The 72,089-nt window shown below is 44.4% G+C and overlaps 5 long non-coding RNA genes across 7 annotated transcripts in view; 1 reads left to right on the top strand and 4 right to left on the bottom strand.

Moving 5' to 3' along the window:
- Positions 1-4,398, top strand: part of LOC107316312 (uncharacterized) — a 12,503-nt gene extending 8,105 nt beyond the window's left edge. For 2 of the 3 annotated variants that reach the window (XR_004307782.2, XR_014949005.1), the window contains 4 exons: positions 315-462; positions 1,817-1,926; positions 3,092-3,175; positions 4,120-4,398. This is a non-coding gene — a long non-coding RNA (uncharacterized LOC107316312). The remainder of the gene's footprint in view (positions 1-314; positions 463-1,816; positions 1,927-3,091; positions 3,176-4,119) is intronic. The other variant, XR_014949004.1, reaches the window with a different exon arrangement.
- A 28,423-nt stretch (positions 4,399-32,821) lies between these two features.
- Positions 32,822-36,851, bottom strand: LOC146760033 (uncharacterized). Its single transcript, XR_014949003.1, has 3 exons — positions 36,700-36,851; positions 34,880-35,057; positions 32,822-32,982 (listed from the first exon to the last, which is right to left on the bottom strand). It is a non-coding gene; the product is annotated as an uncharacterized LOC146760033 (long non-coding RNA).
- Positions 36,852-45,865: 9,014 nt separating this feature from the next.
- Positions 45,866-49,096, bottom strand: LOC116653629 (uncharacterized). Its single transcript, XR_004307828.2, has 3 exons — positions 48,996-49,096; positions 46,961-47,083; positions 45,866-46,206 (listed from the first exon to the last, which is right to left on the bottom strand). It is a non-coding gene; the product is annotated as an uncharacterized LOC116653629 (long non-coding RNA).
- Positions 49,097-59,568: 10,472 nt separating this feature from the next.
- LOC146760032 (uncharacterized) lies at positions 59,569-66,236 on the bottom strand. The gene is made up of 4 exons (XR_014948820.1): positions 66,159-66,236; positions 63,771-63,893; positions 60,967-61,108; positions 59,569-59,964 (listed from the first exon to the last, which is right to left on the bottom strand). It is a non-coding gene; the product is annotated as an uncharacterized LOC146760032 (long non-coding RNA).
- Positions 66,237-69,223: 2,987 nt separating this feature from the next.
- LOC146760031 (uncharacterized) overlaps positions 69,224-72,089 on the bottom strand; it is a 4,224-nt gene continuing 1,358 nt past the window's right edge. Inside the window, exons 2-3 of the long non-coding RNA XR_014948819.1 lie at positions 70,433-70,513; positions 69,224-69,596 (exon numbers count right to left, since the gene is read on the bottom strand). This is a non-coding gene — a long non-coding RNA (uncharacterized LOC146760031). The remainder of the gene's footprint in view (positions 69,597-70,432; positions 70,514-72,089) is intronic.

The following is a 72,089-nucleotide window of genomic DNA, read 5'->3' as shown; positions in this document are numbered from 1 at the left end:
CAGCTTGGAGGCAGCCTTGTGATGGGTGAGGGAACTGAGCCCATGGGCACTGCAGCTGCCCTCCCAGAGCTGAGCTTCTGACAAGCAACTACTTCCCTGTATTCCTCGTTATTTAATTGATGCCGATGCTCCCAACAGTTTGGGGTTCGGATGTCCTCAGCCTTAGGATCTGCTAATTGGGAAGATTCATTGCTCCCACGTTAACAGCACACACTGCAGAGCTCCCATGGGCACGTTCCAGTCAGAATTGGCATTTTGAGGAATTATTCCCTTATTTTTCACCATTTTCCTCTATCTCCCCTTTCCAAGTGCAGATGCCTCTTCTGCCCTACCTTGTGTTGGAAGAAACCCTAATGGCTGTGCCTGTCCCTTCTCCATGGTGGTTTTAATACCAGGACTGCCACACCGCTCTGGCTGAAGCAACAAGGAAGGCCACAACCTAACTGTGTTTCAAATAACCAGGTAATGCTTCGGTATCTCTATTACTTCTGGTGAAGCAGCTTCCATCATGTCTGAAAGATGAGTTATTATTTGGGGGTTGGCCTTGATGATCTCCAGAGCTCCCTTCCAACCCCTATGGTTGTGTGATTATCAGTCATGAGTAAACAGAACTGGCAGCTGAATGAGGTACAGGAGCTTAAATAATGTGCTGAGCTTGGGAATGGTCTGAGGGTTGGTAATACTACAATAGTGCTTTCTATTTGTGTTCTTCAAGCATGTTTTTCCTGGAAATCACACAGGCCCACACAGTGATGGATGGGGCACGCTGTCATTTTGAGTCACCGGTATGTTGGGATGGAATAGGAAAGCTCCTTTAAAAGCAGACCGTGTCATGTTTGCAGCTTCATTTTCATGGATGAATATTGTTTTGAGACTAATGTAAGCTCTGTGTATTATTTGGTACCAAAATTGTGCTATGCAATTTCATTTCCAAGTGCTCTCAGGGTCATTTATGTGTATATAATGGGTGGATAAGTCAAACAAAAAGCCCTTCTCTGCCACTCTGGGCACCAGGTCATGCATAGGCGTCCATGCTAGGAGCTGATAGGAAGCTGGCATTGCTGTGCTCTGTGAGCCCACCCTGAGCTGGCATTTCATTGAGAACCCTTTTGGAGACTGTGTGTTGCTTTGTCTAATAGCAAACAGACTTAGCAAATGAGCTCCAGACCATGTGAGCAGGGTTTGTTTCTTTTTTGCATGTTTGCAGTTTTCAGTTCAGGCATTGACAGCCGTGAACTTCACAATGAGACTGACATCCGAGATCTGTGTAAAGGTCAATGTTTTTAATCGTGCTTTATAGATAAAAGCAATATCTACATTGATACAGTCTGATAGCATTGATTTCAGCACAGAGTTTTCAATTATTATTCAGAATTCTCTATTATCTTCCTGCAGTCCCACAGCCTTAGCAGATAGTGCAGTGCTCCATGAGATAACCTGCTGGTGTCAAAAGCGAGCTGTGATGTGCACTCCCTGCCCTTCTGCAGTGGGCAGTCTGGGTAAGGAAGGCTTCAGTGCAAATCATGATGCACTGAGGGTGCCTTCAGTTCTGATATGGTGTATCAGCTGTTTGCAGGGCTGATGGTGCATGAACAAGCCAAGATCTCAGCCATGCTGGGAAATGCAGGGCAGTGGGAGGGGTGGCTGTGATTATCCCATTACAAAGGGAAGGATGTCTTCACTCTAAAACATGCCCAGTGTTACCTTGTTAAGCATGGTTCATCACGGGGGGGATCGATACTAAATAATAATGCTTCTGCTTAATTCCAGTATATATTGGGTTTATCTAGGTGTTGTCATTCACTGTTTCCAACAGCTTCCACGTGATCAGCTGAAGCCAAAGCACAGCTGCTTCTTGCAGGTGTACCTGTAGGACTCTTGCTGTTGGTGGTGTTCAGAGCAGCCACTTTGAGGATCCCAACCCCTGTGAGTAGCCTTTGTACTTCCAATTGACCTCGGAAAAGAATGCTTTAATTATACATGTGCTTCTCTTAAATCAATAACGAATTACAGTTCTGCAGGGCAGTTCAGTGGGACTATTCCCATAAATAATGCTGTCCAGGCATGCCTGGGTGGTGGGGAAGTATGGCAGTGCAAAGAGAGGTTAAGGGCAAGAAGTGTCCTAGACTGAAACTCTGAACTTGGAATTCTATGCACCCTGTACAGAAACTAGAAAATGTGCATGTATGTAATTTCATATTCAGACTATATACATGTAATTTCTGCATATGTTATATAAATGCACTGTTCACAGGTTGCCCAAGGAGGCTGTGGATGCCCCATCCCTGCAGGCATTCAAGGCCAGGCTGGATGTGGCTCTGGGCAGCCTGGGCTGCTGGTTGGTGACCCTGCACACAGCAGGGGGCTGGAAACAGATGATCTTTGAGGTTCTTTTTAACCCAGGCCATTCTATGATTCATTCTTTGATTCTATATAAACATAAATACACAGGTGTGTGTAAAATATTATCACTCTACAGTTGCATTGAGTATAATCATGTAGCTTGCATGCATTCTAATAGGAGCGTCTAATAGGATCATCAAAAGGAAAGATCAGGCAGGTGCCAAGTGCTGCAAAATGACCTGGACAAAGAATGCAGCGAATTTAGGAGTGTTTTGCATAAATAGAAGAATTATGTGCTTTGTGGAGCAAGCTGCGTTCAAGTTCAAATTGTGGATGTGTGACAAGCATTCAGATAGTAAATTTTGCACCTCCAGTTATTCTGAGATTGAAATGCTTGTCTCCATCTGTATAATTTGCAAAAAATGATAAAATAAAGCAGGTTTTTATGGAAACAGTTTGCTTGGAAACTGTTTTAACTGCTTAAAGCTTTCTCTTATAAATAACTGTCCCTGCACTGCTGAGGTGGGTGGAGGGCTCCATCCCCACCTGGCAGCCCAGGGTGGAGCCCATATCCCTGCCAGGACCTGGCTTCAAACCTGCTCAGTGCTTTCTGGTTTGTTCCTTCAAATAGTGATACGCTGACTCAAGTTGCATAGGAGAAACCAACAACACACCTCTGTATTGTAGAGAGACTCTCAGTGTTGTGTGGTCAGTGTGAGGAAGCATTCAAATGTGTTTCCTTTCTCAGCACATGGAATACAGGAGGGCAGCAAAGCATCACCTCCAGGCACAGCTGTGATGACCCACTTGTGCATCCTTCTTCTGTCTGCAGGTCAGCTGGTGTGAATGTTCTTAAGTGTTATGTGTTACTCTGCAGTCATGTGTCCAACCTCTATGTGCTTGTATGTATATTGAGCTATCACATCCTGCTGAGGGGTGAGGGCACCTCTCTGCTGCCACCCAAATTGGGGAACTTCTGCTTCACCGAAGCTCATAATGCCTTCAAGGCATCGATTCCTCTCTTAGCATTTTCCAATCAAAGTATTAAAATGAGAGTTTTATATCCAGCCAATGCTCTTCTCGTAGTTGATAAAGGCAGAGGAGGAATCATTTGTATGATTTCATAGAGGTTTCATTTAGGTTATTTCATTTAGGTTATGAGAAGAGTATAGTTAGAGAATATAAGCAAAGCATTTTCTTCCCACCTGTATAAAAGTGCAGCTGCTGTTTCTAATAAATCTTAATTGGGAAAAATGGCAGGCATAAGAGAAGAGGGGGAGAATCCCAAGACTTTACATTAGTGATGCTTCAGCCCATGGTAGCTCAGGTGGGGTTTCCATCTCCCAGCCCTTGAAGCAGCAGGCAGAAACTGTGGGTGCCGGCTGAAATGAGAAGGATGCTCTGAAGTGAGATGTAGCTGCACACAGCCTGAGGGCAGAAGAAGGGCTGTGTGTGGCCAGTGCTGCTTGTTGGGGGGGGTTGTTGGAAAACACTTTCAGAGATGGAAGCTCCGCTGCTCTCATGGCAGCCCATTCCAGCACCTGATTGTTCTTTCAGTGGATATAATGAGGATGAGGCATGGAAATACAGCTTAAATGTGTACATTGCTGGGTTTTACTGATATGGGAGTCAGCATGTTATAACCACATGGGTCAGGGCAGCTTTTCCTTACAATAAATAAGGGCGAGGGGGAAAAGTGACTTAAACAGTGGCTGTAATCTGTTTTAGAAGTTACTTAGGATATTTCTCCTTTCTCCTTTCTCCTTCCCAACACAGTGATGTTATCTCCATTAGCGATATCACACCTGAAAGATGGACGGCATCAGGTTTAAAGTGAATCCATTCCCATGGGGCGAAATGGGACTGCTTCCAAGCTGCTCCACTCCTATCTACCTGGAAACACAGTAAACTCCCTTAATTCCTGCATCCTTCTAACTTCTACATGAGACTCCGCCAGCTTTCATCTGCTTGACATGAGCTACCAGTGCTGGTGATTACTCACTTGTGCTGGCTGTTAGTGATAGTAATAAAACGTTGACAATGCCGGAGGGTAAAGCTTTCAAAAATGCTTTTTAATAAACTGTGGAAAGTGTTGTTTCAGCAATTGGAAAATAATTAAGAAGCAATTACAAAAGCAAACAGAAATCCTGAGCGTAGAGCCAGGCCATTAAAATATGTTCTCTAAGAAATTACCGCAGCCACACTGGAAAGGAAAAGCTGCATTTAAATAAAGTTATGGCTATAATGAACCAAAATGGAAGAAAAAATGAGGCAATTCACACTGGAAAAAGTACTCATCTTCTCCCTTCCTTTACATACTGTCAGTCTATTGTAGTTTCTCTTTCTATAATTTTCTTATGCAGAGTAATAGTTGCACATTTTGGAGTCCTTTTTCTTACTTTGTTTTTCAGCAAGCATTGGCTGCTGTGGGACTGTGCTGTGAGTTTAAGTGTGTGCGGGTGGAACGTGAGGGGGAAGAGCTCCACACCTCCCTTCTCCAGCCAGCAGGTAGCTGTGCATTGAAGTGCTCTGATACCAAGTTCTGCTGTTGTGGTGGGAGTGCTTCCTGCTCCAGGTATGGCAGAATGAGCCCCATAGCTCACCAACCCACACGGCATATAGCTAAATCGATCAGCTGCTGCAATAAAAGTCAGGCCCTATCCATGTGCCAATACAGAGGGCTGCTCCTGATTATAAATTCTCTATGCAGAGTGCTGGCCAGCCCATTGAAAAGGAGGAAATCAATGACATTACCACTCACTCATAAACCACATTCATTGTGACTGCTTCTCAGAATAGCCCTAATTGTTATACGTCTGTCTCATTGGTCTGCCTCATAACAATGCCCATAATGATTCTGGAGACCAAATAAGAAATAGGTGCAGAAAGCCCCCACCAAAACAGCACCCTGTGCCAAAAATTCATCTCTTACATCAGGAGAGGGGCCAAGAGCATGGCTGAAACTGCTCCGTATTGACCGCAGGACCTCTGAAAGAAGCACATAGTAAGGTGGGGGTCAGCCTCTGCCCCAGCAATAAGATGACGGGTCACATCCTCATATTATTAACACTAGGGAGGGTCAGATTGGGTATGAGAGCAATGTCTGCTGCAGAGAACAGCCAGGCACTGGCACAGCTGCTGAGGGGTGGGCAGTGCCATCATGGAGATGCTCAGATGTAGCACTGAGGGGTTGGGCAGTAGTGGGGAGGAGGGGGGTGGTTCTCAGATGGCTTTTCTAACCTGAGTGGTTCTGTGAGTCTAATAACAAGATATACATGTCACCCCCAGGGATGCTGTTTAGTCAGCAAAAGCTGTTGTGTGGGCATTTGAGTTGTTTTTGGGGGGGTTAATTTGTTTAAACCTGCATGGGGTTGGATTGAGAAAAAAGATCAAGCTGATTGGAGACTTTGTTTCTCAGCAAGATAACTGAAAAACTGGTCTGTATAATATTTCAAATACAAAATGGGCATCCTGTGATCTTCTTGAAATGACAAAGGGTCTGGACTTGAATAGCACAGCCATCTGTGTCATGGGATGGGAAGAGGGGATGCTGGCACAGCACAGCAAACCACCACAGCCCTGCATTCTAGTGAGGCACAGATGGAAGCTTTCCCCCACTCTTTGCCACATCTCCCATTAAAATAGGTGCAGGCAGTAAGCATATTTGTCAAGTACCTGTTGTGCTGACTCAGCATTCCAGTTATCTGTTGGGCATTAAATCTCACCCTGGTGCAGAGCCTTTTTCCGTTTCCCTTGGTGAATAAATTACAAATGCTAATTTCTGCTGGGTTGAAGAGAAGATTAAGGCAGTGTAACAGACAGGCATGCCAAAATATTTATTGAATAAGTTGCAAAAGCGAAACAAAAAGGCTGTGTATTTCAAACTGAGCGCTGAGCAGGGCTCCAAGCTGAATTTGAGATCAGCTCCTTTATTCACCCAGAATCCAATTTAGTGCCAGTATATTATATCCAGCATCTGTATGCTGAAACCCACTGCTGAATAAGCTTCTAAAATTCTATTTTCTGCAGTTTTGCTGTATACTTGCACATATGTTTCTTAGTAAATCACGGTAATGACCCTAATTCCATGAGGAGAACCTAAAGCAAATGCTGCCCTTGGGCTGGTACCCACCTAACAACAAACACTTTATGAGCTTTAGCACTTGTTGTCTTCTCTATTTCCACCCAGACTGTGTTGTAAACGAATGGGGAGAACAATCTGAAAACTGTTAGAGAAGCATCTGAACTGTAACAGCTGCATTAATACCAACCCTGGGGTTGGAGGAAGGTGCCGTTCTTTCAGTTCACACAGACATGGTGGGATTCCTGTTAGGCATCCACACAGTATTAACGGAGCCACAGAACATCCTTTAAGGCCTGTAATGCCTGCAAAACTGAGTTTGCTGCACAAAGCACTGAGTTATGCTGTGTCTGCATTAAACAAGAGGGACATATGTCAGCATCTCCACATCACCCTGCTGTCACAGTAAATGAATAGCAGTACAACATATGGGCTCATTAGGTAACATCCAACAGGTTAATAGCCATGGACGTGTTGGATTTCATTTCTACTTGAGTGTTTTCAGATATTCCAGCAAATCAAGCTTAAGGGGAAGGAAACTTCACAGAAGCCAAAATAATTTGAGAGAGCATCTGCAAAAATGAAGTGCTGAATTTAACTGTTTCAGTGCATGTTGAGCAGCAGGACCAGCAGTAGAACCAGCCTTGGGCAGCTTTCCTTTTCAATACGATCTGCTCAGAGAACTTAAACTGGAAAATAAATACACTTCAGAAAATAAAGATCCTTCTGAAGAGAGAGCTTGTGGCATTGGGGGAATTAAACACTGAGGGGAACTTCACTCTGATCGCAGCTAAAATCCAGCCTGTAACAGTGAGGTGATAAACAAATGAGGCCTTAGGAGCCACAGGCCTTGGGATTAAGAGTCAGAATAGAATCACAGAATCATAGAATTACCCAGGTTGGAAAAGACATGAAGCCTGAACTGCTCCATGCGATGTTTGCTCTCAGCCCCTGGAAGTGAGCTTGAAATTTCACCATAGAAGGATGTGCTCATCATTTAGAAAGTAAACCTACACAGCTACCTCTGTACCTCTACAGTGAGGGTGACAGAGCATTGGAACAGGTTCCCCAGAGGGGTGGTGGAGTCTCTTTGCATAGATATATTCAAGAACTTGCTGTATGTGACCTATTATGAGGTATGTACTCTAGCAGGGATTTAGACTCTAGACTTAGATCTTTTAAGATCTCATCCAATCCCTGTGGTTCTGTGACTGTGTTTCTGTAATACAGAGAAGCAACATCTATGGTATATGCAGCTTAAAGTACATAGTTTCATATGTAAGTGTTTATATAAATGTGACTTAAAGTCTGATCACTTAAACTATTTCCACCAGCTTTCTCTTTTGATCCTGTAATGCAATGCACTGCAGCATGTCCTGACTGCCTGTAACATACCCTTAAACCTGGTATCTCAGGCTACATAGCTGTATTGGATACCAAAGGGGAGTCCTGATTTGCCATAGGGACATGATTAAGGTCCTCTTAGCAATGAAAACTGGAGTGTTGACCATGATGTCTGCAAGCCAAGTACCTGTTACTAGTGGGGCTACTGATCCCCCAACTTCCAATAAACTCCCCTAGGTGCAAGGAACCCTACACCACATTGGTCCTACTTGCATCTTCCAAGGCCATTCTATTTTATGGCTACCAAGTACTAGGTTTTCAGGAGCAGAAGATTATTTTAATTGTCAATTTGGGGTCTTACCTGACTATTGGTGCCAATAATCTGAATCCTTAACAGGGAGGTCCATGTTGCCGGTAGCATCTTTAGGGTGCTGGGTCAGTTGTCTCTAGAGCTTTCATTCAGGTCCCACAGGGTTCATAGAGTCTCTTTGTCCACCCCTGCAGGGACTGAGAGTCTGTCTTCAGGGCAGCCTTAAGAATACCATTATAGCATTCAATAAGGCCTGACCCCATTGGATTATATGACAGATGGAATGACTACTCAGTCTTGTGCTGACCAACCTGGGGCAGAGATATGTGGTTAGATGTATGAATATAGTCCATTTCTGGCTGACCCACTATGCAATCCAAAGAGTGAGCCTCTGGTACACAATCCAACCATCCACATAGATGTTCAGTATACTGTCACCAGGTTCCTTGGTTATAATCATCCACACAGCTCATAGTTCTGCCCATGGGCTATTCTGACCATCCCCTTCTTCAAACCAGATTGTTTCAGGGGAGGGATAGTATGCACCAAACACAGTGCTGTAATACTATAACGTGATAGAAAGACATGATAGCACAGCAGTAACAGACTGTGGCACAATCCCAGCCTACCACAAATGAGAACAAGCCCCAGTGCAGCAACCAGGGAGGCAAACCAAAGAAAGAAAAACTGCTTACCTTTAGAAGGCCTCCAGTAAGCAGAGATCTCAGCAAAAGGTGAGCCTCCACTGCCAGCCCTTAAATGAGGTCTGGGAAGGGGAGGATTCTGGCTCCACACTTCTGGTCACACAGCTGCATTGTATTGCATTAGATTGCATGCACCTGACATCCCCTGGGCTGGCCCTGCCTTCCCACCAGGTGCTCCATCCCTGCTTCAGGCCATGCCTTTCCATTGCCACTACGGGCCTCCATATGGAACATTTCTTTTACTTCCCAGTTAAAAGCACTTGATCAGGATTTTTGCTTTTCCTGGTGACAAAGTGAGTGATGCTCAATAGCCACATTTACAGAGTGCTCGAATCCCTACCCACAGACTACTTTTGTCATGAAAAGCAAAGTTGTCATGGTGACAGAGCAGCCTGATACCTCACTGCAGGGAAGTGGCTGCAGGAGGTGGGAGCAGAGGGGCACATGGGGTCAATGAGTGCGGTCCCGCAGTCACCAGACCTTTCACAGCATTAACAGCGCATCTCTCAGATAACTGAGGTAACAGGATGTGCATAAGAAAAGCAGAAACTTAGAAAAGAAGTCATTTGTGGAGTTATTTCAGCTGAGTGATATGTGACCGGCATCCAGACGAGAGCCATGACATTCTTCTGACAAGTAATATCGACAGTAATTGGTTTCATCCCTCTTTCAGTGTCTCTGTCCTTAATGAGATTTGTGATCTAATTTTTCATATCTCTGTCAGATCTGTTGGGAATAATTTTTCTAACAAACATTTATGGACATAATATGTGCGCGTTCATCGAATATGTCCCTTACAATCCAGCCTTCTCCAGGAAGTATTTCTATTCTGACAGATGAGTTTAATAAAAACCTCTCCGAGCTGAGCATCCTGAAACATAAGAATTCAATAATGATAAAAACTTAACCTGCCTCGAATCAGAGCGCTCCTTGTAAATAGAGAGCGAGCAGCCTCGCTTTTACCTCTCATAAGCCCACTTCATACATGTGCGGTGATGGTACACCCATCACTCCCACTTCACAAAGGAGGTGAAGGGATAAAGTGAATTGCCAAGTCTGCCAGACAGTTCTCTCTTATGGTTTACTTACAGCTCCTAACAGAGCATGCAGGAGCCTGCTCCTGAGCCCAGCATCAGTCCTGCAGGAGTCAGCAGCCAGGCATAGACTGGTTCATGGTGCTGTCTGATGGAGGGTGGCCATGGGGTGGAAGGAGCTGCTGTTCCCTCCTTTGGGACCCAGTATAACTTTTAAATCATTCTGTGAAGAAAGGAAAGGAGCATTTGTTGTTTTGGATGTTCCTCAAGCAGTACGACCTGCACAGAAGCGAGGTGTGATGAACACATTATGGCTCATCAGTTGTGGAGATACAGAGGCAGAATCACATCTCCCCAGTAGAACTCAGGAAGCCCATTCTTAACATCAGCATTGTGCAAGTGAAGGTATTTGATCTGAAGTATGAAGAATGGTTTAATCAGACAGATTAACCTACCTGGTGCTTCTGAAACGTTTACCTTCCATCCAAGTCCATCAACAACGTAGGCTTTGAATGGGGCTTAAAGTAGTCTATGAAGAGAATATGGAAGGAGTTAGGAGAGAATTCACCACGTTTTAGCTCATGTGCTTCTGCAGCAGAAGGTACAGCACTGGGAATGGGGACATTGCTCCAGACTGACCCCACCACAGGACCTGGTGTACAGCGACAATAATGAAAAGAGTAAATATCCAAAAAGTTACTTACAGGAAAAACTCACCCATATTAAAGCCTTTGGTCTGCTGGGAACCACCAAGGCAACCTCCACTAAAGAGCAATCTCCAAGAGATGCTGCCTTAGTGGTGGCCGGCCCTTAAATGAGATCTAGAGGAGGTGGAGTCAAGCTAAATCAGGAGCACAGCTCCATTACTCTCACCTGTGCTCCCACAGCTGACCCGACACTTGCCTCAGCTGATTAATCAGAGGTTCAGGCTGTGATTACCAATTTCCCATACACTACACTATAAATCTACAAACTATCTCTACAAGGTGTTCATGCTTTACATCCCTTCAATCCTATTGCCTAATATTAGTGAAAGTGACAAGACATTAGCTGTATATTAATTGAATTTTTCACGGATGATTAAAATACAGAAACTATGCAACAGATGTCTCCTTTGAGGTGTAATAAAAGAAAAGTGAAGGGGAAATGAATAAACTGCCTATTTTAGAGATTTTATGTATAGTGCAAATAGACATTTTCCTTTTAGACATCTCACCTGGATTAAAGCATTTGTTGCAGTGAGGCCAGGTTGGATGGAGCCCTGGGCAGCCTGGGCTGGTATTCAATGTGGAGGTTGGTGGCCCTGCCCATGGCAGGGGGGTTGGAGCTTCATCCAACCCCATTCCAACCCAGGCCATTCTGTGATACTGTGCTCAGTGTAAAACACAGGAACTGAGGCTACGTGCCACAGTCTGCCCCACACAACAGTAAAATTTACAGCAAAAATGTGCTCTGAAGAATAAAGTCCTCCAAAAAACATGAGAAATGGATGGTATTTCATATTTTTTCCACAGATTATAAAGTTTGATAATAATAATAATAAACAGAAAATCTTAGACGTGAAGAAGCTCAGGCTGAAGCTGAAATCACAGAGAACCAAGTGCTGAAGCACCTCCCAAACCCCACTGTTGCTCCCCGGGATGGGATGTAACTGCACAGAGCACTCCCATGCCCTGCAGCATGAACTGTGGGTTGTAAGCAATTTACAGCAAATCATTGGGGGAATTTTTCAGCATATTTCTCAGCTCGGTGTGCTGCAGTGTCGTTCCTGATAGTTGGCAGCGCTGCTGGCAGCGTACAATGTGCATGTTCCCGATAAGAGTGCCCGTGTCTTTGTTGCTCTGACTATAAAAAGGCCGATTTATGAGTCACAAAAAAGCGTTTATAGTTTGCCTCCCATATTTGCTGCTAAGAATCTCAACATTAGCTTTGCTTTGCTGATGGCAATAAAGAGGAATTAGGTAGATGCAATGGGCAGCAAAAGATAAACACCATAGGCAGAAAATTACAGTGTGAGATATGCTGGTTACACCCATTTTTCACCAGTTTTCACTGCAACAATGATAAGGAATTGATGTCCAAATAGTACAACACCTTGTTTTACTTACATCAAGATGAAGGGCTGCATTGAGATTCCTTATGGGATGTGATGCAGTCGGTGAATCATAGAATCACAGAATGACCTGGGTTGGAAGAGACCTCAAGGATCATCAAGGTGAAAGAAGCCCTTCCAGTTGGGAGGACACATCCAGGCTGATGGTCAAAAGTGAAATCATTGAAGACTGGAGCGCTCCTTAGCACAGCTGTGCACACTAATCAGGGCTGTTCAGACTTACAGAGTCCAGAACCCAGAGGCCACAGGCAGGACCCCATGGCAGCACCTGGGCACCCATGGGAATGCTGAAGAGTTGCCACTTGCTGAGCAGATTTGAAATTCTTCTTCATCTTCCATTGGTAAATGGTCTCCAAAAATCTGTTTCTCAGTTTTTCTTGCTTATCATTTGAAATCTTATTTAGTGTGAAGACAGAAATGAAGCAAAGATATGCAGAAGAGGACCTCAGGTGTGATGGGGAGTGCTGAGCACTGCTCAGACCTCCGCACTACTGCTGAGCAGGTCATTGGAATTACCATAAGGAGCTCAGGGGTGGTGACCTTGTCTGAGCTTCCTGAGAATCGGTGCACAGAGAGGCTGGGAAGGGCCAAAAGAGCAGAAACAGAATGAAATCTTAATGACCTGAGGGCAAAGCCCAGCCATGGGCAGGGGGTGAGATTAGGCAATATGCTGGGGGCAGGGTGCTCATGGAGGAGAGAAGGTCAGGGAAGGGGATAGCAGGATGGGATGGCAACACAGGGCAGAGATCAGCAGGGTGCTGTAATCGGGAGTTCTGCATCCAGCCCTGTGTTTGCCTTCTGCTCCTCCAGAAGCTCGCAGTGCTTTATCAGGTGTTGAACAAGATGTCAGCTTGTGGCACAGCATGAGATGCTGAGCTGTGCCCACACTGTCCAGAGATGGCAGCTCCTAACAAGGCAGCCGTCGTTAGCAGGGAGCCAGAATGCTGCAGGATCTCACCCAGACATGGGCACCGTGCTGGCAATGAGCAGATGGCAGAAACGTCACCTGGTGATGGACCAGATCCAATGTGTAACGTGACAGGATGTGGGCAAGGGCAGATCTGGTGTCTGGGGCAGTAAAAAGAGCATTGTAAAGGCCATAAATTGTTCTGTGGGTTTTTATGTATAAACTGAGTCAAATAAAGTTAAGGAAAGTGAATCAGCTCTTAAGTGAACAATAATGAGCCTGAGATGGAAATGACTGTCCTGGACAGGTAGAACCTCACCCAGCAACCTGACCCTGCATTGGCCCCATTGCCAGCAGGACGTTGGTCCCAGCTGCCTGCCAGCTCCTGGTGACCTCACAGCTCTTTTTGTGGACTTTTATAGCATTCTTTTAAAGAATTTTCAAAGCAAACCTACACTTCAGCAGCATAAAATAGGAACTGAGGTGTAAAAGCCTGCTGTGTAAGCATTACAGCTGATGGCTGGGTGGTTTGGTCCCAGCAGGAGTGACCTCAGCTTTAACTCCGAGGGGCCATGTGAATTTCTTGGTGTGGCTTCAGCTGTTCTCAGTAACCCTTCCCTTCCACACTGCTTCGTGTACCAGGACAGGACCACAAACACCCACATTGTTTGCAGCAAGGCAATATCACTCATGTACATGGCATCACCATCATATTTCAGTTACAGTTTCTGTTCCAAGCCTTTAAACACACAAACATTCCACTTGTCTTCCTTTGCAAGCTGCTGCCTACTCAGCAGATACTTTTATTAACTCTCCACAATGATGCCCATGTCTTTGTCATGACTAAAGCTAATTTAGAGCTCACCAGTGAGTTACACTTCACATTACTCCATTTAATGCGCATTGCTTTGCATGTCAGCAGAGCACTCCATCTGCTACACTGCTGCCATTCCTCCCACCCCTATGGGAAGTTTCCTTCAGCCTTCCCCTCACTCTAACCACCCGAGTAGCTCACCTTGGGCACGCTGTGATTCATTAAGCATGGAGAATTCATTAAGCACCGCGGATCTGAACTCCCACCCTAGCAGGCTCTGCTGAGCTGCCACGCTGCTGCTTGCTCTGTGTCAGCTTTGTACATACACATCAAGCACCAAACCTGCTGCCCAGAGCTATTCAGTTCCTCACTATCCTCCTGCAAAGTTGGTCCTTGTGAGTGTCTCACTTCAGGGATGGAACAGAACACATGGATTTCCTTGGTGTTTCCTCTCATGGATTACAGAAGGAAAGAAAGGCAGCCAAGGTCTGATTGCTGAAAAAAAAAGTTGGCAAGGTTCAAATTCCCCCCAGTATCTCATTTGCTTTGCACACAGAGTCAGAATCCAACAGGAGCTGCACTGAACCATGCACTGGGTGTGTGGTGCTGCAGCCCTGGGGTGGTTCTGGGCATCGTTGGGTTGAGGGGGCTGCTTTCCCTCTGATGGCACCCACATCTGGGTGCTGGGAGGGCCCCAGGGCATCAGGCAGCTGCATTTGCTAGAGGGAAAGGGAGTTTCAAGCAAGCATTCCCCAAGAGGAGACAGACAGAAGCAAAGCTCAGCAGCCTGTCTGGGTGGAAGTTTCACCTGACGTTTTAGGAGCTGAAAACAAAAGTGAGATGAAATGCTGGCTGTACACCTCTTTGCATGGCAGATCCTTTTCTGTACTGCTTCAAATCAGCAGCTTCAATAGCATCCTGCAGGTATAGTTTATGTGTTTGGTTACTTGGAGATTAGAAATAATGGGATTCCTACAGTTACAAAACTAAAAGACATATGCTTTGTTGATGAAAGGTCTGTCCATACAACTGCAACTCCTGATAATTAAATATGCCCTTCTATCAAGCTGGGAAAGACACAAAGCCCAGATTTAGTGGCAGCAGAGAGAATCTAAAATTAGACTCCCACTCCAGGCAGCATTACTTAGGGAGAGCAGAATTTATTTCCTCCACTTATAAAGTCCCTAATATTCCCAGGGAGAGGCTTCCTCCAGCAATACATTAAGAAGATGCATCAGGTTTTGAACCTTCCAGGCTATTTGGGGCAAGGTGCTTTTCTGGGGAACAGCACACATTTCAACATGAGAAATTTTGGCCATCACTGGAGTTCTTCACATCATACAAATGCATCTGACCTCCATGTGCAGTTCTGAATCTCAGCCAAGCATCACCACTAGTTTTCCCTTCCAATCACAGAATAATAGAACCCGTTTTCAGTTCCTTAAGGCATTAACCTGCTTTGTGTAACTGGTTGATTAGAATGATAGACTCATAGAGTGGCTTGAGTTGAAAGTGATCTCCAACATCCCCCAGCTCCAACCCCCTGCCATGGGCTGGCTGACCCCAGAAGGTCACTTTGCCCAGGGCCCCATCCAACCAGGCCACTCAGCCAGCAGCCCTGATGGGATAACAATGTGCACTGTCCCTGCGCTACCTCAAAAACAGGTATATAACCAAAGCCATCTGATTTTATGGAGTGTTCTATTCTAAGGTAATACTCTGGCACACTAAGGCTTTACTGCTTGTTAATGAGGTAAACAGGAAATCTGAAGAGAGGAGAGAAATGTGGCCACTGCAAATCGGGCTTTTAATTAACGCATTTTTTACCTGAGCTTCATCTACTTTTCCCCACTATTTCCTCCTCTACAAGCGCAGCCCAGTGTGACAGGAAATTAATTAGGCTTGGAACTCTCATCAGCTAAACAAAGGAATCATTAATTTTAGTACTTAAGGAACTGAAGTCCCAACTTGCAGCTTTCTAAGACAGGGAATATTTAGGTTGGATCTGAGGAGGAAGTTTTTCACCCAGAGAGTGGTGATGTGCTGGAACAGGTTGCCCAAGGAGGCTGTGGATGCCCCATCCCTGCAGGCATTCAAGGCCAGGCTGGATGTGGCTCTGGGCAGCCTGGGCTGCTGGTTGGTGACCCTGCACACAGCAGGGGGTTGGAAGTGGATGAGCACTGTGGGCCTTTGCAACCCAGGCCCCTCTGGTTCTGTGATTCTATGATTAATTTACATTGCACAGAGATTTGAAGTGAATCCCTTTAGGAGACCAGGTTGGCACTGCACTGCACTGGGTGGCCCGTGGCCTGATCTACACTTCTGGGACTCTCCTCTTCAGGCAATATGTGCCTGGCCCTGCACGGTGCTGCCCAGGTCCCACCAGAGGGACTTCAGTCCCTGCCATTCAGAAGCTTGTGCCTGGGACATGGGGGCAAGGCTGGGAATCAGCTCTTGGCTGAAGCCAAGGACCCATCTGTCCCACTTTAAGGACTCTTACAACCCAATCATTTTGTGATTCTTTGATTCTAGTCGATATCATAACGTTAAAAAATACAGTATGAGCGCTCAGAATTTGCACTCAATATTTGTCTTTTCAAAGCAAACATTATTTCTTGTATGACTGTATGTGATAAGAACTGAATACAAAATACATAGGTGAATCTAATGCTATTGCTTCCTTTCCTCAAAAGTACCCATCCCTCCACTAGGACAATGCCTGCCCTGTTGGACAAGTCTCCCCTTTGTTCAGTGCCAAACCAACCCCAGTGCTCCCCTCTCCTCCCTGGACACATTGATGCTTATGAGGTTCCTGGGTACCTCTGTTCACCTCTGTAAATGCCATTGGAAGTACAGGGAGCTGACCTGGGGATGGCTCCGTCTGCCTGCAGGGAGAGTGTGAATAAATGAGAAACAACCACAGCTTGTTTCCAAGGGTAAGTAGTCAAAGTGCGAGATACAGATTGCTTGTGTATTATTGCTCTTCCCTCAGTCGCCTTGTGGTGCTCAGGTATTTTACCTTGCTGGGGGTCCTGCAGGGAAGGGAGGGCTCATCTGGAGGGCAGATTGGACCAACCTCCAAACTGGGTCCAACAGCACTTAAAGGGTCTATTAATGAGCCAGGGTGAGCTCATCTGTACAGTCTGAGATGTGATGGATGCCAGAGCTTGCCTCACTGTGCCTTTTAAACGCTCAGTTTTTTCAGTGTGCCCTGAATACTTTCAGATGTACGTGACCCTTGAATCTGCAGACCTCAAGGTATTTGCCCACTGGAGGAATCTCTCCCCAATAAAAAGCATCTTCTGAAAGTCTTTGATGGCCGAGTCTGAGAAAATGGAAACCTGTAGCTCATTGCAGCCACTGCTAAAAGCCATGTCCAGTAATTAAGCAGCTAATTGCCTCTGATAAAGGGGGAGCAAAAAGATCCATTTCTTTTCATTCCTACCACTGCCATTTTTCCACAAGTATTTCTCCATGAAGAATGAAAAAGTAAGTTTAAAAAATGCATTACACACAGGACTTGCTCTCTATTAGCTCAGACTTCACAGCCAACAGACTAAATTCTTCAGGGATTAAACATCAGCTTAACTATAAATCCAGCACAACGACAACAGGCTCCTTGGCCAGAGGTACAAAAGAGGCTTTGCTCTATGCAATAAATCTCATGTCCTCTTCTTCTACTCAGGCTGAGAGAGGAGGAAAGGCTGAAGTGAGGCAGCACTGAAGCGGTACCTGCTGCACCGCGCTCACCAAAGTGGAAAAGCTTTGGTTCTGGTTTTGAGAGGAACGATATACAAAAGAAAGAACCTTGCAAAGCTTTTCCACACTTGGCTCAATAATGTATATATAGAAAATACTGATACGTGCACGGAGAATAAATTATTTATGCGGTCCCCTCTTGCCGTTATTTCAGTTATACTGCAAAGGTTTCTATCGATACATCAATTCTAGTGAAAATATCTTTTAATTCGGTTTATTATATTTGGATTTTAATCCGATTCTCATCTAATACCGGTATATGAAAACATTAAATAACAATAACGGTGGCTGCATTTTGGAAGTGTATGCAAAACTACTCATGCAGGAGTCCTAAATTTCATGCCCTTCCAATGGCTGGAGAGAAGAATTACAGCCACTGTGTGCTGTGCTGCTCCTGGAGGCAGCCACACGCAGGTGGAAGTGGCACATAGAATGGAGGAATACTGCGCTTTCTTTCAAGATACCTTGAGAACAGGGGAATGAAAAAGTAACCAGCTATTGAACTGACATTAAACGATTCATACCGTCTAATTTTCCCAGCTGGATTATTTAATCTCTCCTTAAACATGACACCTCAGGCTGCAGCTGTTTCAACAGCTTTCAATGTTCTGTTTATATTTCTCCACCTTGAAACCCTCCCCACGTTACACTGTGGGTTTTGTGACAGTCCCACCCCAGCAGTGTCACACAGCCCAAGACAGAATTTATCCATCCCTCCCAACAATCCCCATTGCCATCCTCTGGCTGTTGCTCCTAACAGACATATTTTGGTATTAATGCACAGTCATATAGAACAGATGAAATTTTAAAGTCAACAGAAGTGCAGACATTTGACCTGTGTTATGTTGGTGTTTTTATTTCTAGAACTGATTTCTTTTAGCCTTCAAATGCAAATCGCGTTCCACAGAGTGGCTTCTGATGGGATTTTCGTTACCTGGCACAATATATTGGTTAAATTTGATGCAGTACATTTTCAAATCCAGGACAAAAATAGAGGTGCTCCTCATTATTCCACTCCCATGTGCACTGCAGGAGGGAGGGGACCTTATGAGGCTCTTCATCCACCTCCAGCCCTGGCAAGGGACATTGTGATGTAGAAAATAAAGGCTTGGGGTATCTGGTGCTGGAAAATGAGCAACCTGTTTGCTGCAAGAGTAAAACACAAGTTGGGCTGGCAGCAAAATGCCAAGACATGGATGTGCTTGACACGACACTTAAAGCTGAGCACAGGCGGAACAGGGCAGACACTAAATGACAACGATAGCTGTTGATAGATAAAGAAATCCATTACCAAAGGGAGAGGAGGTGAGCCTTGAAAGTACAAATCAATCATTGTGTGTTTCAACTCCTTCATCTTTTTTCTAACAGCAGGGAATGAATGACTTGTTTGAAGTAGACAATGGCACCGTAATTTCTTTTGCTATATATAGTGGCATCATGAATATGCATCTTTGGAGATTGAAGAAAGCCCTTTTTCAGACTACGACATGCAAAACTCCAAATTCGATTATTTAAATCACAGTAAATTATCAATGCAATTATCACACAGACAAAACAAGTCGATTATTATTGTGCGTAGTTCTCTTCGAAATGAATAGGGGAGAAACAAAAGAAAAGAGAAGAGCATCCTTACCTTCAAAATGAGCTCCAGTCCATCTCCTCTTCTTCTGCATTCATCCCTTTCCTGCAGGGTGACGTTTTGTTTCCCAGTATCCCATTCTTTTTCTTCTTTCAAAAACTTCTCCAGTTTTCTCAGTTACAAACTGAAGGTATTCACTTAAAGTAACAGCATCCAGCTTTCCATGCCCAGATGCTTGCTGTTGGCACCTGTGTCCCCCTGCATGGCAGACATCTGCTGCTGATGGCTACAGCGATGGCTGCAGAAGTCATTTTCCTATTGTAGCCATCATGGAACTGCGGCTGCTCACTGGGGTTGTCAGTGTGCCAGGAAAATGCTGGGTGGTGCGAGGTCACTGCTGAGGTGAGTACACAAGGACAATACACAGTAACAGTGTCCTTCACCATGCTGGTCAATGAAGACCCCCAGGTGGTTCTGCCAATGGGGCATGCATGGTGGTGCACCCCCTTCTGCCTCCCCTTCATCCTCATGGGAGGTGGTGGCCTCACATTGCACCAGGGAGGGTCAGGTTGGGTATCAGAGCAATGTCTGCTCCAGAGAGCGGCCAGGCGCTGGCACAGCTGCCCAGGGGTGGGCAGTGCCATCATGGAGGTGCTCAGAGCTGCAGGGATGTGGCACTGAGGGGGTGGGCAGTGGGCACAGTGCAGTGGCTGGGGCTGGGTTGGGGGTCTTGACTTGGTGTCAGCAGAAGCAAACAGGAGCTGCAGAGCTGAGAAAGGGCTGAGAGCAGTAGAGAGGAAGAGCTCAGAAGGGCACATATGACAACCACTTATAGTTCAACTGAGCCTGTTCCTTTTTATGTACATTGATATTGTGACTAATGGTCCTACTGCAGCTACACGGTGTTCTGTGTATGCAATGGACACACAGGGCTGCACAAAACCAGGGCAGAATGAACCCTTCTGAATCCTGCCAAAGCTCTCCCCCTATGTCACAAGCAGAGCCATAGCAATGGGCAGCTGCAGCGTCATGCTGCACTGCACGTGTCATGGCTTCAAACTCTCTTAAGCTGCTACTGTTATTCCAATTTCTATTAACTTTTCTTTACATGAAAGCAATTATAAGTGAACTTATTCCTTTCATTTGCCTAAAGCAAAGAAAAAAACCACACAAAACAACAAGCTGCCAAACAGCAGCAGCAGCAGCTTTCTTTCTTCCCACTAAAAAAGAACAGAAGAAATGAACAATATGAGATATGGCAAGCTCATTAACAAGTTCATTAGCAAATTCATTTTGCCGATTAAACTCTAATAGTGTGCATTCAATAGAGACCGAGCAGTACTGGTGGAAGCAGGTCCTTGCAGCTCAGTACAGCACAGGGCTGTGTGCCCCTGGCAGCAGGGCAGGACCTGGCAGTGCTTTCCGTCCCCATTGCATGCATTGTGCAGGTAGAGCATTTACATCCCAGTACTGAGACACAGTGGGCACAGTGCCACACATCTAGATGGTCCCATGGGGGTACACAGCAGCATTACTGCCCTAGCAAAGGTCGGGAGAATGGGCCTGGAAACGTCTGTCCTGTCTGCTCATTCTTAAGTTCTCTATATGGGTGAACACATGCAGGGAGTTTAACTTCCTGCACCTTGGATTACTTACCTTTATTTCCAGTGACAAATACAGCAGCAGGTAGCATTGTCCAAAACACAAAACCCAAACCCCAACAGCAGGTTTGTATGAGGGCTGCTGCTGCTTCTTCCTGTGCACTGGTGATTCCAGTAGCTTCCAATATAGAGTAGACTGCTCGTATTGGAGAGACAGGCTGACTTAGGTGAGACCATGGCTCTGTGATTCCATGACTCTACAGTGATGCTGGTTAAAAAGAAATGGACATGACTTGGACACTCTTACCTTCTCTTCCACATCCTCCACGAATTAGAACTAGTCCTCAGTGTAATGTTTTGCCAGAGCTCCTGGTGAAGCTGGAAAGAGCAAATGGTTCATTTCAAATGTATTTTGGTGCTTTAAGGTATGTTAAAACTGAAAAGTTCAGGTCACCCACCGGAGCATTTAGAGTCACCTCCATTTAAATGTCCGCTTAAATCCTCTTCTGTTTTAATGCTCTGTTAATGTGTTGCTGCAAGCAATCATATATATTGCTGCAGCGTCATATATAATAATATTAATCTGCAGAACATTAAATATTAAATTAAATTTTATCTTTAAAAGGCCATAGATCCGGAATAATTGCAGCTCTACAATCCAATGAGTCTTTGTACAGCTTCCCAAGCAGAAAACTTCCCAGGTGGCTTTCAGCACATCCCCACGCTGGTGACCTTGGGGTGCAATTATCTCTGTCTAGTGGAGGGGCTGAATGGGAGCAGTGCTCAGTTTGACCTCTGGGCAATGGCTGTGGGCCCATGGCAGCACCCACCAGCAGGGATTCCCCCATGGCCATGCTGGGCAGACAGACACGCACATACTTGTGTGAAACTAGATGATCATGATGGTCCTCTTCAACCCAGGCCATTCTATGATTCTACGACTTACATTTCTTCACTGGAATAGGGCAGAAAACAGAAAATGCTGATCTTAAATCAGCTGGGAGTGTGTATGATGGCATTTTGTGTGCACACTTTGAAGTACTGCCCGATAACATGTTTTCCAGAAGATGCCTTGAGATGAACTTCTTGTTATTGCAAGGGTTCTCCTCTTCATTTAGGGAATGACTTGGAACATATTTGAGGTTGAATTCCTGTAGCGATTTCAGCTCTAACAGTTTTAACCAGTGAACCGTGCACTGTAAATAAGACAGGCAGAAAGAAGCATTGCTCAAAATGGTAATTTCTGGGCTTTCCCAGGCTCAGGCTCCAGCAGCAATAAGCATACAAGCAGTGTATCAGCAGCCCCACACCACAGCTATCTGCACTGCAGAGCTCTCCTGTTTACAGCACACACAGCACTTGTGGTTGTTAAAATCACGAAGCAACTCAATGACCCAATAAAGTGGGAAACGCATGAGCCGGAATAAAAGGAGGATGAAAGGAGTGCGTGCCATGTTATCACAGGCAGCGGAATCCAAATGGCAAACACTGTTTCTGCCCCAGTGAATGGCACTGTGGCCCCAATAGCTGTGCAGCTCCCAGCTGGTTCTGGCCATGGGGATGGCTGTGCATTCAATGCCCAGCATTGGGAACAGGAGTGATGCAGGTGACTCCCACAGCCCACAGTGCTTTCTTTCCCTTGTTTCTCAATAAAAGGATCAAGGCCAGGCTGGATGTGGCTCTGGGCAGCCTGGGCTGCTGGTTGGTGACCCTGCACACAGCAGGGGGTTGGAGCTGGATGAGCACTGTGGGCCTTTGCAACCCAGGCCATTCTGTGATTGTATGATTCTTCCATCCATGTATAGGGGTTCAGTTAGAAGATGAAATACCACATTGAATTAAATCAGGAAAAACTGTGATTTTAATTTAGAAGTTGTGCTTTCCACTCTCTCTAAAAATGTCTGTTTTTCCAACCTCTGAATATTTCCTTAGGTAATACCAGTGTACATAACAATATACCGTAATGGTTCCCAGTGCTGTTAGAAGAAGATTCTTTTATATTGAGAGATATTTCAGTTCACTGACTAGAATATCAGAGGCTATGGAGCTCTGATCAGAGAAGAGGCGATAAAGATATATTAAGTTTCTCACAAGTAAATGATAGAACTGTAGCAAATTAACACTGCTGGTGCAAGGCTGTCACATCCCTAATTCTCTTTTCTGCTCATGTTCATTCATCAGGAAGCACACGTTAGTGGAATGACTCCACAAGACTCCATTCTGCCTGCAGAGGGTCAGCACAATCCCTGTGGGGTACAGCCTTCCTTTCTCATTGGAGATGTGGAACATCTCCACATGCAATACATTTTCTGTTTCCCAAATGATAGTTTGTATGATTTATAAATAATCATAGAATCATTGTATCATGCAATGGCCTGGGTTAAAAAGGGCCACAGTGACCATCTGGTTTCAACCCTCTTCTATGTGAAGGATCACCAACCAGCAGCCCAGGCTGCCCAGAGCCACATCCAGCCTGGCCTTGAATGCCTGCAGGGATGGGGCAACCACAGCCTCCTTGAGCAACTTGGACCAACAGTTTTATCCGTCTCCAATTTCTTTCAATTCTTCTTTCACTGCTTTTGAGACTCAGGAAAACCAGGGGAGACAGATATGAGCAATTCCCTGCACTGAGGGAAAATGGGAATAAAAGGAAAGTGATGAGTGGGGCTGGGATAGAACAGGCAGCACAGGAACTCTCTGGCAACAGGGAAATACAAGGCAAGCTCCAGCCAAAAAGCAAAACATTGCCACCCATCTGTGCTTAGTACCACACTCACTGAGCATATAAGCACTGACTAAAAGATGACATGCTAAGAGATAAACGACAAAAGTAATGATATTATCTGCCTTTCTGCAACGAGAAGCATTACAGAAGGTGATGTACAATGATTGCAAATTAGATCATTTGCGTATCTATTTATATTCCTAATGTGCCTACAGCTTCAATACTCAATAAATAATAATAAAGCTGCTTTTAACTCAGATTTTTTTGCTGCCTTCGTGGCTCATGGCTATCTGGTCACATTGCAAAGCCCTAAAACTACACCTTCCACAGACTGACTTGTAATTTACCTAAAATCAAGGTGCATATCTCAATGTGAACTCCTCAGGCCAGGAGCTGAGCTGGGTCCTTCATGCTCTGCCCCATCCAGCAGTCAGATGGCTGCACTACGGGCTGTGATGAGGAATCAACACACTGTAAGGACAGCTCGTTTACTGAGGCAAAGAAATGCAGAAAAGGTCAGAAGTCTTGGTAGTGAAACATTAGATAAGACTATGAAAATGAACTGAATTATCAAGGGAAAGAAGAAAAGAAACAGAAGAATATGGAAATTAGAAGCGCTGACCTTTAGAAGATGTGCAGTTTGCAATGCCAAAATAAAGCCACGTGGGAGGATCCGGCCTCCACTTTCAGTCCAATTAAACATTTTGCCAATGCACGGCTTATTGTGACTTGCTGGCATAAATTCAGTCTTTCTGTTTGCCTTTATGTTGGTTGAATGCAGCATGCATGATATTAGAATGAGGCTCAAGACTGACAAATAAGAACAAAAAGACAGGTTTGGATATGAGCTTCATGTCCCGTGGACTGCTCATTGCTGGAGGCAAACAGCATAGAAAGAAATCCTCAAGGTTGGTAACTAATCAACACGTCACACTTAATCTGCACGTTAATAAGTTATGCAGAGAAGTCTGCAGTTCTGTCAAAAGAGAAAATAAATCAGATCTGTAAGGCTGTTTGCATCAAGCTACAAACTAGGTGATCAATAGGCTTTCAGCAGCGCACTGAACAGTTATCATCTATTTGATACAACCTATAAGAGTGGTATAACCGTACCTCTGTCACACGGTGTCTTGTGGTGGTGAGCATCCATTGATGCTGCAGGAACTCTTCCATTCTGGATCCATCTCAGTTGCATTCAGTGCACTGCAGTTGGCCCCAGTGCCTCCTGCAGCACAGCCCTGCACAGGGGCAGAGCGTTCCAGCAGGTGAGTTCAGAGCAAACCACTGCCTTTCCAGTGTCAATCAGAATGTAGGAGAGCAGTCCATGTGCTTTGCATGGAAGTAACAAAACAATTTATCTCACATTGGAGAGGAGTGCCTTTGTGCAAGGAAATAGTGTAGTGGTACACAAAAGCCAGCACCCGAAGAACCAGGTATTTTCTATTGTTCCCAGCAAAGACTTCTCTGAGTTTAGTGGATCACCCAAGTTAAGGTTAGAGGAGATACTCACATTTTACAAAGGAAAGGTTGTTATGAGTTACTGCAAGCACCAATCCTTTCCTTTGTCTAACATGTATTCAAAGATGTTGAGGACCTAAGATTATTTCTTGGGGTTTTTTTCTTTCTTTTTCTTTTTCTTTTTTTTTTTTTCTTTCTTTCTTTTTTTTTTTTTTTTTTTTTTTTTGTAGAATTCTGAACATTTATAATTGAAAACACCTTTTTTTTCCCCCCTATGTTCAGCTGTCAGAAGAATGTTGCCTGTTCATTCCAAGCAATGATGCAGGCACCAGGAGGGCTGGGCTGGAGCAGAGCAGAGCAGTGGGTGTATGTGGCTCTGAGTAGGGAACTGACAGGCTCCGTGAAAATGGACATAGTGTTTTGTTACTTGCTAAAACAGATAGAAAAATGAACAGGGAAGAACAGACAGAAATATAAAGAAGAGAATTCAAGGTAAAGAAGGGCGGTGAATGATAGCCTTGCTCACTATACGCCATATTATAAGAATACTAAGGATGGCAAAGGATGCCATCGCTTCTTGTCCAGCATCCTTCTGAATGTAGATGAACAAGCACCACTGGGTAAACAAGTACAAATCCCCTACAGAAAATACATCGTGGGCTACCCATGCAAATTCCTTGCCTTGGTTTGCCGTGCCCTTCTGGCCTTGGTTTCCATCAAGATCGCCTGCCTGCAGGTGTCAGCTGAACCCCTATGAGTGAGTCAGGGCCAACAAGAATGGAAATGAACCCAAACTCAAGAATTCAAGTGACTTTAGTAGCAATAGCACAAACCAGCAAGAAGGGCGACCATTGCTGTAAGTGGCACAACCCATGGAGCCGCTCATTAGCCTGAGAAAAAGCAACAGGCAGGATCAGTAATGAAAAGGTTAAGTGTAATACTTGTAGAGTGATAGCATGGAATTATTGAAATAAGGATGATAATTAGACGTAATTGTAATTATAAAATAATTAGTAGTATAGAAATATTAATTACAATTTTTACATGCTGAGTTGTCCTCAGATTTCTTTACAATTAACACTGTATAATAATTACATTATTGTTAGAGAAAAATAAAGAACTGTTTGATCTTGTCCCAAGTGTGTGCATGTGGGGACAGAAGGGGAGAGGGGAAGAAAGCTGTTTTGAAGTATAAAACCATCATTTTGTGGCATGTGAATATAAATGAAGCAAGTTTGTGCCTTGATGTGTTTGTTGAGCAGGAAGCAATTTTTATATAAGATCCAAAGTTTGATTTGCTCGTGGCTACAGATGGAAGCACAGAGCAGGAGAACGTGCGCTTCCTTCCCCCACTATGAAGGCTGTTTTCCCATCACCCACCTCCATTTTAGTCTTCACCGGGAAAAACTGAGTCAATACCAAACACCATTCAATCACTGTCAGGATAACTGTGGGTTTATTGGCCTTGTCCAAGGTAAACAAGTGAGCACAAAGCCATTTCAGCAGGACATTGGACCTGGCCATGCATGGATGCAAGGCAATCACTACAGAAAAGCGGATTTCCAGCACCACCATCAGTGCTCAGTGAACACCCTATGACCAAGCTCACCTTTACCTGGGAAGAGTGGATCCTCATGCAGCAGAGATCAGAAATGGGATGTCCCAAAGCACCACATCCTAGTCATGTCCATGTCCCTATCCCTATCTCTATCCCTGTCCCTGTTTCTATCCCTATCTGTTTCTATCCCTATCCCCGTCCCTATCCCTTTTCTTTCCCAGTCCCTCACCCTATCCCTGTCCCTGTTTCTATCCCTATCTCTGTCCCTATCCCTGTTTCTTTCCATACCCCTATCTATCCCTGGTCCTGTCCCTATCCCTATCCGTAGCCCCATCACTGTCACTATCCCTATCCCTGTTTCTATCTCTATCCCCATCCCTATCCCTGTTGCTGATCCTGACCCTGTCCCTGTATCCCCATCCCAACAATCCCACATGATGCTGTGAGACAGTTGTCTGTAATGTGTGAAAAATACAGGCGAAAAAAAGAAATTTTCCTTTTTGGGCTGCAGAAAATGAATCACAGTGGTAACAAAAAGGTGCAAAGCTCTATGCTGCCTCAGTTACCTGATTCTCTGGAAAAAAACTGCTCTAGAAATCCCCCAACAGCTCTGTAAACATGATGGATGGCAGCGTGCTCAGTGAGTAATCCCTGCACAAGGTGCCAGAGCCCTTCAGCTAATGCCAGTGTCCGTGCCTGACTAGTTCATTTCTTTCCTCTCTCCCTCTCTTTTTTTTTTCCTGAAACTACAAATCAATTGTTGGTTATTTATTTGTTATTTCATATTTATACAAGAAAGAAATATTTCTCCCCTAAAGCAAATCAAGGATAGAATAACAACCCCGGAAAGGTCAGCATCTATCCGGTTTGTTAATTGAATCTGTCTTCAGAGCCACAATGCCAATACTTCAAGGGCGAGAAAGGGCAGGGGTATAATAATAATAGGAGTAAATGTCTTTGTACGAACTGGAATTGATAGCGGATAGGCTCAAGACAAGTGCAGCCTGAGCTTCAAATCTTCTCTCAAGAAGCCATCTAGTCCTTGGAAATTTTGTCATTTTTCTCAAGGCAAATGGTTCCACGCGGCTGTAATCCTCTATGGCTTGTCCCAGGGGTGTGAATTACTGTTAATGCCTCTGTTATTTACAGCCTGCTCAACTCCTAACAAAAAGATCCTCCAGGAGTCTCACATAGTTTACTGAAATTGGTTTGTTCTGTTTTCCTGTGCATGAAGTACCTGGTATTGCTGGGCGGACTCAGCTGCCACAGTAGCTATGGAGGAAGACAGGGTGAAAAAGCACCTGGAAGCATCTGTCTGGTGATGGGTCCTGCACTGCAGTCCTGGGCTGGGGAACACGCTTACACAGCTCCTCTGGGCTTCACAGGATTCTCAGTACCTACAGCCAGTCAGCGTTTCTGTAAGCTCATGTAGGATGCTGCTCCCTGTGGGGCTCAGGGGGATGCACTCCTCTTCCTAGGATCATAGATTCACAGAACCATTCAGGCTGGAAAAGCTGACTGAGAATCCTAACCCCAACCATCCCCCCATGCCCACTGCCCACCCCCTCAGTGCCACATCCCCGCAGCTCTGAGCACTGATGGGCACTGCCCACCCCTGGGCAGCTGTGCCAGCGCCTGGACGCTCACTGGAGCAGCCATTGCTCTGATACCCAACCTGAATTTGATGCATCTCCTGTGCTTCATCCTCATTCCTTCTGGCCTATTTTTGCTGAAAAAGAACTTGGTGACAGATCTTTGAAATGAGAACAGTTACTTAACTTGGAAATCAGCAGTCCTGGGTTCATGGCGGAGTAGCTGTGCTTCACAGTAAGTCCCTCATTCTAACAAACTTTGACTAAAGTCAATGCAAGTTATTTGGGGATGTTGTTGATGAAAGAATTTAATTATTTGGGTGTTAACAAGGGATATTTTCATGTTAATTTATTTGGACAAGTCATTACTGTAAGGGACTCAGAACTGCAAACATCTCATAAATTATCAGAGCCAGTTAAATGAAATCCATTGGCGGAAAGATGTTGCTCTTGTTTATAACTTGTTGAAGGACATCTAGAGGATTAAGACAATTCTGGTCCAACAAATAAACTAATCCTGTAAACAGGGGGGGAGAAAGAAATCCTTTGGTTTTATTCCATAAGGATGCTCCTGAATGACGGATTCCTTGCATAGTAATTAAATGCTCATTTTAGAGAAACAAACAGGGGCTTGTAGGTAAGAAATCAGACTAATGCATCCACTTGTGAGGCCCCAGACAATTCCCAACCCCCCCCCCCAGCTTGTCTCGTGGTTCCAGCATTGTGGCACATTTACTCTTGCAGTATCAGAGTGGTAGGAACCCCCAAAACCTGAGCATCGCCCTGCCCCTGCCCACATTCAGGCTGTGATCCCACTGACAGGCATCACTCAAACTACACCGCCACCAAAGCCCCAAAGCTGCCTATTTTCCCCATCCTGCTGAATACATTTAACCACAGTGACTGTACGAGTGATTTTAAGTATGAAACTATTTTAAAACTAAAACATGTTCTAATGCACATCTCATTTAACTTTCAAATACACACTGAACTATATTTACCCTGCTATGTTAAGTCTCTCGTTTTCCATTAAATAAGGTGGTTAATTCTGTTTGCCCATTTCTAGTACTAAGTTTCCACCTAATTACTGCAGATAGATAAAAAATAGCGCTGCCTCCTTGGCCTCTATTATGCACCACTAAGTAAAATGATAAAGATACCTCCTGAATATGCTTCTTGAAGGGGTAAGGGAAAACGGTTGCCCAATTCCATGAGTCACAGCAGAACTCACTGGCAAACAGTACCAAGCAATAACAGCACATGAGCTGTGGGTTAAGTTCCCCAGCCTCTGGATTTTGTTTGCTACACGCCAATTAAAAGTTGTTATTAATATCATTGCTCTGGCTCTGATCTTCATCTATCCATTCCCAAGTGGGGATTTCTTTTGTTAAGCCAGTTCAGGGGACCCTCTCCCTACTTCTGCTTTCCCACTGCATATGATAGATCTGCGGCCAGCTCCTTATAACTGTGGTGGTGTAAGCAGCAGTTGGTTGGGAAGGGGTCAGGTGACAGGCAGTGCCAGTGCTGTTGGCACTGCTCATCATCGCTCCATCAGCACTGCTGGGATCTGGAGCTCATACCAGCTTTACACCAGCTTGATCCCATAATATCCACAAAGCTTTCAGGTTTCCAAGTAATTTATTGGAGAACAACCCTAGATGTCGCATTACCCAGTGTGCACTGACCTTCAGTCTGCCATTCCAACCCTTCTTGTTGGCGTTGGGGGGATGCTCGTCACTGGCACCCACGTTAGTAGAATCTCTCCCATTAGTGTAAGCATCCAGGCACAAGGCAGCTGTGCTGAGCTGCAGCACCACAGCAGCATTTTGGTCATGGACATGCTCCACGATCCCACATGAGGTTGCTTTGCAGCCTAATAAAAAAATAAATAAATAAAGCAAAATAAAAATCTATTGCTGTTTTATTGTATTATTACTGTATTGTTATGGCAGCTTTAGTGTCTTAAATCAATAAAAATGGTTGTTTAGAAATCAATGTGGAATGGAATAATATAGTCAGCTGAAATTAAAACAAGACTAATTGAGATCGCTGCCAAGTGTGAGCATTAAAAATGGTACAGGGTGGGGGAGCAAGTCCCTCCTGAAGCAAAGCCCTGTCCAATTTGCATCACAGAGCCACCAGTGCTGCCAGCACAGCCTGTGTGAGAGGCAGCAGTGAGCCTGGAAATGAAATCTCTCCTTCAGGAGGCTCCACAATTGATGGCACCATCTCTGCAGTGAGCAGGAACACAGCATTAAGCACACTGAGTTTCATGTGCGATCAACACATAACCAAGAGAAGTACTCACATGCTCCTCATTACAAATACCCACAGGTAGAAAGTAACCTTCCACAACGGTTTGGCCTTCAGGTACAAAATGGAGAAGACTCACTGTGGTGCTCTGGAGGTGATGGTTTCTTTCTGAGAATAGAAGAGCTCATCACAGACCTTTGCTTTCAGAGCCTCATCCCAGGTGCAGGTTGGTGTTTGCCATTGCAGCATGGAGATGGATGTGCTCATGGCACTCACATGATGTGCAGAACTTGGCTCCTCTGAACTGAGCTCTCTTCCTGAAAGTTTCCTTTGAAAAGCACTGTGCTTTTCTGGAGAAAACAGTTGATTCTTGTGTGCTTTAATGGCTTGAATAGAAACACGCAGATAACATCAAGTAGTATATCGTTTCTTCTTATAAAGACCTGAACTGCTGGTTGGCCACAACCACCTTTGAAAGAGGCGGTTGAGACATAAAACAAGCATCATTTTCTTAACAAATGCTGATGATCATACAGGTGAATGTGCTCTCTTAACACTGTGTTTGAGTTGCTGAGCTTCTGCCGAGCATTAATGCATCGATTGCCAGGTGACACCAGAGGAAACAGATTGGAAATGCTCACAGTCTGACAGACAAGCGGACCGAATTAATATGGTTTTGCACTTTTCAGATAATGATCTTTTCCTTAATAGCGGTTTAATGTAGCCCAGAGGTCATACGCTTCCTTTCCCACTCAATGTTTTTCTATTGTAGAACATAAAAGTGATCTATTGACTTCGCACAGCGTCAGGTCTAACATGCAGGGCTAATGGCACATGGATGAATCGTTAATGCTTTCCCCATTGTCATCTCGACACTTCCCCAGGAGTCGTTTTCAATGTCAAGCTTTTGCTGGGCTTGGTGAAATGTTCTGTGTTAAGAAGATGCATTGCTTCTGTTTTTCCCCATCCATTATGCAGGCACGGCCCAAGACAGTAAGAATACTATTTATTTTGTGTGCTATTAATAATTAGTGATTATCGGAAGGGCCAAGGGAACGTACTTTGACAGCTGTGCAAACCAGCGCAGTGAGCATGCCCAGTGTGCACTCCCGTGTCCCGAGTGGAGAGAGGATACAGGCAGAGATTGCAGCCAATATTAAGAACGTGATGCTCCCTGAAAGGGCAAAACATGAAGACACAGAGCCTGGGAAGGACTCAGCAATTCAGCTGCAGCTGATAGAGAAACACAACTTTTGACTTTGTCCAGTGAAGAACACAGTGTGTGTAGCAGACGCCAATAGTTCCATTAAAGCTGTAGTGCTAATTAAACTAATTATACACACGAGGCTGGCAAATTGCTGGAACATCACGGTGAAAAAAGCCTTACATAACTCAAAGGGGCAATGATATTTAAACATAAAATTGCTGGAAAAAGGATATGGAAATGAAATGTAGCAATCCATTAGCAAAAATTACCCTCCCTTAAACCAAGACTTGTTTTAATGTCAGGTTGATAATTTTTCAATTACATAAAAAATAGCAGAAAGTTGCATCATAGAGTTCATAAACATGCCTTCACCAAGCTGTTATGCTGCTCTGCATTGGGATAACAGCAATGACCGCCTCTTTTAGTGAGTAGACCCGTGTGTTAAATGATACTGGGCAGCAAAACATGATAAAAAACATGATGTCACCAAAAGGATAAAGGTATGAAAGAAGGATGTGAGTTACACAAACAAACAACAGAGGCAATTCAGGGGTGCATAACTAGCAGTGCTACGTGGTGGTAAGTCTATGGCTGACTCCAGAGATGGCAATAATGACCGGAGAGTCGCACCACGCACAATAGCCACCCCATTACAGAGTCCCTCCCTCACTTACAAACACAATTCACCTGTTTCCCCTACTTCTATTCATCCAAGCACACCTCGTTTCACTTCAATTAATGTCAATGTTATATATTTCTTAATGGCTGTACTGTATTAGTGTTTCTTGTACAACGTTGAGACACATTTGTTTTTGCAAAGAAGAGTGTAGTTTTACACTGTGTTTTATATCCGTGTATATCACTGCAATTTATACTGTGCAGAGGAAATTTCCATTTTGCTACTGTTAACAAGCTGTTTGCTGTTTATCAGAGCATCTATAAAGGAAGCTAGAATTAAAAAGAAGAACATGTAGTTCAGGAAAACTTCATCAGCCTTTTGTCATTCCCTACTGCTTCCTGCTTAACTTGCAGCCCTCTGTGCATTACACCTGGGTTCCCGTGCATCCCCTGAGCAGCATTGCCATTGGTGAGACCGGAGCCCTGTGGGTGCCTCACCTGGGAGCAATGGCAGCGAGCTTTACATGGAGATTTGCAACTTCAATCTGAACGTCCCTAATAAACCCAAGGAACGCAGGTCCTAGAATTCAGTTATGAGGTGCAGTAGCAGTACATCAATGTCATGCTTTATATTATGGCCTAGAAAAATGGTTGTGTTAAGCACTACCCAGGTCCTCAGAGACTGGACAATTATTTTTCAAGTGATATAAGCCCTGACAGCTTTAGCAACAGCACTCTATGCCAGCATTGTAATAAAGGCCCATCGAGCACCTCTGAGGTATATATATATCAGGTGAATACATAAGCAATGCTGTACACACCTGTGGCTCTGTAGCTGTCCTGTCCAGCCCTGGCAGGTTGATAACGAGGAGCTGCATGCCTCCCACACATACCTTAGGTGCTACCATGAGTCCAGATGGGCCATGCTGTGTGTTGCTGCAATGCCTGTGCTCTAGCTCCTCCCAGCTCTGCACTCTTAACTCTGCAAAACAAGCCCATGGGTTAAGGATGCTCCACCCACTCAGGTGCCACCCTGGGTTAACATCTCTGCCAAATCATCAGCAGCTGGATAAAACAGAGGGGAAATGATGGAAAAGCCAGTAGCCTCCTTAAATAAGTGTAACAGCACCACTGGGCCTTGCCACAATGATCCTGTACTTGCAGGCTGTATTTTTTCCTCTTCTTTCTTTTTTTGCAGTGATATGGCAGGTTAAACAGAGCACAGATGACACTCAACAGGTTCCAAAAAGACGAATAAACAAAAATTCCCCTGTAACCAATTCTTCTTTTTCCCATCAGAGAAAACAAGTCAGTCTGCTGGAAACAAAACATCATCCTAGGTATACAGGATTGCAAGTGTTTAAAGATACTTTGTAGTTATAACTGCAGAAGAAATTGCTCTGCTATCTTCCCATTTCTCCTTGACATGCATCCAAAAGAACATCAATATTTCTCTTAAGACGTTGCTAGTCCTGACTGCTGTGAAGCTGCTATTATTCTCCCCTTCCCTTTAATTATTTTCTTCTGTATATAGAAATTTGTTTTCTTCAGCTGATAAATATAATCAATTTAAGGGATGCTACTATCATATAACCACACGAATATATTCAGCATATAGAAAGTGCATTCTCCCTTTGTCATTATAATAGAAATACAACTTGATTTATAATAATGTTATTGTCTCCTGCAAGCCATTCATTTTTTCCAGTGGAAGGGCTGAAGGTGCTGAGATTAGAGGAGGTGCCACTGCCAGAGCGTTCCTTTGCTATTTCTCGCTGGGGAATTGCCTCCATGGCTTTCTGTAAAGAGTGGGGTACCCTGAAGCTCTTTGGACCCCAGGTGTGATGTAAGAGTTTGAAGGTTGCTCCTATCCACCATGCCCACCAAGCCACCAGCACCGCATGGGGGCCTATGCATCATCCCTGGGGTGCAGCACCCCACACCACTACCCCATTGACAGCCTGCTGAGCAGCAGCTTTTCTTTCTTTGCAGAGCAGCAGCTGCAAGCACTGAGCTCCCTGGCTGCTGAGTTTCAGGTGAGAGGCGAGAGCTTCCCATCCTGCATCCACTCTTGTCTGTACCTATTTGCAGCCGCCAGGCAGAGTTCAGCTCCTCTGTGAGCAGGACTGAGAGATGGCATCATTCATCTGAGCTCACTCCCTGGGCTGGCAGTGCTGCAGCACAAAGTAGCTGCTGAAAACGCCTCTCACTGTCTGGGATGGAGAAATTTCAGTCCCCTGCAGTGATGTGCACGTGAACACCAAGTCTGACATAATGAAGTGAAAGCCAGATTGAGCTCTGCTGACAAACACACCTGTAATTTACCTCTGCTGCTCGGGGGATTATCCACCTGAGGAAATCTCTGTCCATCTCTACAGCAGCTGCTCACAAAGCACTTTGCCTTTGCTGGAGCTCTCCATCAGCAGCTCCAAAATTTACAAATCGCCACTTGCAGTTTTTCCCTAACTAACTCCTGTGCTCTGTTCTGAAATAGCCACTCAGAAACACACACGACTTGGGTCTGTCCCTCTTTCGTTCATAAGGGAGGCATTTGTTTAATGAGACATTGATGGATCTGAGCTGCCAGCTGGAATTGTCTCCGTGGTTTTGTGGGTTTTCAGCAGCAGCTTTTATTCTCAAGCTGTGGTTCTCCAGCCCACATTTCACATGGCAGCCCATGCTAAAGCCTGCAGGTGAAGTAATATCTGTCCTCCTTCTTCCACTATCTCTTAGTGCTCTGAGGTCCCTAGGATTACCCTGACCCCACACACTGCATCCAGAGATGATATTTACCACAACATCCAGCATAAACTTTTGGCTCAACTAGTAAATCTTTAAAAAAAACAGCAACAACTTACTGTCATGTATTTTTGACTCACCTTGAATATTCAGATGAAACTTAAAGTGCTGGTTTTAACTTCAATTTGTTCATTACCAGAGGCTTTTTCCCACTGACTGCATCCCAAAGTGGTGCATGCGCGTCAGGTACAGGTATGGCATAATCCATGGCACTGTACAAAGTACTGTGCAGTTGTGGTATGTCCTGGTCCCATCTTCCTACAAGACAAAAGATGCCAAGAGAAAAGAAGATAGCAAATGGTATTCTGGGCTCCATCAGCAGAGGGGTGGCCAGCAGGAACAGGGAGGTGGTTGTCCTTCTCAACTCTGCCATCCTGAGGCTCCATCTGCAGTGTTGTGTCCAGGTCTGCGGCCCCCAGTACAAGAAAGACAGAGAGTTGTTGGAGAGGGTCCAGAGGAGGCCACAAAGATGCTCAGAGGGCTGCAGCACCTCCCCTACTAAGACAGGCTGAGGGAGCTGGGCTTGTTCAGCCTGGGGAAGGATGTGGGGTGACCTCATTGCAGCCTTCCAGTACCTAAAGGGAGCCTTTCAAACAGGAGGGGAGTCAACTCTTAACAAGGGTAGATAACAGCAGGACAAGGGGAAATGGATTGAAGCTGAAGGAAGATTTAGGCTGGATGTCAGGGGAAGTTCTTTACTATGAGAGTGGTGAGGTGCTGGAACAGCTGCCCAGAGAGGCTGTGGATGCCCCATCCATCCCTGGAGATGTTTAAGGTCAGGTTGGATGGGGCCCTGGGCAGCCTGGGCTGGTACTAAATGCAGAGATTAGTGGCACTGCCTGTGGCGGGGGGATTGGAACTTGACAAGGTTCCTTCCAACCCAGGCCATTCTATGATTCTATGCCCCAGGTGATAGCACCCAGATGCAGTTCGTGCATGGTCCTGATGCTCCTGGCCCTGGTGAGCCAAGCACTACTGGGACACACTGGCAGCCACAGGGGGTGTGATTTGCAGCCACCAGGTTGGGGCAAAATCCATCATGTGTTGGCTGGAATCTCCTCCCTCTATGTAAAAATGAATCAGAGCCATAATGTTTCTCTTTCATACCCAATTAGAAACTACACTCAGACTGTTTACACACTTAGACCTCTCCATTTTTGCTCCAGTCTCTCCCATTCAGGGACATGTGGACTATCAGTTATTAAAAAATCCTTCTCTTTCTGATATAAATATTCACTAGATGTGGTTTCTTTTGTCTGCACAATAAATATTATGGGGAAGCTCACCAGGAAATTAGAGCAGAGCCTGCAGCTGGCTGTCCTTGGATGATGTACTGCGAATGAACCACGTCCTGTGGGGATTATTCCAGTCCCTGAACATCATACTTCTTGTATCTGAACATCAAAATATGCTTTCTTCCAGCTCCAGACAACGGTACACATATAAATTTTCTAATGGATTTTCTGTTCAGCTGTCACTGTGGCTGATCCAGTAGACAGAAGTATATCAGCCACATCCACTTGTATTAAAAGTACCATAACGTTCCCAAAGTTGCTTTGAATTTGGTTTGATGGTCTCACTTTCTTTTATACTCCTTCAACTGGTGTCATCCACCCGGGTGTCTGCAAGGCCTCAGACATGGTTACACAGCACCTCCTTATCTCTAAGTGGGAGAGATATAGGTTTGAAGGGTGGGTATGGAGTTGGTTGGGTGGTTGCAGCCAGAGGGTGACAGCCAGCTGCTGGGGTGGGCTGAGAGGTGGCCATGAGGATGCTCAGAGTGCTGCAGCACCTCCCATATGGAGACAGGCTGAGGGAGCTGGGGGTGTTTAGCCCGGAGAAGAGAAGGCTGAGGAGAGCCCAAAAGGTGTTAATACCTTCTTGTACAAGTTGTCCTTACCTTCAGAAGTGATGGTGGCACAGGACTGAGCACGGGAGTGGTCTGGAAGGACATAAGGGGATGTCAGCTCTCCATCCATTGGCAGCTACACCGCATTCATCAGTGTGACAAAAGCTGTTCCCGGCTCCCATCTGGCCCAAGTCCAGCTTGTGCTGGGGCTGTGATATTGGTTTTGGATAGATTAGCTCTCAGTTAGTATTTAGCTGTCTCGTGGAGGAATTATTGCACTATAATACAGTTTGTAATTACATGCTCACATGATATCTTTTCCATTCAATGCACAGGATGGAAATATATGGAGAAGCGTTAAGGTTGCAGGGACAAAAGTGAGTTTGACCTTAAGGTGCTTGCATCTAATCTACAAAGCCTTCCTGTTGGCACAGCTTGTCAAATCCTCTGTTAATTACTCAGAGGCCAGATTTGCCAGGCTGCACATAGCAGCCAAACAGGCAGCACTTCTGCCCTGAGAGCTGCATGAGTGACATTCAGCCCTGGATACACTCAGGCAGAGAAGTTAAGTGAGAGTAACACAGCATATACTCAACAGGGCCAGCTGCACAAAGACCACATCCTGTATACCTACCCTTTGTATACCGTGTATGCTATATATCAAACATATCCTATAAGCTTCAGGATTTTCCCAGCTGCAATAAAGCAAGCCTGTTTGTGTCACAGTAATAGCCTGGAAATTATTACCCTTCAAAGAAAAATCAATGTTTTAAGTTATGTATTACTTAGGGGAAAAAATATGAGCGAGGAACATTTGTCCACGTTGTGTATTTGTGTAGCACTGCAGTGATGGGGGCTGAGATGACATCTCAGGACTACTGGATGAGTGATGTTTGGACTGACTGAATTTAGATTAAGCCTAAATAACTGACTTTAGGACTAACAGTTAAGGAGCAGCTTGAGGACCATGCAGCTCTTTGCTTCAGAGCACTGACACCAAGTTTCATATTAGAGGATGCTGCCACCTGTTTGCATGCACTTTAAGGCAGAAGCAGGGAGCTGTAGATTCCTTTTTGATTCAAACAAAAGATAAATGATTTAATTCTATTTCACTGGCCATTATCTCCTATCAAAGCAGATTGCTTGCAAAGGAGTAGCTTTTTGCAGGACCCCTCTGTGCATCTCTCTGCTGTTTTGGACCAATGAGCGCTGAAATACAGCAAAAAAGCTTCAGCTCTAATCCTGCAGGGCTTGAGTGTTCAGAGCATAACTGGATATGGTGTAGGGAGGGTGATTACATTCCTATTCAATTTGTTTTTTTGACTTGCTATATGCAGCCAGGAGGGATATCCTTATGGAGATGGATCTGTCGTACAACACAACTCACAGTCACAACAAAACCTGTCTGAAAATTTACTTTATAGCCCCAATTGCTTCTACAGCCTCAAGATCCTAAGGCTCAGCACGTGACTATGCAAAGATCACAGTAATACATTTTCCTCCTTCTAATTCTTTGAAATTTCAAGATGATACCAAATATCTGGGTTTGTTTGGTTTTGTTTTTGCAATTTCTACCTCTTTGGTAAATAAAGTCCAAAATCACCACCAAAAGAAAGCAACAGGGCAAACAGTCATGACATGCAAGCCATGGCCCTCATGGAACAGCCTCACAGGGCCAGCAGCTGGCAGCCAGCATGTCATGGTCTCCTGTGACAAGGTGACATCTGCAAAAGCAGCTCATTCCTCCATAGGGAAATGGACACAATATACTTTCAGTGCAACCATGGTGTTCTCACTATTTCCGTTAGCTTTCCATTCCTCTGCTTAGATAACACTGAATTACCTTTTCCTTCTCCCTTCAAAATCCAACCAAAACAACAAGTTCTACTGAACATCACCCAGCCCATATTACACAGGGATTCACTCCAAATCTAGAGGTTGGCAGCCCTGCCTGCTGCAGGGGGGTTGGAACATGATGATTCTTGGGGTCCCTTCCAACCCGAGCCACTCAGTGATTCTGTATGTAATTTCCATCAGCAGCTCTTGCAATAAATCCAACACCACGTTTGCATTTCCAGCATATGTTGTTTGCTTTTCCAACATAGCAGCTTCTGAAAGGCTGCTCCCCTCTGACGTGACACATCTGACTGTGCCACAGGAAGCTGGGGATCTTCAAAGAGTGCCACAGCATCGCTGGGAGTGAAGAATGAATCCATGTGCATCTCACAGCAGGAAAAGCAGCCACTTTGGGAGTAATTAATGCAAATCACTGCTCCACGTGTTCACAGACACACTTGTTCTGCTGCGAGATGCTTACGGTGCCGAGCAGCAAAACGCCGTGGTTTGGTAAAAAGGAATATATCCAGCACAGAGCAAAGGTGAGTGGGACTTGGGGTGGGCTGGACGTTATGGTATGTTCCTAGAAAAACTGCACCACAGAATCACAGAATGACCTGGGTTGGAAGGGACCTCAAGGGTCATGTAGTTCCAACCCCCCTGCCTGGCAGGGTCACCAAACATACACATTTACTAGATCTGGTTGCCCAGGGCCCCATCCAAACTGACCTTGAACATCTCCAAGGACGGGACATCCACAACCTCCCTGGGCAGCCCCTTATGGCATATATTTGCTTAGTGATGGCCACGATGCACCTTTAAATACATTTTTGGTACTTTGGGAGGAAGAGAGGTCAGAACTTCAGCACATCTGTGATTTTGGGCCCAAATAGTGCATACCATATTTTAAAAGTTCCTATTATCACCCCTATCAGTCAAAGACATCCAGAGTCCCTTCAGACACCAACAGCCACCAGTGCTGATGTGGGGGAAAGCAGCTCCTGGCAGAGAACAACCTGCAGTCATGCAGATGAGGAGCTGTACCCCACAGTCAGGTTACATCACAGAGCAGGGAGCCCTATGGGAGCAATTCTAAACACATCTGATGGTCAGGTTTGGAGCAGAGTTTGTAAGAATGGTGCTCAGCATGTTTTCTCTGATGGCTTTTGTGTACTTTTGTTACTTAAATCCATTTTCCTGCATACTAAATTTGCTACCGTTGGCTAATCTGCTTCATGTCAGACGAACGTAGAGATAATATGAATACTTAAATGTTCCATTTGATACAAATTTTTAGATAAGATACAGTGAAATGGAAGAGATTTCGGAAACAATTCACTTGACACTTCTATACAGTTCATTTCCTCCCTTCTCATTTTGCTGCATCTCATATTCTTTGTAAATTCCTCCACCCAAGGCTGTAAATTCTGCAGAATGTGATGGCAGTCACAGATGACCCTTTCAAAGCCTTGTAGGTGACACGGGAACTCAAGACTCGCTTTCAAAAATGAGTTACAATGCCTCATTGAAAGTCAATTTGTGTCTCTAAGTAGCTTGATCCCTTTCAAAGACTTTGCCAAGCCTTCCTTCCTTCCTAGAGACATTTTAAACACTTTGCCCCTCTGTATCTTTTGAACTCCTACATGCTCATATGAGTGCACATAACAGCTCATGTGCACCTGAGCCATCCATGCTTCATTAAGTTACTGAGACAGGGGAGATTTAGGTTGGATCTGAGGAGGAAGTTTTTCACCCAGAGGGTGGTGACGCACTGGCACAGGTTGCCCAAGGAGGCTGTGGATGCCCCATCCCTGCAGGCATTCAAGGCCAGGCTGGATGTGGCTCTGGGCAGCCTGGGCTGCTGGTTGGTGACCCTGCACACAGCAGGGGGTTGGAGCTGGATGAGCACTGTGGGCCTTTGCAACCCAGGCTATTCTATGATCCTTTAATTTGCTATGGCATCTTTCCAATGCATAACAAGATCTTTCACCTCCATATATAATTGTTTCTCCTTCTGGACCACTGTGACAGATGGGTGTATTAAATATCAACATAAAGCTCAATTAGTACTGTAGAAGTGTGATGCTTGTTAAAGAAAATTTAAATGCAAAATGATAATAATGGATATTATTCTTGCTTTTCTGTCTATCTGAAGCCTTGGGGTCTGGTTTGCAGGTGGACATGGTACCAACCTGAGTATAAAAGCAGCCACAGCACAGGTAGTGCTGCATAGAAGCCTCACACATAGAAGGAGCACCTTCAAGAGCTTTGCAGAGGCTTCCGAAGCCTCTAGGGTTGCAAGCTACAAGGTTCATCACACCAGGCATCCCCCAGAGCTGCTCTGCTCAGAGGGCAGGTCCCTGAATTAGCACCAGGATGATTGCTGCAAAGGACTTAATGCAACAAATGGCTACTTCTTAGCACTTCAGAATGCTCTCTCTCCATTGTCTTTTTCTTGTGTCCCATCTAACCCCTGACAGAAGCACTGAGAAGCCCCCAGCTCATCCAGCACTGCTGCCCTGCTCCCACCTGCTTCCAGACACCTCAGCTCCATGCAAAGAAGTCTCTTCCATGAGTGAAACACATTACATTTGCTAAATGCATCAACGAAAAGAAAGCAAAAGAAAAAGCCCTATCAAATTAAAATCAAGACGACACACTTTGCTTGACGTAGCAATAATTAGCAAGGATTTGATTTTCCTGCCCAACAACAGCTATGGTACAATACAGCATGAAGAGTTACTGCCTGCACCCAGCAGTTCATACGCAGACTCCATTCAAATGAAGTGTAAAAATCCTTCTTTCCCATAGATTATGCATTAAAATATATATATAAAATAATAATAAAGAAAAAATGAAGGATACCTTTTGCAGGCCAGAGCTAAACAAGCATTCCGTTGGTTACATCTATTAAATACGAGGGTCTCAGGACGATCAAGGTCTAAGTGTCTGCAATAAATAATGTGAGTAGCTGTGCTTTTTACAATTCCCCTCTCCCTATTACTAATTGCAAGCATCCTATTAGCTTTAATTACAGCTACTAAACGTTCAGCAGCCATGCAATATTTATCAATCTAGCTGCAATGGCTCCTAGGTGATGTTTCCCTGAGTTGTGTCTGGTTCTATTTAGCACCAGACCAATGTGCCTGTGCAGTAAGAGGAATCTGCACAAAAGCCTTCAATCACTCAGGAGTGAGTAGCTGAGCGAGAAACACATTTAGAACTCCTTTAAAAGCTCTGGTTAAAGCCAGTAAGGTGTGTCCTCCAGGGGATGCTCTCTTCCATCCTCCTCAATCCCTCACAACAACCATGAGATCCCTCAGACACAGAGCGATCATTAGCTCACGCGGCCCTTCAGCTCATTGTCTGCAGGCATTCATTAACATTAACCCTGTTCTGATTTTGCTGCACAACTCCCAACTTAGTGACACCGATGGGGACCCCGTGGTGTTGCAGAGCTCCCACCTGGATAAGTGCTGCCTGTGGATGTGAAGATTTGGATTGAAATGCATATAGCAGGGATGGCAATAATTGTGACAGTGCTGCAAGCAGCAAACCTTGCTCTTAATGGGAGCTCCTGCATGGCTTCTTACCCCATCTCCTCATTAGAACATACTTGCTCCTGAAGCCAAAGCTGTTCCCCATCCCACAGCCACAGACACACGCAGACAGGAGCTCCCCACCAGCAGCGTGCAGCCCAGTGGGAAGCCAGGGAATGCAATGGGTTGCAGTGACATCTCCTACATGTTCCTCTACAGACAGTCCTTGCATTCTGCAGAGCCAGAACACAGGGATACAAGGACACGGGGACATCAGGATACAGAGACTTCAGCACAAAGAGCACCAGGACACAGGGATGCAAGGACAGGGGGTACCAGGGCACAAGGCACCAGGACACTGGGACACAGAGACATCAGGATAGAGAGAACGGGACACAGGGACATAAGGACACAGGGACCCAAGGGCACAGAGACATCAGGATAGAGACATCAGGACACAGGGACACCCCAGCAGTAGGAGGGGGAATGTGCAAGCAAAGCCCTCAGCCCCACTCGTGCCCTCCTCCCTCTGAAAAAGCCCCATAGCAGGGCCTCCCTGCCTCAGGGAATGGCAGTTTCCTACAATAGTATCCCAAAGTAGAAGACAGAGCTGCTGGAAGCTTGAAAGGATTATTACAGAAACAGTAATAAACACTATCAATGATTCCTGTATCTTTTCTGCATTTAAGAAGAGCATTTATCACAGCTATGGGTTTTAACAGCCCTTCCATTTTTTTTATCGCTGTGGTTAGATTTGTAGTGCTGTGCACTCCATATTTAACACTTCTGATCTACACAATGATTATTTTGTGTAAAAGCTGATCTTTTTTCATTTTAATTCCTCTGTTATGACACATTCTTTTCGTTCTGTCATGTTTGTTTCTAACCTATTAAGGTACTTTGTGCTCAGTGGAATTACCATCTCCTTACCTCCAGACTGCTTGCTTTTCCTTCACTCTGTCCCTCTGTTGACCAAGGTAGTGGAGCTGATGGCACATTCCCATCTAAAGAGAAATTTACCAACAAAAAACGCCAAGGGATGAGTAGGAAGCACATGCGTGAGCTGCTGGGTTTGAAGCTGGAGATGGAAAAGAGAAGAATGATGCCAGAATCACAGGGAAAAGCTCAACAAAAGAGCTTTTGAGCGAAGCCCTGACCCCAAAGAGGCTACAGAAGTAGGAGATGAGACACTATTTCTTTTCTGATTCTTCCAAAGAAAGACTTTTATGTTGTCTGTAAGAAATAAACATTCCTACCACTGATGCCGGACGCTGTGCGGTTGGTTGCAGTGACTGCCAGGAGCTCTGGCAGCAGGGATCTCTGACACACGGTCCCACCCATAGAGCTCATGCAGGGTTGCCAGGATTCACACAAATTCTTCTTGTGACATTTTTGGTGTTTTCCTCCTCATTGTAACCACATGAAAATATTATGGTGACAGAAGATATCTCAAGGTTCACATTCAAATGCTTTCCAAGACCAGTGGGAAAGACTGAAGAAATGCTCAGAGTGAATTGCTTTGTTTTGAAGGTAATTCATGCCACATAAGCTTCCTATTTATTTAAACACTGCAAATTCATTCATATTTAAAGCATTTTTACCTTGGTGAGGATCTGAATTAAACCTAACTTGTGTGTTTTGTAGATCAGACACTTAAACACTCACCTCAGCTCCCTGTCATCTGGAGGGAGTGTGAGTCAGTGCAGCCCACCTGCAGCATGGCAGTACTGTATGAAAGGCTGCTGTACATAAACCTATCTCAAATTCTCATTTCCAGTTGTCTGAGACAACTTTGTTCTGCTGTAATTTGAAACAATATATTACACTGATCTTACATTCACAGACATCAAAGTTGCTCCCATCTATGTACAAAGCGTGAGACTTGCTCCACTACAGCATTCAGATCAGGCACAAGTGAAGCCTCTTTGATCCGGTTTTGTTGCTTCCTGAATTTTGTTCGTTTATTTTCCCATGGAAATATGAGACGTCGCTTCAGAAATCTCCATAAAAATCATCCCTGGTGTAGAATGTGACAAACAAGCAGACATGGTTCATGAACAGTTATGATGTATTAATCAAACCAAGACAATCTTCCTTCCAAACATGCAGACAACCATATAAACAACTTTGTCAGCACTGGCAGAAGAATAAATGAATTCACTGTTTCCAATGTGTGAATTTTCTTGCTTAAGCTAATTGTAAAGAACACAACAGATGTGAAGCAGATATACCAGTGGAATGCATGCATATATGTAGCTGGCAAAAAGGGGCAGAGTAAACCCGCATCCCATAGAAAAGCACTGTCCTGTCAGATCAGGGCCATTTATGTAAGTAAGTGTAAGCCCAGCCCTGCCAAACAGATATCAGGAAGAGAATCCATTAAGTGTTATTGAAAGTCAGGGGATCCCCTCTAGCTAAGAAAAGTTATTAGTCTGACAAATGTCAAGTGCTAATCTAGAACTAATGGGATTTAATTTTATGAATTGTTTTCATAAATATTCTAAAATGTCTTTAGAGAGACATATTATATAGTTTCAGATCTCTTGAATTCATAAAAATATTTTAGCATAGAATCTGAATAATTCACTGCTATGATTTTATTTATATAGCGAAATGATATTTTATTTGTTTGTGCCTTAAACCACAGCGTCTCAGTGTCTCCATTTGCCACGAGCCCAGGGAAGCAGTGATGTGCAGGAGCCAAGCAGAGCGCGAGCCAACCCAGCACTGCTCCTCACAACTCCTCTGCTCAGATAATATGAATGAAGTACCGTTATTTTATCTCCACGGCACTACACACTTCAGAGCGCCGTTCCAGCGGCCGCATCGCCCTCTATTCTTTTTATGGGAGTCTGGGAGAGGAGAGTTGGATTTTCTGCGCTCTTTGTGCCAGCTGCCTGCTGTCAGCAGGAGAGTTCGTCTCTCTGTTCCTCCATCCACCAGAACAGAGCTGGAAGGTGAGTTGAGAGAGATGAAAAGCATTTCAGAAGGAGCAGGGAGGGGAAGCGAAAAACTGTTGCTCACTTTGTTTACTCAGCTCCTTTTGTTCCCAGGACCATCTGTACCTCTCACAGCAGCAGCCCAACATCCTCTGCCCCTTCATTTCTGCTTTTCTTTGTGAGTAAACAATGCTGGGTGTATTTTCCCACCACCTTTTCTGGAAGCCCGTGGTGGAAGCCAGGACTGGCACCTCCTGCTCCTGTTCAGGTAGAACCCACTGCTTGCTTCAGTACTGCAAGAGTCCTGGTACAACACAGCTTCCCCACCAAAACTTCTCTACATCACTTTGGAGACACAATCATAGAATGGCCTGCATTGAAAAGGACCACAGTGACCATCTGGTTCCAACCCCCTGCTGTGTGCAGGGTCACCAACCAGCAGCCCAGGCTGCCCAGAGCCACATCCAGCCTGGCCTTGAATGCCTGCAGGGATGGGGCATCCACAGCCTCCTTGGGCAACCTGTGAACAGTGCGTCACCACCCTCTTGATGAAAAACTTCCCCCTAATATCCAACCTAAACCTGCCCTGTCTCAGTTTCAAACCATCCTCCCTAGTTCTATCACAGGCAACCCTCGTAAGCAGCCATGCCCCCTCATGTTTATATGTTCTCTTCAAGTATTGTTAGGCCACAGTGTGGTTCTCCCTGCCTTACAGACTGCAGGCAACCACTGAGGCGATGATCAAGATGGAATCAATGACAAAGAAACCAGCACTCCATGCTCCTTTCCTCATTCTTTGACTAATGCTGCTTTATGTCAGGGTTTGCCCTCATGCCCCACACCTGCCCAGGGCACAAGGCTTGAGTCATCCTTCCCTATGTCCAGCAATGCCTGCTGATCTCCTTCAAAGCTCCTCAGTACAGAAAAGATTTCTGAGCATAGAAAGCCCATCTCTTATGAGAACGTTTCCCAGTCAGTTGTTATTTCCTTGCAAAAATGACATTAGGTACTCTACAATACAGCCAAATATTTCAGCAGCAGATGAGATCGTGCTCACCTGAATTTATTCCCCAGTACAGGCAAGGTCTGGAAAATCCCTGAGGTGCAACATTTTGACTCTTCATCATCACAAAGGCATCTGTGCAGAGCTGCTTTGGTACGTGTTTACCACCAGCATCAGCGCCCTGTGCCCTGCCTTGTTTCTTAGCACTGTCTGCACTCAGGACTCCACCGGGTTTTCATGCCTGCAATAAGTAAAACAAGACTTCTCACCCATGGCAGATCAGCTCCTGCTTTCTAAAGGGGAGAGCATGTCATTTTATAACTCAGTCGGTTCTGCTTTCTGCCTATTTTGCATTTAATTGTGCAGTCATTTGGTACGTGGAGAGGGACAGAACAAATATCATTATTATCAGCAGAGTTTCTGCTGTTTCACTCTACTTCATTAGATAGAAACAAGCACTAATCCTGAAAACCAAATACGATTAAGTATTAAAGGTTCAAAAGAAATTACACTTTCTAAGAAGAAAAATAACTGTAATCACCTCCCCTTCTTTAACAACAAACACATCTTAGATAAAACGCAATCACCTGAAGCAACACCCTGGTTGTGCAGAAGCTTTCTTGCGCACCAAGGAGCTACAATACCATGGCAGAGGTTTGCTCTGCGCTCACCTCTCCCCCACTCCCTGCTGCACAGAGCAGCACAGCCCTGGGCAGTGGGGCTCCCATCCACAGTCCCTGGGGCCCTTCTGGGTCCCCTCCTGGTAATATGGACTGAAAGCGATTCTTGTTAGTAAGACCACTTCACTTCCTGAAAGAGGTGGAATAATACCTCACTTTTCCAGGTCTGTTTTCAAGCATCAGCCTTGGAGCAGCCTTCTGCTGTGCCTGGAACCTTAACTCGATGGCAGAGCGCGAGCAGAGCAGTATTTCCTTACATCTCCCCCTGCATAAAAAGCTGTTTACTCCCAAACTGTTAACTTTATAGAGACTTACATGGTTGAGCACTCCTGCTGCCGGAGATATTACTTCTGTCTATCACAAGGGAAACCTGTCCGATGAAATTTCTTATCTGTCACCCAGATGAGAGCTGAAGCTTCTCCGGGATGCGCCGGTTATCTGCCTCAGATTAAAAGAGTGAGTGCCATGTTGGGAAGTGATTTGTATAGATCGCTGGGTTTTAATGATAAGTATAAAGGACTTCACCTCTTCAGGTATGTCACTGCAGAAACTGAGAGCTGAACACGATCTCCTTGGAAAGCAATTTGCACCACAATTACAAAATACCGGGCTGTGTGTCATGGAGAGCGACTGGATTGCAAAGGTTTAATCCACCATTTACTGCATGCAGGCATTCTGTTATTACTGACATCCTTGCGATGTGCTGAGTGCTCGGTGGTGGCTTTCACACACTAAAGAAAATTAAAGGATTTTCTCTAGCAAAAAGGTCTGCCTTTACCTGAGCACCTTTGTTCACTGCACGCCCAGCTCTGAACATGATGAAAGTTGCAAGGAATGCAATAACAGCTAAATCAGCTTGCTGTGCAGCACGTCAGTTAGCATGTCAACAGCAAGAGCTCAAAGAGCACCCCAAGCTAATGAACCTGGACACAAGAAGAGTCCAGCTGCCCCACAGCCCCCTTCCTTTTCGGGTGGGCACAGCTGGAATAATCTTAATGTTTTGAAGTGATTTTTTCTGCCTTTATAGAAAATGAACCCAATCGCTGTAAGCCTATTTCAGGTTACATTAAAAAAACCAATGTGAGGAAACTTTAAAAAGAATGATCTTTATTTAAAGTGCTTTTCTTTCTCTCCAACAGCTTCATATCATCTGACAAAACCGTCCCAGCTGTATTCTTTAACAATAGCTATAAAAGTGGAGAGAGGAGACGGGTAGGTTTATTGCAGAACAAGATGTGACTCAGACGGATTCACTTTAGACATATCAAAGAGATTTTTGGGACTCATTCCTCTAGGAAAAACACCTTTAAGGTTTTGAAAAAGCCCACAGCAATCAGGCAATTGGGTTATTTTTACCTAAGGGAGAAAACCCAACTGGGCTTCCAACCATTGGAAGCTGAGCTGCCCAGTGGGAACATGGAGGGGTGGGTAGCTATTTCAGTGAGTTTATATGGGAGGAAAGCCTTTAGTCTATAGTACCTGTTGTTAGTATCAAAAATCTTATCTCTGGAGAATGGCCATGGGCTTGATCTTAAACCACCAGCAGGATCCATTTTCATTAGGAAAGTAACTGGCACTGAGATTTTGATATGAGCACTGAGTTTGGCATTCTGTGATCTGATCAACAGCAACTGCCCATCTAATGTGATATGAAATAATTAAGGACATGCTGTATGATTGCTGCCTTAAATTCCTATGCTGGCTCTGACATTACGTGATGCTCAGTAGGAAAGCCAATGAAAGTCTCTGCGAGGTTATTTTTCCTGTGTTGTCAGCACATTGCTAGTTAATGACTTTTAGAGTAGGTCAACTGAAAAGTGGTTTCTTTCACAGTTATATGTTACTATCAAGATTTTATTTCCTTTGTCAGCTGTTATTTCTAAACTCCAGGAGCTGTAAACATGATTTTTGATTTATTTATTGTAAAAAATGATTATTTTCTAGTCACCATGCAGCTGATTTTGAAAAGCTATTCCTTTTTTATGACTGCACAATCCTATCATCTTATATCTCAAGTACCACAGAGAGAAAAGCTACTTTGTAATTACAAAACCTGTCTATATCTTTGGTTTCTTTACTGGCAGTATTAAATGCTCCTTTATGCCAAATGCACGAACCTGAAAATGTACCTGTATGTGAGCCACAGCTCTAAAGGCAAGGCACGGCTCAACCTGGACATGGAATGGGGAGACAAAAAAAGGATCAAGGCCAAACTGATCTCTGGACAAGCTCAACAAGGCAATGCTCTAAGAAACTCATAAATATTCATATATATACACATTCTTAATATCACCCGTAGTCTCAAACAGAGCTTTCTTTGCATTTGACACCTTACAGTCACACCTCTCACCTCAGTACGGCTGGTTGGGCATTCAGCAGTGAGGTACATAAAGCAGAGTCAAGCAGCAACACTCGGGAAAGCATCGTTCATGGGTGTCAACTGGTTACACTAAAAAACAGAATAAAATAAGGCTGTTTTATTATATTAGGAGGACGCCTCAAAAGGGAGAGCTTGTGGCTCGGACCCCTTTTCTACATGCTGCATAAAACCAACTTTGAGCGCTTTTATGTTCAGTTCTCAATTCAATCCAGCAAGGACATAATCTGCCAGCACAAACCATCACTTGGTACCACCAGATCTCCTGTTCCTGCCCAGAGCAATAGCAGCAGCCTAAGCTCAAGTTCAACAAGGGCTTAAAAAACACCATTGCTGCACAGTCAGTACAGCAAATGGCCAAAGCCAGCTGTACACTGACCCAGCTATTAATCCATACAAAGCTACTTCTCTTTTCAAGAAACTGGAACAAATCTGAAATGAACTTTCAATGAAATTTTCATACTTCTGTATTTTCTGCATATAAGTGATGGCAGAATTTGGATCAGCTCCTATACCCTTAAAAGCAAAGCACTGAATAATGCATGGAAGATAGGAATTAAATAGTTGTCTTCTCTAGGAGAAGATAGAGTCGGACCCTTATTCTTTTAGTTTCCTCATCATTAGCTTTATAACCAGCTTCTCACCACTTCATGAATATCAGAAGAATTTGACAGTGAAATATATTGTAATTGAAAGAATATTAATTAAGGTTCATCTCATATTCTATGGTGCTCTGTAATATCATCTGAAAAAGAGTCATTATACCAAACCAGGAAGTCACGCTTTGTTCAGGACAGCGTTATCTTTTTAAGCAGATGTGAAGCTATTAATTTAAACAGTAAAACATTTCAAAACCCGTATTCCTCATTGTTTCAGATATTAAGAACCGCCTTTACCTACTTAAGCAGTGAAGATTTTACTTGATTAATCTTCTCAGAGAATGGCAACTGTGGCTCCTCCATGATTATAACTTCCCTCCTAACAAATCAATGCAGAGAGCAGGACAAGTAAATTACCTCCATAACAGCCACTGTTGAATTGGCTATGAGTCCCCAGCATAATTCATTCCCATGTTGTTTCCGATGCTTTGTATTACGGCACAGCAACTCTCTGATGCCAGAAACAATGCCCACTTTACTGCAAATTAGTACTACCAGAAAAGTCGCATAATCTATTCCTTCTGTTTCTCTCTGCTCATAAATTGCAATTTAAATACTCTCGGGATCGTCCATTCAAATAAGTTATCGTGTTGCTTTCCAGACTCCGCAGGAACCCTATCCTTAATGGAACCAAATCCTATTCTTTTAGCCTTTATTTTTAGATACAAACATTGCTCTTAGTCAGAAAGACAAACAAATGAACAAAAAAACCCAGCACCATAAAAGCAGGAAGCTTTTTTTACTAAGAGACCTATGGAAAATGTTCCCTATTCATTGCGTTGCCTCCATGTTAGCTTTTACGAATGGAGACACATGGCTTCGACAGATAAATTATCTCCATTCAGATTGATCCTTTGGTCCCTCAGGGAATCAAAAGAGGATGCAAATCTGCTACTACCACTAAAACTTCATTAGATTTAGTAAACAACAATAATTCAGCAACCAATGCACTGCTTGGCACTCACATATCTGTCTATGTGAATCTCACAGGCCAAGGTTACAAGTAAGGCCTATTAAAAATTGCCCAAATTTTGAAGCAATCAGTGTTGCTACATCACTTATTCAACTTCGATACACTCTGACTTGATATCAAATAGTAGAACATTTGATGGAAAACATGCTGCTTATAAACTACCGTTCTAAGCATTAGAATTAATTTGAGTTTGTGCTTAAAAACTGGCATCTAACATTTAATTAGCAGTGGAAATGTATTTGACAGCAAAGCTTCCATTGAACTATGGCACTGAATGTGTTTCCATACACAGACTGCAGAACTCACTTTAACCCTAATTCTGTTTATGTTCTTTCAATGACGGTGGATTAATGACCAATGAACTGAACCAACAAGGCTGGGTCTGCCAGTCTGCAAATAAACACTGCAGGCTGCAGTATCATTACGCTGGTTTTGACACAGCCCATTGTGTGCTGTCAGGGCTAAAGGACCATGCAAACACTGAGCTACTGCAATCTCTTGATTTACTTCTGATCTCCTACTACAGATGGTTCCAAACTAGACTCAAATTTGTCGTGAGGTGCCTGATCCCCTCCATGTCACCTTACCAGTCTGAAAGCATGGCTTCTCTTTGTCTTCTATCCAGTTTTACTCTGGTCCACCTGAAAACCTTTTGGGCTTCAGATTAATTTGGACAATCACTGAGAAGCTCAGCACTCCAAGCACCAAGTAGCTCAACCACCCACTTTGGTTCCTCTGTAGGCATTGTAACTGAGTTTAAATTATTGCTAAAACTGAGCTCACTCTTCCTGTTGTGTGCTGCAGCTGTACTGATTTCTGTCACTTCTGTAGTTATTGTCTTTTATTTTTTTAGTGAATTCTTCTGTTGGAAAAGTGAATGAGTCTGCCCAAGGACTCGTCCACTTTTACGGGGAAGCTAACACTGCAAAGCCATCAATCTTTGCTGTATTCCCAGTTTTACTGCAACTCTCAGCAGCGTGAAAGGAAAGCAATCAGGCTGACAATTTCACTGTGATCAGATCCCAATTTGTTTGGTTTCTCTTCCATTTCTGAACCACGATTCATCCTGCTTCACTTCCTTACCTAACAGTAGATGTTTTTCTCCAAATAATTTATAGCTTCCATGATGAAGGGTCTAAATACTAATCAATACCCATAAATAATATCCTCTTAGATCATTTTAAAACAACATTTTAATTACTGTGAAGAAACTGGAAATGCGTTTTATAAGACCATCAGGATTCTTATATGATACTATCTCTAATTGCTATCCACTTTAAAAGGCATGCCCAGAAAGCAACGATCAAGTCTTAAATGCCTGAAGATCAAGTTCAATTACATCAGATGAAGGGAATGCTGAAAATTGGCCAAGTTATTAAAATCTGTATAATTTGACAGCACACCATATCTAAATGCATTGAATGGATTCAGAGTGGATGTTAATGATAACACTGAACACCGGCGGGCTCTGACCTCCCACTGGGACCAGGGGAGAAAGACAAGACCAGGAGGGGGAACACAGACAAGACATGAATCCTAGAATGGCCTGGGTTGAAAAGGATCATCCAGTTCCAACCTCCTACTATGTACAGGGTCACCAACCAGCAGCCCAGGCTGCCCAGAGCCACATCCAGCCTGGCCTTGAATGCCTGCAGGGATGGGGCATCCACAGCCTCCTTGGGCAACCTGTGAACAGTGCGTCACCACCGTCAGAGTGATGGATGGGAGCAGTGTGAGGAGGGCACAGGGCTACAGGTGGGCAATGGGGTTGGAGCAGGAATTCATGGTAAAATAACAGGACTTGGAGAGATGGATGCCAATAGTCTTGAACAGTTTCTGCCTAGTGAACAGCTATTCATTGCTGAGTACTACATAAACATTTTATGAATATAGATAAAAAGAAATAAATTTCTCCCTTATATGGGACAGAACTAGAATAGCAGTAAACTCCAAAGTTGCTTAAGATATTATTTTTCCCTCTATCTCTATTGAGCAAAAGTGATTCCATCCACCAACGGATGGGTGCTGCTACTTTTTCTCTCACTATTTGCCATCAAAAGAAAAGCCTAATAGAAAACTCTGATAGCATATCCAGTCTCATTTTTCAAATGAAAGGTTAAGATGGATTGCCAGGTACTGTATCTTCAAAATCACCTAAATCTCCTAAAGCAAACCCCCAAACATAGACAGCCTTCTGTCTCTGTTGTTCCAACATGCAAATGAACAGTGGCTACACATTGTAGTGCTTATTTTTAGTGCTCGAAGACAGCACTGGCTGAAAGCTCACTGCAAAGAGATGCAGCTGCTCAGCATGTCTCAAGTGGTGTTTTAGGAGGAGGATGGGCACTTCTGGAAGAAAACTTCATCCCCAGTGAAACAAATAGTTCTCCCTAGCTAAAGTTTTCTTGCTGCCTCCTACCCCTGTAAAACAAAGACTAATGACACTCCTACCTTGCAGCATCCTATAGGAAAAAAGGGGGCAAGAAAGGACCAGCATTTTCCTAGGGAAGGGAAGGATATGGCCAAGCAGCAAGAGAAGGAATGGAAGGCACAGCAGACTGGGGGATGAGTGGCTTTGCATGGGCCAGAACAAGAGGACCCTGGAGGCCAAGGCCAAATGCTTGTGGAAGGGAAAAGGCAGCAGGCACAGTTATGGGGCTGACCTTAGGAATTAACTCAGTGCCGAGGTGCCAAGCAGCACTCCAGGCAATTTGATGAGATGCAGCAAATTGCACCTGGTGTCAAGCACACATGATGGTGATGACAAGAGAAGTCTTAAAAATTACCTTCGTACTTCTGCTCTCAGCTTTGTCCAGAGGATGTTGCTGCCTTTGTGGAATCACTGCACTGAGCTGTAAATGATGTATGAAATGAAAAAACAACCGTTCACCCACTACAGAGAGAAACCACAGACTGAGCTTTTTAGTCCCTCATGAACTGCACTATTTGCACTAATATCAAGCAGAGAAACACCAGAACAGCTCACCAAACTTGCACAGCCACCCAACACTCAGCCCAGTGGGAACACAGCAAAGCTGTTTAGATAATAATGCAGTAAAAGCCTCAGACACATCGCAACATTCAGAAGATGCTTCTGATTCTAAGGGAACCTTGGCTCCGAACGGAATTACAAGTTGTTTGCTTTCTGTTGCATACACAATAATTTCCTCACAACTTCACTAAGCTGACCATGGGGAGCTGCCTGCACCTCCCTTGATTCCTGTCTCTTGTTTTTGAAGTCATTTTTCTTTTACTGCTCCCTTTTTGCTCCTACTTTCCCCATCACACAGAGCCACTTGCGATTTTATTCTCATAGCATCGTTGGTTTTAGCATGAAACGATGGTATCAGGATATACATCCCAGATAAACGGATATATATTCTTGAACACAAACCACAAACCCCAGATCTAAGCTTTTGGACTCTATCTTAATTTCCACGCTGTACTATTAGGAGAGGATGCTCGCATAAACATGCCAACAAATGCCTGGAAGACAGCTCTGAGACTTTTTGCTAAGGACAAAGTCCTCATAGAAACACAGAATCATCAAGATTGGAAAAGCCCTCTGAGATCATCAAGTCCAATCTCAATCCATCACCCATCAGCACTCAGTCTCTCAGCTATGCACAAAAGCACAAGGATTAGCCACTGAAACTCTGCAAACCTATTTCAAACCTTGCATTTTAAACCTCTCCCACCAGCAGAGGAACTCTTGTCCCTATGCCCCAGGGCCACATCCCCATCCCCACTCCAGCACCAAAACCAACAGGAGCCATGGGGAGGGCTGCAAACACAAGCATTCTCTGCAGCTGCAAGAATGGCTTTGAGCTGAGAATGTCTCAGGGATGAAAACAGCTCACTTGTAGTTCTGTGAGCTTACCAAGAACAGTATCACATCACAAACCCCATCTACTCCGAGGCCATCATGATAAAAGTAAAGTAGAGATGTGCTTTCACTGCTCAGGGTTTTACCCCTCGGTTCCCAGATTAGAGATGATCTCAGCCTCTGAAGACAAACAACTTAAAGGAATGGATGGACTAGAGGGTTAGGAGCATCAGGGAACCTCAACATTTCAGTGGCCGTTTCTGACATTCACAACCAGCCTTCAGAGCTCATGCTTTTTCTGTTCCATTTCTCCTTCATTTCCACAGACAGATGGCAAACAATTAATATGGCCACAACAGAGGCAGTATTTCACTTTCTTCTGTCTTTCCTTCTCTATAATTAATTCATCCAATGCAGCCTGCCACTCCATAATCAATCAATTAGGTAAAAAGCCTGGCCTTTTAATTTCAGTACAGCCTGGTATTTGATGCATATTCTCATTTTCTTTCTTTCTGCACTTCATGGAATACCATGCCCACACCAGACTCACTTTCAGCCACTGCACAGACCCTTCTCTTGGGCTGTATGGCAGACAGAGGGAACTGAGGTTCACTCCCAGACTTCCCACAGATGCTTCCTCATACAGAGGTCTCCTATCAGTACTGACCAAACCAGCTCTACCCAAATCTCCTTATTTCACAGGAGCTGCTTCTAGATGACTAAAGCTCATAGGACAATCTTCCCAGTGTCAGCCTTCAGTGAGATGTTATACTCTGAAACAAAAGCATTATGTCCCTTCAGTACATTTACCCTGTTTAATTAATAACTGGATATTCTCACTACTTGTATAAATATTTAATCGTTAACAAATCCCTTTGAGTCCTTACATTCAGTAATGCTGAGCGCTGCCTAACTAAATCTTATGCAAGAAACAAAGGGCTTTATTAATTGTCTAGAGTTAGGCATGGTGGTCTTTGGTTGGTACCCAACAAACAAGAGCCTCAGCATGGTCAGCCCACTTGCTACATTCTCCAGAAGAAACAACTCAAAGAGTGGATTTTGTTCTTAGATCATTCCACCCAAACCTATCAAGAACCTGTTTTGCTTCATCCAAACCCGCTGGCGTCCAGGATTCTAACACAGCTCCTGCAATGCAATTGTGGTCCCCCAGCAAAGCTGAAATCTTCACGTCTACTCAAAGTGCTTATTCAGATTTCATCTCCAGCACTCCTGGTTTTTGAAGCAGCTGGCACCAGAGCTATTCCCAGAGACCAGCATTTGCAGAGGCACTGAAAGCATCCCCTCAATCAGGGCAGGAACTCTCTGGTGAGTGGGGACCACTGCACCCCCAGGGGCATCCAGGGAGGGAATCGCTGACAGGTCTTGAAAGCAACCTCTAACGTAATTAACTCCCTGGGTGGCTTTAATGCTTTAACAGATGGAATATTAATACACCAAAGCACTTTCAGCAGAGGATAACAGGGCTGCAAAGCAAACTGCAGAGCAGGAAGATACCTTCAGCAAAACTGCTCCTCACGTCCCCATGGGTCTGAGCAGAGCTGCTGGAGAGGCCACAGTCACAGCAGAATTATCCCTGCTGACTTACATACAGCTCGTGTTTGACCCAGCCAATAGAAAGAATAAAGAACATGCAACAAAAGCCTGCAAATTTAACTTGTTAGCAGTAACTTTTCAAACATTAAGGAACAGGGCAGGAAATTCCGGCTCCCTGCGAAGCAATAATCTTGTTGGCGAAACAATAGTCTAGAAAAGTAAATGAGATATTGCATTTATCCTGGACCTGAAGTAAGACAGGCCAGCCCTCCCTATGGAAGCTGCCTGTGTGCAGGCAACCTTCCACCAGTCTTGTGGCACCTTCTTTGCTTCATGTAATAAAACCATCATCCTCAGTAGACCTTCAGCAGTGCACGCACACCAGCAGCCCATATGTAATTACTTGCAAAAAACCCCATCATTTTTATCATCCTGACAGTCAAAAACTAAAAATCCAATTGTGATTTTAAGACCAATTAAAAGGATACAAAAATTTTACCAGCAGAGATTTGCTTTAAAGTCCATTCTGATAAAATACATGGGCTTGAAATGGGTTTTTAGAGTTAGAGTACTATGGTTAGGCTGCGGTTGGACTTGATGATCTTCAAGGTCTTTTCCAACCTGGGTAATTCTATGATTCTATTATTTCCTCCAATATATTTAAATATAATGGATCAGAAACAATAAAATTACCCTTGATATAGAAATACAGTAAGAATTAGAGCAGAAAAACACACAGAAATATCTCATTTTAGAGTGCACTCTACAATACTGTAATGCTGAAGGCAATGATAGCAGCATCACAAAGCTATCCAAGGTTTGGGAAGGTGCTCAGTGCATTGGAATACCCATGAGGAGGACTCAGAAAGCATGTGGGTGTTGGGAGGAGCAGCATGGTGGCAGTGCTGGCACCAAGGACCTCATCACATCTTCCTCTTCCCCCTATTGCCTCCTGCATCCCAGCTGCCCCATTTCTCTCTACTTACCGGATGCCTCCCATGTTAGGTTGAGGTTTTTTTTCAGATCCTCTTCCTCTTTCCTGGATATGTTCTTGGTTCTGCCACACGATTCTTCCTTCATTTTCTTCCCACCATGTTATTTCTCTGCTTTGCACAATCTGACTCATTCTGATCCGGATCATGCTTCTGTTACTCAGGTAGAAACACCGTGTTTCCCTTCTTTTAATCACCTTCAGCCTCTGCACACTCATTCGCTTCCTCCTCTCCTACACTCATCAGTACATTCCCTACCAGACAAACCCATAGGTGTGTTCAATCTCCAACACCATGTTCCATTTGCAAGAACAAGAAGCCCCATCCACAGACACCCTGTGCTGTGAGCCGTTTGAACCAAAGTCTCCATCAAAGCATGAGACCTGTGCTGCTTCCTCTGAAAAGCGCTATTCAGTAGAATGAGAACCACTCTCGTGTCTATTTGTTACCTCCAGAAAGCCATCAGAAACCGTCTCTCTTGTGTTTTCTAGACTCACTTATGCATTTCATCAAAGCGCTTAATGCACTGCAATTATAAGTAAAACCTGTACTGAAGTTGTATTTTGATGATGATTAACAGTTGTTTTTAAGTCAGGGTCCTCAGACAAGGATCGTGTTGCTTCTCCAACCACTGCCCCCATCTCCAAATCAATTGCTCTCCTGTGCTCAGCTGCTCAATTAAGCCTGCACCACACTGGGAAGCACCGCGAGTGCGTTTGGTCTATAGCAAACACACACACACAGGAGCTGCTGTGGTTTGAAGGCACATCAGAAATGCTTACTGCTAAATCTGCCATTCTTTTTGAAGCTGTTTTTATCACCTTGTGATCTTCCCACTTCATGAAAGAGCAATGCACAGATTCTGGGGAGCCCTATGTTTTCCTTTTTGTGTTCTCTGGATAAGGCAGCACTAAATGGGATTGGAAATGGTGCACCAGGGAAACAAGCAAGCAAAGAGAACTGTACATATTCAGATTATCAGGAATTCCTGCCATTATACAAAGCTGCTTGTCACATCTGTAAGGAAGGAGAGTAAGCTCTCTGTGGTTCAAATGACTCACATCTTTGCTTTCTGTGTTAGATTCCTGTTGTCTACCCAGTTCTGTTGGGCATGAAGGAGGACTGCAGGATTCAACTGTTCTGCTCCATGCCTGAGCAGCAACTAGGCTGGAGAAAATGACAAAACAAATGGACTGAAAGAGCCACAAGCTGAGCAACAAAGCCATGGAAATGAATTTGGCTCCTCCATAATGACCACTTGCTTCACATCACCCCAAAGAAGCACCATAAAAACAGGATCACTTGGTGCTACAGTAAGAACCCGACAGTCCCTACAGACTCTGCCAAATACCTCATCCAAATCACCCACCCGACGGTCCAGCAACTGAAATAAGAACCTGTGCTGGCTGGAAGAGGAAATAGAAGGAAATACTTTGTAATTAAGTCATCTTTCTGAATGCAGTTAATCTCTGCAGAGGTCTCAGTGAGATCAGATAATTAAAGATCCCATTATAATGCATAGTGCAGATTACAGTATTGCTTTATTTATAAGTGCTTCTTTGGTAACCTCAATGCCTGTCTTCACATATAAGCTGGTATTTCATAGGAACTGATGCAGAAACCCACAAAGTGTAATGTTATTCCAGATGCATCTTTTGCTGTGGGAATGTGAATTTGCTGCAGCACCTCAGGCCCTTCCTGCGCTCCCAGTGCTCTTCTTTGGCTCTGTAAGGAGAGCACACTGCCCTGCTGCTACGCTCACCCTTCATGCACTGCAGACTCACCACCAACAGCACTCACAGTTTGACAAATTCCAAAGTGATGCCTGCATATACTAAAGAAATGCTCCAAGCAATACCCCAGATAAGACACAGCAATGAAATATAAATAAAAAAGACAATAAAAAGGCGTTGCCAGGGGACAAGGAGGCAGCACGCAGGGAGGGCGGCACCACTGCAGGGCACAGCCCTCCAGGCTCACAGGCTGAGAGCACAAATGCCCTCAAGAAAAATGAAAGCCTAGATCCATTCATGGAGATGATGGGAAAAGTGGGAGATGTGCCTGAATCACCTCATGGTGCTGCATGAGGGTCCAGAGGAGGGCCACAAAGATTATCAGACTATTGGAACACCACCCCTGAGAAGACAGACTGAGTGAGCTGGGCTTGTTCAACCTGGAGAAGAAAAGGCTGTGGGGTGACCTCAGTGCAGCCTTCTAGGACCTAAAGGGAGCCTACAAACAAAAGGGGAGTCAGCTCTTTGAAAGGGTAGATAACAGCAGGACAAGGGGAAATGATTTGAAGTTGAAGGAGGGAAGATTGAGGTTGGATGTCAGGGGGAAGTTCTTTACTGTGAGAGTGGTGAGGTGCTGGAACAGCTGCCCAGAGAGGCTGCAGATGCTCCGTCCATCCCTGGAGGTGTTCAAGGCCAGGTTGGATGGGGCCCTGGGCAGCCTGGGCTGGTATTAATTATGGGGATTGGTGGCCCTGCCTGTGGTGGGGAGTTGGAGCTCCATGATCCCTGATGTCCCTTACAGCCCAGACCATTCTGTGATGTGCAACTCTGTGATATGAGATTAAAATATCTGTTCCCCAATTTGGAACGAAAACCTTGAATTCTGAAATCTTTAAAAAACATAAGCACCATTCAGAAGAAAATTCTCCTCTGTGGAATATTCACCTGCAATTTCTCCCTTTTCTCTATTAGTTTGTCTTTTTTGATAAAGTACATAAAATAAATGTTAAAGTTGAATGTGGAAAAAGGATTTTTATGAGCTGCCTTTGGCCAGTACCTGTCTGTCTTACTCACAAAGTCTTTGTCCTGGCAAGGCTTCTAATTTGCTGCACGAAGGACTGCTAATGCCCTGCAATCTCCTGCCCAAGGAGCTCACAAATCGCTGCAAAGGTTTCTCCGGTCTTCAGCAGGCCGTGAATCAATCTCTGGGAAATGAAACACAATGTTTTATTATAAAGGGAAATCAATTGAGAGCGGCAAATAACAACTGGTGAGGGTGAAGTAATGAGGTAATGATCTCAAGGTTCATCTTTAAACTTTAGTGCTATAGAAATGGCTCTAATTAGTAAAAGAGCTGTGCCTGCTTTATAAAACAAGAGTACATGTCTAAGTACAAGGGAGAGAAAAAGGAAAAACAAACAAAACCACTCTAAAAAGCTGTAAAAGCATTAAAAGCAACGTTAGCCCTCTTGGAGCTGTGCTCCTGGTTGGTTCCTGGCTCAGAGCTGACACACCAGCACCAGAGGGCAGGAAGAGTCCCGCATGTGATATTACATACATACATCACATATGGTATATGCGCCATATGTGATATATAGTATATGCGCCATATGCAATATATATATAGATACGAGCTGTAGACTTCCTATCTGCACTGCTAGTCTTTCAGAGCTTATGACAGACTGGCAGAGCAGTCTTTTTTCTTCCTCTCTGCCAAGTCCTCAGTTTATGCTCTGCACAAACCACACCTGAAGCACATGAAGGAATCACTTACTCCCCTGACTGAACGAAGCTGGTAACTGGCTGGTGGTTTCTTAATCTAGGGACATCTCCATATTTAACTGGACTGAATTATCATCCCTTCCCTCTAACTCTTTATGAAATATGCATCATTTGATAATATATGATTATTTCTACTGTAGGCTGCTTCACATGACAAAATGATGTGATAAAAACCAGGTCACTCAAACTAAAGATAACCCGCACTATCAAGCTGTCCTCTATTTATGACACTTTCAATAAATTATGTCTGAGGAGTTAAATAATATTTGACGTTATGGAAAAGAACTCACAAATCCATTATTCCATCTTTGGTCCCTACCAGGCAGCTTTTGGAAATGAGGTGCTGCACAGTCTGCACTCTGTCCGTATAGTATTCCTCGTTGGGGAGAAGCCCACTCCCCACATCAGCAGGACCAGCTGCTTACCTGGGGAGCTCCTGGCCTTCATCCCAAGAGCTTTGCTGTAGCAGAAGAGCATGGGAACAAGATGCAGAGAGCCAAGAGCCGAGATCCTTCAAATGCTGGCCCTCATTAGGGCAGGGTGGGATGAAGCTGCCGTGTGGCATCCCTGCAAGAAATGGGGAAGGGAATGGGCACGTGTCACTGATGGTCAAACAGATGTTTCCTCTTTATGGTACTGTTTGTGGACATTTCCTCCCTCATGCAGGGTGGATTATAGAGAAAACACTTATCAAAGAGTTTCCTCCAGTTGCTGAAAAGATAATGAGGCTACGGTGACAGATTGAAGCAGAGCAGGGAGCTGCTGTTGTCTATTTCCAGTGTGTGCCGGGTCAACTGTTAGATAGAACTAACATTTTCCCAAGCAAGAAATGTTTTTTTGCCACTGCCATGCTACATCTCTAATAAAAAGGTGGCTGTTTTATCACCACTGAGTTTACAGCATTTCAGTGACCGAACTAGCGGCAAAGAGCATCATTATCCACTCCTTTGCTGCCAGCGGGATGATGAGCCATTACACGATTTCCCATTATGCAATAATGATGGAGGCAATTTGCGCTGTTGCTCACATGCCTCGCTTACGTGAGCCTTTGGTTTCACTTGCAAGTGATTTGGGGAAAACTTGAATCTGGCATAATAGTCTTCCAGATAATAAATTAAGCTCCTAAATTAGCGCGTCTCTATAGAAACAGCTGAAAGAGAAATATTAAATTAAAAAAGCAATTTTCTTTATGATGAGACGATTTAGCAAGGATTTCACTCTACCATATGAGTTGCAACCTGCTGCTTGTTCATCTTATTACAATAAATATTTGAGAACAACCTTTTGGTCTGTACTTCTGAAATCCATTAGTTGACCATTGTTAGTGACTATCATCAGGTGACTCGAATCCTCCCAGCTCTGTGACAAGGATCTGGCATCTATTTTCAAAACCTAATTCAGATTTTCACTGTCTTGCATATTTGACAGTATTAGATGCAGACTGGAGCAAACATACCCAATGGGAAAAATCCGCCTCTTGAAACCTGCCTTGAAACTAGAGAGGGGTCTTTTGTTTTAAAGAGCTATGAAGGCTATAGGGTGGAAAAACACTTTGGAAACAAAAAATGTTATTTCATTTCTAGGCAACTTGATTTAATTGCAAGTGTTGGGCTTGTGCTGGCTCAGCACTACATTCCTATCCCCTTCTCAGCCCTCAGCATCCTTCCCAACACATGAAAGTTCATTCCTACCCTAGATGTCCATCTTCCTGAAGTTGCCTTAGCAACTCATCAACTGTTTGAAGGTTTTTTTCCCCTTTCCTTTTTCCATCATGCTGGAGTTTGGCCTCATTTTCTGTAAGCCAAGTGCAGATATTGAGGTGGCAGGGCAAAGGAAAGAAGCCTTGTTAAGTCCCATCTGCTTAAGCCACTGCCCGTCTCCTGTTTTATTTTACATCTACAGATAAATAATGCCAGTCTGTCCCAAAGCCCATAAAAAAGTAGAGCTTTCCTATACAGGAAGAGCTATTTTTTACCTATTTAATCGTAACTCCATTTTCTGCTTCCAGTACGTTCCCATGTAGCTGTCTCTTAGTGAAATATATCCTGTAGAAGTCACTTCCATTGTCTAGGCTTCCTAGGCTATATTTCTTATCAATTATATAATAAAATAAGTCTCTAGCTGTGTTACTTAAATAGAGTTCACACTCATGGTGACACCTGAAGAATTTAATAGAAGTCAATCCATCACAGGCAGTTCAGCTTGCTCCCCTTTGCTGGGTAATCAAAGGACTGGACTTAGGTTTAATGCTTAGGATTTCTCACTGTATCCTAAAGGAAAACGCAGAAAAGAGTGGAAATTATCAAATTAGCATCTTGCTTAATAGAAACTTCTTCAGAAAAGTCTGAGCTTTGCCTCAAGATTAATCGCAGCATTCCTCACAGACCTCTTCATCAAAACCTCATTTTTCCTATTGGCAGCCAAGCCAAAGTCTCTTTAAAGTGAAATAAAAAGCAATTGTGTTGGCAAGGTGATGTCGCCGCATTCATGGGGAGAGATTAATGCCCCCCATATTTCTTCCTGACTCCTGTTTTTTTTTATATCAGAGGAGCGTGCTGTGCAGTCTCACCCACAGTCAGTCAGATGCGTGTTAGCTAAATTTATGTATCTGTACTTTTTCCCACCTTACATCTGTGATGCTTTCCCCGCCTCGGGTTGTAAATATCTGCAACAATGGCTGAAGCTTGCAGCGCTGAAGCTCTTGATATAGTGAAATGTTCTCGAGACAAAAAGCAGTTTGCTATAGAAACACTTTTCCACAGCTTTTCATGAGACAAGGTTGTCTGGAGCACCGGTTCTGCTCTGCAAGAGCATCGTGCTGCTCGTGCCTCTGCCTTTGCAGCTGATTGTGCTGGATGGAGTGGGCTGAGATGCTCTGAAGAAGCTAAGGTTTCTTAAGTAAATTGTAGTTGGAATAATTCTCCTATCCAAAACTCATTCCATGCATGGAGATCAAAGAAAAGCAGGAGATACCAGGGTGAGCCAATGGGAAAGTACCAGCAACTGCAAAGGTGACTCCAGCTGGGAGCAAAATCAGCACTCAGACTTTGTTTCAGAAGGATTGGAAATGATTTGGAAACTGTACTTGGAATAAAGCTGATGAGTAGCAAGCAGACCTGACTTTGGCTCGCATCAGCTCCATAAGACAGAGCAGTCTGCCAAATGGCCACAGTGCATCACCATATACCCAACTTAACCCAGGACACAACCAGCATTCCCAGTGAGGTACCTCTGGGTCCAGGTTGAGCAGAGCAACATGGTGGATGCTGATGGTGTGGATTAGTGTGGAACCTCAGTCCAGAGTACTTCTTGTCCTTCATCTTCATGAGCAAGAAAGTCATCACATTGCTCACTTACAGAAAACAAAAGGCATTTCTGTTATAGCAAACAAACAAAGCCCACAAAAACATTCCTCCTCCCCCCAAACAAAACAAAGAAACAACATAATAGGTATTAAGGGGTTGCACTGAAAATATCACTTAAGAGAAAATGAGTTTAGTGAAAGCAACATATCAAATTAATGGTCGGCTATTAGAGCAATTGGTGTAGAACGTCACCTAAGGGAAGAAAATCGTTATCATCTTTTTAGTGGTTTTACTCACTGGAATCATGCACATGGCAAGGGCCCATAAGAAATGCTGCCATTTATCTCAGCGTACTTCTTATGTACAGCTGCCACCCTCATGGAAATGCAGCACTCACAGTGTTGGATCCCTGCTTCCCCCATCAACACCTGAGGAGCTCCAGAGAGCTGAGCACAGGTGCCCACGCTGCTGGAGCTGGCTGGTGCTGAGGGGCTGTTGTGAGCCAGGTGCTCCCAATGCATTCAGCAGAGATGCTATGGGTCTAAAGTTGTCTTCTTTTGCTTTAAACTCCCTCCCAGACACACCATCCTGTAGACAAGCTGTATATGTACTTGCACACATATACATATGTGTGCACATGTTCATAGGTGCACACTTGCTGACATAAAGACAGGTTCATAGAACCATAGAATGGCCTGGGTTGCAAAGGCTCACAGTGCTCATCCAGTCCCAACCCCCTGCTGTGTGCAGGGTCACCAACCAGCAGCCCAGGCTGCCCAGAGCCACATCCAGCCTGGCCTTGAATGCCTGCAGGGATGGGGCATCCACAGCCTCCTTGGGCAACCTGTTCCAGTGCGTCACCACCCTCTGGGGGAAAAACTTCCTCCTCATATCCAACCTAAACCTCCCCTGTCTCCAGTTTAAAACCATTCCCCCTTGTCCTATCACTGGCCACCCTTGTAAACAGCCGTCCTCCCTCCTATACTATATATACCGCCTATAAAGCCTATGGGATTGCAGAGAACTGCAGGCAGCAGGGGATGACTAGGCTCAGTCTCACACCTGAGGACATCCCCACAGAAAACCAGACGTGCTCAGAAAGTCTCTTTTCTCTGTTCTATCTGCTACTCCTCCAGGCATCATTGGCACAGTCTATGTTTTTCTCATCAAGCCTTTGCTGCTTTCTCTTCGGGCCGTGAGGGCATAAAGAATGGAAGGTATCAGAAGAAAGCAATTGTTTCTTGCATTTCCCATTACCTATTATTGAGGCAATTCAATCTCAATCCCAGGTGTGCGCATCACCCGGAGCAGGAACTCTTATGTATGATAAAGAAAAAGCAGTAGAAAAAAAGCCCAACAAAACTTCAGCAGAAACATACTGCCCTTCCCAGTGTCAGCACAACCTAACAGGTATTTACACACAGCAAAACATCAATAGTGTGTTATTTAGACGAGAAAATGTTTTGTTGCATTGCTAAAAAAAATAACCCTCTTTCCCACATCTGCTTCCCCCTCCATGAGCGTGTAAAGCTGGGTGTTTTGGGCTCACCAAGAACGTGCTGGGCTGTTCAGCATCCCCTGGGGATGCCTCTCCAGACCAACCAGGCAGAGAGAGAATAGAGCCCCATGCTGCTGAGCTGCCCAGCCCAAGCGCTTCTCTTCTTCTACATGCTATGTTGGCTCTTAAGGGGTTGTTTTCCCACTGCCAAACTCTTATTTCTCAGCACTAGAAGTGTGACAACCTGAGATAACATGCACATTTTCTGAAGCTAATTAGCACTTTTGAACACTGAGATTCAGCACTATCACATCTCGGGGAGCTCAGGGTCAGAGCTCTGCTTCCTCAGGGCTCATCAACACAAACATCCCAGTTTTCCCCAGCACATCTAGTGTGATAAGAAACTATTCTGAGAGCTTAGATCCCAAGTGATGGTTTCAGTGAACAAGCTTTCCTTGGATATTCTTTCCACTGCACAGAAGGTCCCTGGAATTTCAAGTATCCCTAAAAATAAGCAAATATTATTAAATAATTTATCTGCTCTCTTTTGTAACACCTGAAAGCCTCATAAAGGAAGCCTAGTAGTTTGCTCTTGTATGTATTGAAGGCCTATAACTGGACAAGAAATGCTCCATGCAATGGAGCCACATCACAGGTGTGGGCAAGCAAACCAAACTACTGACGTGTCTTGTATCACTGAAGGACCCGGCAGCTGTTTCAGCTGAAGCTGGGAAGATTTTATACAATATATGCTAAGTCTTTTAACTGTCTTTTCACTTTTTCCCCCTAAAAATAATTAATAATTAGGCCTTACCTAATAACTGTGGACAGAATGAAATGGAGCTGCTTACTACTTCACTGTGTTCCTCTGTGAAGAAGGAAAAATAGATCTACAAGAGAAACCCATCCCACGGTTATAACAGAAGTCTTTGAGAAGCAGCAATGACAAGAAAAAAAAAACAGAGAATTACATAAAGACTCGAGAATGGTGCAATAAAAGGATAATTAGCTTAATTCCACCAATTCCAGAGGCAGGTGTCCTCCAGTCTAATCAGAACAGCAATTTGTAGTAGTGGTGTATTTCTTTTTTTTCCCCCGCAGCAGTGAAAATAAAAACACTATAAGAAGAATGAATACATCATCCGTGCTTTTCTACCTTGAGCCTGCCACTGTGGCTGCCTTACTTGTGGTGCTAATAACCTCTTGCTGCCGTGGCTGCTGAAGCATCCCTTTCTGCTCCACGGCTTGGAGACAGCTCAGCAACCACTCACAATTGTTCTTGACAGCTCTAGTGCTGCCCCTGGCTGGCTCCTCTTTCACTCACACTTGCTAAGTTGCTCTGGAGGAGGCTCCCAGAGATGATCAGGCATCATCACCCTAAGGAAACATTGCCTGAGTATCTCATCTATTGCCAGCTGCAGAGCCAGCTTTCTCCTGCCAGCTCTGTTAGTGAGGGGGGAACTTAAACACAGACCTTTCCTTGAGATTGCAGCTGTAAGAATTAAAGTCTAGCACAAATATTAATACCTCGTTCATCCTCTGCAAGTGGTTTCTGCTCCCAATTGGACAATCCAAGCTGTATTAAGGTCCATTTGTTGCTGTTACACACAAATATGCAGGGTTTTTTTTGGATGTCTCGGCATTTTGGTAGGTGACCTTTCCGGGGCTCATCTCTCCCATTCACTCTCTGTAGAGCTCATATATAGCAATTTTATTTGCTCTCCTAGTAAATCAAACCAGCTTCTGTATGGAAGAAAAAGCAAGAATCATGGAACTGAGGCACCCCCCATATAAGAGGAGCTGGGCTTTCTGCTGGCCCCAGTGTGACACTCCACAGAGTGAGATCTCTTCAGCTCAGTTCAAACTCTTGATGGCTTTTGCCCCATTCAGAGACCTCTCCGGTACCTTCTATGTGGGTTTTCAGCTTCTTCTTTCTACTTGTTTCTGGTAGGCCTTCCCAGCACTAGTAACCTAACAAGTGTTTAAGGGAAGGGTAGATGAGGTACTAAGTATCATGGGCTAGTGGGTTATACTGGTGGTAAATGGACATTTGGACTTGATGACCTTAGAGGTCTTTTCCAACCTTAATGATTCTGTGATTCCATATCTTTATGAAACATACACTATAAAGAGGTGATGTCTTAAACTGAGGTTTGTTCTAAGCCCATTAATTGAGTTGACCAGGTCAACACTGAAAACATTGCCTTATAGACACCAGAATGAGACTATGATGCTCACTGAAAGGTGAGTGAATGCCAGCACTATCCAGACTGAGCAACCTGCTATTGCTGAGCAGCACAGGGCTGTTGTTGCACAGCACAACAGTGCATTGCCACACTGACTTTATCACAGCCTCCACACTGGAAGAATTGCTCACTCATGCATATGAATTGTAATCCAAATCCAACAGAGCAGTGTAAATAATGACGTTGGAAACATACAGGGAGGGAGAGTCACAAGTGAGACAGGCACAACTCATTTCCAGCTCTATCATTAGAGTGAAGCGTGGGTTACTGATTGCTGTTTTGATCATCCTGCACAGATTCACGGCCTCTGAAACTCTCCCTCATCGCCCCTTGAGAAACTTTCCAGGTTTCTTTTTCTCTTTTCCTTTTTAATATACTTCCTGATGTTTTCCTATGAAATGAACCATCTGTCAACGGCAGATAGAAGCAGTTTCCAATTCAGTTCTATGTGCTAACGGCCCAGTGCACTGTACCACATCATCACGGTGTTTGTGCATGGCCAAATGAAGTTAATGAAGTCTCTCTTTGAAACAGTCACATTCCAGCACTTCTGGCACCTCTACAGCATAATTTCTTTTTACACAGATAAGAAATTTGTTTGGACTGAGATTGTAAAGCTTCATCATAGATCTACAGCTTGCAGGCCCATGGAAGCAGTGGGCAACTGCAGATTGAACTTCACCTTTAGTGACTCAAACCACTCCAATGTGCAGAAATATACAGCACCATGATTTTATTTCCTCTTACAACAAATAGTGACCCCCAGATGGTCACAGGAACGGCTCCTCAAGGCAATACGTGAACAGGGTTATTTGTGGCTTCCAAAACTGCTCTGGAAAACACTGCTTCACCACCTGGTTCAACATCAAAACCACCTTTAAGGTGGTCTGTGAGTATATGTGTGTTCCTGAATCGCTGTCATAAAATACAAATGGCAAGGAAAGAAACAAGGGGAAAAAGGGAATGTTCCAGAGAACAGGGTTGCCCTGTTAGATGAGAGGTGTTTTGCACTCTGCTTTTCACTTCACTTTAAGCCTAATGGATAAATAACGCAGAGCTTCCTTGCCTTCTTTACACGCCCCTTGGGCTCCCTGCTCTCATTGCTCTCCCTTTCCTACCTGACACTTTCACAAATCCTGCTGACACACATTCCTATGGGCTATTGGGATGCCACATCAAATCCTCCTGCTCTGATGTGTGGGAGCACAGCCAGCACAGCACCAGCCTCCCAAGGCTGCTCAGTGTGACGGCCACATGGCAGCAACCAACAAAACAAGACGGGGCAACTGGGGGAAGATCTGCAGCCTTAATGGGGGTTCTGACACAACATTGTTTTTTGGTATGGGCATGTTACAAGTGCATGTCAGAAGCACGATGCAGGTGACATCCTTTCCTGCATCGTCATCTGAGAAATGCAAGCACCTTCCTGATGGAGAGATCTCTGCAGGCAGGTTGATATGCTGGTGATGCCAGAGGGCCTCTCTCTGGAGAAAGACAGATGGAGAAGTCTTTGTAAGGCTGCCATGAAAAGCTGTGGGCCACCAAGAGGTAGATGTAGACAACTGTGAGGCTTTCCCTCAACCTCCTCTGCTATGGGTAGTATAAACCAATGGAACTCATGTGCTGCCCAGAGAGGCTGTGGATGCCCCATCCATCCCTGGAGGTGTTCAAGGCCAGGTTGGATGGGGCCCTGGGCAGCCTGGGCTGGTATGAAATGTGGAGGTTGGTGGCCCTGCCTGTGGTGGGGGAGTTGGAGCTTCATGATCCTTGAGGTCCCTTCCAATCCAAGCCATTCTATGATTCTCTGATCCCCACCACAGGTGTTTCCATTACTCACCCACTATCCAAGGCAAGCGAGGTGCTGGAAAACAAAATTCCAAGTGGTTGACACACTTACGGGGTGCAAATATCATCACAGTGACTCAGGGCTCCTGGGACAGAGGAATCCATATCTGTAGTTCTAATTCTCTCATTTCTCTCATTCAGGGCCAGGATCCTCCTGTGCTCTATCACATAGTAAGAATGGATTAATTAATGTTTCTGTAACACTTTGAAGATGAGGATTTCCGTACAAGTGTAAAGCAGACAAGGTTGTTATAGCTCAGAGTCAAATTAAAGGGAGAACTAAAAGAAAAGGCAGACAACAGCCTGGGAAAGAAATCACGAAAGGTTATTTCAGCAGAGGAGCTGCTATCACTGCCTGTCCTCCCAGCTCAAAGGCTGCACTTGATCATATATTCCTCTGAATTACCTACTGCATCACTTGAATGCTAAAGGCGGAAATAAATACTGGATAAATATCAGGGGGAGGGTTTCAGGTTGCACTGATGCTTACGGTCTGTAATTCCAGCTTTCACACTGAAAATTAATTATTGAGCATTGTAGGAAAAATTAATAAAGGTTACTCTGAAAGGATATGTAAAAAGTTAAAAAAAAAAAAAAAAAGTGAAATAATATTTGTTTCAAAAAATCCCTCTCTGGTAAATTTTAGCTCCAAAGAGCTTGTCAGAGTTCTTTTGCTTGTCTACACAATTTATAGCTGTGTCTGTCTCCTGCTCACAAAGCAGAACTGCTCGTGTGTCACCCGCACAGCAGGGCTTCCTCCTGCTGCCTGTCCGAGGAACCAGAGCTGCCCCCCAGCCCTCAAACCAGTCAGTGCCTCTGGGTGGGCTGTGGGTGCAGCAGGAGATGCACACCAATAAGGGGACAGCAATGGGCAGACCAAGGTACATCCCAGCACCCTCCGATACCCTCCTTCTGTGTTATACCCACCCACCATTCACAACATCACACAAACACAGTTCTGTGACTGCCCCATCACCAGCACACACTGAGTTTCTACCTTTATCCTTCAGGGAAAGTGCAGTTCTCCTCCCCAGCTGTGCACCGTCTGTCTTGGTGAGAGGATCAGCTCTGCCAGCAACTAAGAGATGCATGGAAATAACACAGTAAGAGAAATAATCAGTGCCCTGACAGGACCAGGGAAAATTCATCTCTATTTTATATATTTTCCAGCTCTCCCCAGTATTCTCTTATCCCCACTGTGATCTCCCTGTGAAGCTGAGCTCATTTAACCACCTATGTTGTGAACATTGTTCATGAAATGCTCTGAAATCAATATGAGTTAAAGAAAGCATGTGCTTTCTGAACTATATTTAAGTATATACAACCTGTGTAAGAACAAACAAACAGTTCTTGGTGTTAAATATTTCTGCTCAGCACTCCCAGCTCACCGGGGTCTCCCCATCATTCTCCAAGCTGTACAATGGGTTTTTGCTGTCTCCCTATTAGGCTTCACTTGACGCAGGGGACCCAGCTGCGACCCAGCTACATCACAGAATCACAGGGACATCACCACAGGGACAAACATTTCCAAGGAATAAAGCATTCCCATACAATGAAAATAGGTAAAGGCAAACAAGCAGCTGACTCGAATAAGCAGGAAAACATGCTGAACACCTTATTTCTTCACATTCTGAAGTCATATTCAGCCTGAGCAATGCACTAAGAAGGAGGACAGATTTGCCAGCTCCTTTCCTCAGCCTCGATAGCAGGACTGCATACATTAATATACTCATTGTTACTTACTTCAAGCATTGCTGGTTACGTTTGTGACCAAGCTGTTCATTGCTTGCACTGTTGCATTTGGCTGGCTCTTTATAAGCCAGCACCATATTAAGCTGAACTCAATTACCTCAGCTCTACAATAATCACAGTGTTCCTGTTGGCATCTGGAAGAAACTCTGAAAATTAACTTTGCTCCAGCATATCTTAATTAGAGCTATCTCTTTCAGCTTGCATGTAGAAAAGGAGTTTGCAGCAAGTGGAACAGCAGCTGAAAGAGAAAGTGACTTGCAAGGCATGGAGGAACGTGAGGCTTCCAATGGCTGAGTTGTCCTTTCATCACCTTATAATAGCACACTGAGTCCAGCCGGGCAGCACTCATGGTTAGCAGCTGTGTGATTGGCAAGAAATGATTGCTAGAGAGCACAATTAACATTCACTTGAAGTCGATGTAATTTGTATTAGTTGCTATTGCCATGTTCATTGGTAATCAACACAAATATTAACCCATTTTAGATCTCTCATCATATGAGTGCCCGACCTGCAGACAAACAGGCAAGGCTGTTCAGCTGCCAGGATGGGTTTTTCCCCCTCAGACTCTGGGGAGTTATTTGCTAAGCAGCAAGGTAAGCTCTCCAACATTTTACCATGGCGGGCTCACTGCGAGGCACTACAGCAATTCTGGGAACTGCTCTACTGGGACGTGGCCACAGTCTGCAAGAAGAGAGGAAGAAAAGCTGCGCTGATCTTTATCATAATTCACAGACTGATATTTCTACTTATCCACATTACCGATATGTGGGGAAAAGAAACCTGTAGGGTTACCTGAGGTCAGAACCATAATCGAACAACTATAATCTAACAATGTCTAATGAGAAGCTGGAGGTAGCTTGGGAGACAGCTGGGAGGGAAAGGTGAGATCCCGCAGTCGCTGT

The sequence above is a fragment of the Coturnix japonica genome, chromosome 8 (genome assembly GCF_054131305.1).
Source record: "Coturnix japonica strain WE chromosome 8, WE-NBRP24, whole genome shotgun sequence".
Classification (NCBI taxonomy): domain Eukaryota; kingdom Metazoa; phylum Chordata; class Aves; order Galliformes; family Phasianidae; genus Coturnix; species Coturnix japonica.
This window is presented reverse-complemented; position numbering and strand designations above follow the sequence as displayed.